Source organism: Cervus canadensis, chromosome 11 (assembly GCF_019320065.1).
Source record: "Cervus canadensis isolate Bull #8, Minnesota chromosome 11, ASM1932006v1, whole genome shotgun sequence".
Lineage (NCBI taxonomy): Eukaryota > Metazoa > Chordata > Mammalia > Artiodactyla > Cervidae > Cervus > Cervus canadensis.
This window is the reverse complement of record NC_057396.1, coordinates 55,865,321-55,919,437: the sequence shown is the minus strand read 5'-3', so window position 1 is coordinate 55,919,437 and position 54,117 is coordinate 55,865,321. Positions and strand designations below refer to the sequence as shown.

The following is a 54,117-nucleotide window of genomic DNA, read 5'->3' as shown; positions in this document are numbered from 1 at the left end:
AGACTGTCGATATAGTATTGGGACTCTTTGGTCAAAAGTGACAGAAATCCAACTTGAAATAGATTTTGCCAATAAGGAGTTCAAGATTGGAGCCACAGTCAGCTCTCAGTCTTGTTTTCTCTGACTGTATAGAGCTTCTCCTTCTTTGGCTGCAAAGAATATAATCAGTCTGATTTCAGTATTGACTGTCTGGTGATGTCCATGTGTAGAGTCTTCTCTTGCGTTGTTGGAAGAGGGGTGTTTTCTATGACCGGTGCTTCTCTTGGCAAAACTCTGCTAACCTTTGATCTGCTTCATTTTGTACTCCGAGGCCAAATTTGCCTGTTACTCCAGGTATCTCTTGACTTCCTACTTTTGCATTTCAGTCCCCTATAATGAAAAGGACATCTTTTTTGGGTGTTAGTTCTAGAAGGTCTTATAGGTCTTCATAGAACCGTTCAACTTCAGCTTCTTCAGCATTACTGGTCGGGGCATAGACTTGGATTACTGTGATACTGAATGGTTTTCCTTGGAAATGAGCAGAGATCATTCTGTTGTTTTTGAGATGGCATCCAAGTACTGCATTTCAGACTTTTTTGTTAACTATGATGGCTGGTCCATTTCTTCTAAGGGTTTTTTGCCCACAGTAGTAGATATATTGGTCATCTGAGTTAAATTACCCATTCTAGTTCATTTTAGTTCACTGATTCCTAAAATGTCAACGTTCACTCTTGCGATCTTCTGTTTGACCACTTCCAATTTGCCTTGATTCATGGACCTAACATTTCAGGTTCCTATGTAATAGTGCTGTTTACAGCATTGGTCTTTACTTCCATCATCAGTCGCATCCACAACTGGGTGTTGTTTTTGCTTTGGCTCCGTCTTTTCATTCTTTCTGGAGTTATTTCTCCACTGATCTCCAGTAGCATATTGGGCACCTACTGACCTGGGGAATTAATCTTTCAGTGTCCTATCTTTTTGCTTTTCATGCTATTCATGGGTTCTCAAGGCAAAAATACTGAAGTGGCTTGCCATGCCCTACTCTATCTAGTGGACCACATTTTGTCAGAACTCTCCACCATAACCCATCCATCTTGGGTGGCCCTACACGGCATGGCTCATAGTTTCATTGAGTTAGACAAGGTGGTGGTCCATGTGATCAGTTTGGTTAGTTTTCTGTGATTATGGTTTTCATCCTGTCTGCCCACTGATGGATAAGGACAAGAAGTTTCTGCAAGCTTCCTGATGGGAGAGACTGACTGAAGGGGAAACTGGGTCTTGTTCTGATGGGCGGGGCCATCCTCAGTAAATCTTTAATCCAATTTTCTGTTGATGCTGGGGCTGTGTTCCCTCCCTGTTGTTCGACCTGAGGCCAGACTAGGTGGAGGTAATGAAGATAATGGCCACCTCCTTCAAAAGGTCCCATGCATGCACTGCTGCACTCAGGACCCCCAACCCTGCAGCAGGCCACTATTGACCCACACCTCCGCCAGAGACTCCTGGACACTCACGGGCAAGAAGCTGAAGATATTAAGAAGAGGTGGCAAGAATACCTAGACAGCATATTAAAAAGCAGAGACATTACTTTGCCAACAAAGGTCCATCTAGTCAAAGCTATGGTTTTCCAGTAGTCATGTTTGGATGTGAGAGTTGGACTACAAAGAAACCTGAGCACGAAAGAATTGATGCTTTAGAACTGTGGTGTTGGAGAAGACCCTTGAGAGTCTCTTGGACTGCAAAGGGATCCAACCAGTCAATCCTAAAGGAAATCAGTCCTGAATATTCATTGGAAAGACTGATGCTGAAGCTGAAACTCCAACACTTTGGCCACCTGATGCAAAGAGCTGACTCATTTGAAAAGACCCTAATGCTGGGAAAGATTGAAGGCAGGAGGAGAAGGGGACGACAGAGGATGAGATGGTTGATTGTCATCACTGACTCGATGGACATGAGTTTGAGTAAGCTCTGGGAGTCGGTGATGGACAGGGAAGCCTAGCGTGCTGCAGTCCATGGAGTCACAAAGAGTCGGACACGACTGAGTGAACTGAACTGAACTGAGGATCAACTTTAGGCTTAAAAAGATTGATCTTTAGTATTGGTTTGGCTTTTACTAGGTTTCCAACAGAATGTGATTGTAATTTTGCTTCACCAAAGAGTCTACTTTTAAGGGCATTTGTGTATCAGGGTTAAGTGGGAAAAGAAATCAGCTGAGCCCTCTGAGTCCTGCCTAATAGACTGCAAGTCTTCATCTTTTCTTCTAAGTGTCTAGAAGAGGTGGTTTTTTGTTTTTAAAATTTTTTAAAATTTCAGGTGGTGTTTCACATATCCCTGTAGTTTGAATTTTGCGGCTATGACCTTAATGATGTTACAGGAGGCCAAGCCTTTGCATGACCCTGAGAGTAGGCACCTCCTTAAATTGTTTCTTTTGGCACCTGACTTGCCTCACCCTAGTAGTGACCCTGTGTCATTTCCTTTGGTACCATCAACTGAATTAATAGGACCACAGTCTTCCTTGCAGGCAGAACAGAGAGCTGCATCACCTGAGAGTTATAAGAATCCTATGAAGTCCCCTTGGACCACACTATCTTCCTCATTGGCCTGTATCAATAGTCCAAAGTCTAAGCATTGGATCACTTTCTAAGGCAGGAAGTTATTTGGAAAAGTGTACAGGATTTGGAAGAAAAAAAATGCAAGTTGAAATTCAGGTTCTGGCAGAAAATAACTGAGGGAACTAGGGAAAGTCAATTAATTGAGCTGGCCTAACTTTTTTGTAAAATGAGAAAGACAAGTGTGCCCTGTTTTTCTGCATATGTTACGTGGGTCAAGTAAAATACTAATGGAAAAATTATTTTGAAATCTATAAAGCAGTATGTTAGTGCTGACTGGTTATTAAGGGTTAATACACAGTTCTGTCTTCAGCAGTAGTGATGTCATCTGCTCAACCCTTAAGACATTGAGAAGAAGGGAAACAGAGTAAGCTTACACTCCTGAGGACCAGTGTGAGAGCACGGGTTTATGTATCAGGACTCTTTGATCAAAAGTGAAAGAAATCTAACTCAAAATAGTTTAGGAAAAAGACAAAGCAACTTTCTGAAAGGGCATCACGCTTAACCTAGAGTAGAATAAGGGTGGAGTTGACCCTCCGGGAAAGTTGGAAAAGGGATTCAAATTCAACCAGGACTTCATCTTCTCCCGGGGAGCATCTTTCTCTCTCCTGTAGATTGTCTCCTTCCATACCCTGGGATCCTGGCTGACCCATGCTCCCAGTATTCAAATCCTGTTGCTCCCACCAGAAGAGGCTGATCCTCTCCTTAGTTTTGTTTTCTAAACATTCCAGGGAAGGTTGCTGATTGTCTTGGCTGATGTCAGATGCCCACCCCTGGGCCAACTGAGGCCAGGGAGGCAGAATCCCCAGGGGACACATCCCAATTACCTTGCCCGGAGGTGTGGAAACACCTGGAAGTGGCCCTCCCAATGCTCTCTGTCATCAGACCCTGACCGAGTGGCTGGGCTGCCACCCACTAGTTTAGGGTATGCCGTGTGCTGTGGACAGTGGCCCCAATGCCTGGGGAGAGAGCTAAATGCCAGGCAACTCACGGGAGCACTTCAGTTCTGAAGGAAGCGCAGTCCTAATGAGAGGGGATGGGAGAGGTTTCCACTGGGAGAAAGGCTCTGTCCATGCCAGAGAAGCCTTCCAGTCAGAGCCCCTGAGGGCAAGGCCCTGCACTGGGAAGGGTGACCACTCCATCCTCTGGCAGGCAGAAACCCCTCCTCCTTTTGTTCTGATGGAATGGAATGGGAATCTCAACTCATATGAACAGGAAAAATGCAAAAGTCACAAACTAGGAGTTCTCTCTTTAGACTTTAAAGAGTTCATTGTCCTTCCCAATGTTGTCGGAGGCATATTTCAAACTGGACTGTAAATGTAGAAGGACCTCCAGTCGCTGTCATGACCTATTGCCCGGATGTTTAGCTGGTACTGAATCCACTCCATCCGTCCTGTTGAATGCTGCTGGGTTAACCTTTCTCAAACCCACGTGCTCTAAACCCCTCTCTACTGCCTGCCGTTCCTCATCCAGGCACCCAAGACCCCCCATCCTGTGGCCCCAGCCCCTTTCCAGTTTCACCTCCTATTTCCCTTCTAGACTAGAATATGTCCAACCAGGTCTCACCTCCAAGCCTGCACATGGGCTATTTCCGCTGCCTGGAATGCGCTGCCTTTTCAAACCTTCCCGATTTGTCCTTTATGAAGCCTTTCCCCACAACCCCAAGTAGATATGACTTCTCTTCTCAAGAACTCATGGTTTATACTTCCTTTCAGAACTCACCACACTCCATTTCAAGTAATATTTGCATTTGTTATGTTGCATCTTTTCAGGTGAAAAGATCCTTGAAAGGAGATGAAAAAAAAAATAATGATAAATACAAAAATTTCTTACTATGTGTAGGTACTGCTGTGTATTTTACATTATTTAATCCTCAAAACAATCCTTTTAACAGAGAGGTTTAGCAACTTGCCCAAGGTCACACAGCCAAACCAGGATTCAAACCCATGTAGTGGGCCTCCCTGAGTACATGCTCCTGATAACTATGACACCACTGCTTGTGGAGGCAGAGACACATTTACTCTGAAGCCAACAAATTCCTTTCCAAGGGAATGTACTCAATTTATAATTTTGTGATTTTTTTCCTTAAAGAGACCCTCAAGATTGTATTAACTTCAAGTTCTATAAAACTGGATGGAAATACAATGTCTTGTTCATTTGAAATTCTCTTAAATCTTGTTTAGTAATGATGATTGTCACATCATCATAGTGATGATGGTTCCAAGCCTTACATGGAGCATTTACAAGGCATTTTCAGCCATCTCACTGGATCCTTAAAAAGTCTAAAAATTAGGTGTGGCCATTGAAACTTTGTAAACAGATGACAAAACTGACCTCAGAGACACTGAGCAATTTTGTCTAAAGCCACCCAGCTATAAATGACCGAGCCAGAGCTGAAGGCTTCTGATCCCATCTGTCAAGATTCCTTCATTTAGGTCTTTGCTGCCTGTGGGTTCTGAGAGCCTTTCAATCACTTAGCGGATGGTGGTCCTCCCATCCCCCGCCCCACGCACACCCATTTGAAGAGCACTCCATCACATCCAACAATTATCTAAATTGAAGTTGTCCATCCTGCCTTTTAAATTCTTCTCCAGATAATGAACCTTTTCAACCAATAGGGTGCTTGATGTTAATCACACAGAGAAATGCAAACTTAATCTATTCACCTTCAAATAGATAGAGCCTAAAAGGCACAGGAATTGCATTTACCTTCCAAGCCCTAATCTTGATCATTTCTTTAGGGAAACTTCTTCAACTGCTTGTCTTCAAGAGACTTTTAAAGCTCTCAAGCAACTGCTAAGTGATCCTAGAAATACATTTGCCTGTAGCTAGAGATTTTTGATAAGTAGCCTATAATTTATCACTGTATTACAGAAAGCCTGGAGAAAGCCTTCTATATTATGCTGAAGCCTTCAGCTTTCACAGCTGATATGTAAACATATTCCCAAACTAGAGGAGCCCTGGATCATTTGTAATGGCTAAACACTGACCCTAGAGATATCATCACTGTATGTTCAGTCGTTCCCAAGGACGTGGCAGCTCTAAATATCAAGCACGCATGCATGCTAAGTCGCTTCAGTTGTGTCCGACTCTTTGCGACCCCATGGACTATATATCCCACCACATTCCTCTGTCCACGGGGGTTCGTCAGGCAAGAGTACTGGAGTGGGTTGCCATGCCCTCCTCCAGGGGATCTTCCCGACCCAGGGACTGAACCCACGTCTCTTATGTCTCCTGCATTGGCAGGCGGGTTCTTTACTGCTAGCACCACTTGGGAAGCTCTACCATACAGGGAAGTGTCTTCACCTGCAGGCCCTGTTCTTTGGACTTAAGCAGGTGGTGGAAAAGAGGAAACAGAGGCAGAAGCCAAGAACTCAGTCTCTGGAGTTAGGCCAGCCTGGGTGTGACCCCTCTCCCCCCTGCTCCACCTCTAACCAGCTGGGTAGCCTATGCACATTGCTTAATTTCATTCATTGATTCAACAACTACTTGCTGAGCACTTAATAAATGACAGTGAATGCTGTAGGTAGTGAGACAATGGAATGAACAAAACTATCTCAGGGAGCTGGAGTTTCCATTTGCAAAATAGAAATAACTGAAGCACCTAGCTCACAAGGCTGGTTAGGGATGGATGATAAGTCAGCCTGGGGCTGGCTCAGACTTACACTATTAAAAAAACAACAAAACAGTCTAACTCTGATTCTAGATTTTTAAAACATTCAGGGTGGTTTGTTTATATTTTGAGCCACTCCAAACTCTGCTTTTCAGAACATTTTCGAGGGACTTCCCTTAATGGGGAATGTAACAGAAAGAGTTTCTAGAGCTTTGAGACAGGAATTCCCTGGTGGTCCAGTGGTTATGAAGGAGGAAACAGACAGAGCTGGACCCCATCTTAGGTAAGGCTATGAACATTAGGCTACACGTAGCATCGTCACCGTCCCAATGGACTCTGAACTTTGTGCCTGGTGTCTATAGAAATGGCATACCAATGGGAAACCAGGACCCCCCCCCCCCCCCAAAAAGAGCCTCAGGACTTGGACTCTCCGTTGCCTAAAAGAATATGCTAATTATCTCTGTAACAGAACAAAGTGGCAAATTCCATTATGTTTATCAGGATATGACCGCAGGCCTATTGATAAATATCCACTGTTTATCTAGTCTTGTGACACATGAATCATGGGTTAACTTTGATCGTATCTCTCTTTTTACCTTGTCCAGACTAGTTTCAAGGAATCTGGGGAGGTGGGTTTGAGCAAGTACACTTAGCGTATATAAGGTTTTCACAAAAACTGGTCCGGGTCCTTGGCTAAGAGGAGACTCTGCCTTGGGCCCGCCGGTGTAACAAACTGCATTCCACTATCTGCATTGTCCTTCTGAGTGAGTTTGTTTCCCAGAACGCGTGGCTACAACAGTTAGAACTTCATACTTTCACTGCCCAGGGTCTGAGTTTGATCCCTGGTCAGGGAACTAATATTGGTGAAGAAAATAGTCAATTAAATCTCATCTATAAAAGGCAAATTGGAGAAGGCAATGGCACCCCACTCCAGTACTCTTGCCTGGAAAATCCCATGGACGGAGGAGCCTGGTAGGCTGCAGTCCATGGGGTCGCTAAGAGTCGAACACAACAGAGCGACTTCACTTTCACTTTTCACTTTCATGCATTGGAGAAGGAAATGGCAACCCAGTGTTGTTGCCTGGAGAATCCCAGGGACGGGGGAGCCTGGTGGGCTGCCGTCTATGGGGTCTCACAAAGTTGGACACGACTGAAGTGACTTAGCAGCATACAAGGCAATATTCATATATTATTTATCCCAAGATTTTTAATCATGTCTTGCTTCTTTTTCCTTTCTCCCTGAGTTAGGATTGGACTTGAATCGCTATTAACTAAGTATTTTTGGCAATGAGTCAGATGATTCAGGAGACATATTTGGTGTATACTAATATGCCTTTGCAGCTTCTTTGGTGGCTCAGACAGTGAGGAATCTGCCTGCAGTGAGGGAGACCTGGGTTCGATCCCTGGGTTGGGAAGATCCCCTGGAGAAGGGAATGGCAACCCACTCCAGTACTCTTGCCTGGAGAATCCCATGGACAGAGGAGCCTGGTGGGCTACAGTCCATGGGGTCATAGAGTCGGACAGGACTGAGTGACTAACACACACACACAGGAACTAAGATCCCCTGTCATGGAGTGCAGCCAAAAAGAAGAGCTTTGGGCCATATGGGTGGGAACTGGGAGGCTGCAGGAAGGTTAAACACACTTGGTAAACCCAGACACGGTCAGAACTTGCTCATGTGGCCTTTGCATAGATATTCTTGTGCTGTGCTTAGTCATTCAGTTGTGTCTGACTCTTTGGAACCTCATGGTCTGTAGCCTGTCAGGCCCCTCTGTCCATGGGATTTTCCAGGCAACAATACTGGAGTGGGTTGTCATGCCCTCCTCCAGGGGATCTTCCCAACCCAGGGATCAAACCCAGGTCTCCCGCATCGCAGGCGGATTCTTTACCGTCTGAGCTACCAGGAAAGCCTATGCATGGCCTTTGCATAGATATCCTTAGGGGCTCTTCATTTCCAGTTTCATGTGGAAGGGTTTCTGCTGATACTATTTTTATGTCTGGAGATTCTGTCTGCCTCAAGCACAGTTTAAAATTTCAAATGAAGCATTTACGTAAATCCCTGACGTTGTGGCTCACATTCATTTCCTTTTCTCTGGTGAGGGTTGAGTCGGGTGGCCCAACCAAGAGATCCTCACTCCTACCTACGTCTGGTACCTGTGCTCTTCCTTGGGCCTCTCTGTGATCTACCAGAACCCAAAGACCATGTGCTGGCTCATTCCTCCTCAGTGCACAGACAGAGGCTCAGAATCACTGTGTCCCTGACAGCCAAATGGGCTGTCCTTTTCTCCCACTCACAAAGAACCACACATTTCTTCCTTTGTCTTTTTATCACTGGGAACCCATTTCTCAGTATGGTCTGGGGTCCATTTTCTAGCTCCAAATTTTTGACATGGGGTGAAACACGAAGCAAAATCAAATGTTATGAGATTGTCAATATCAACTATTATTTCACCTGGAGGAAGGAAGGAAGGAGAGAAAGAAAGAAGGAAGGAAGGAAAGAGGGAAGGAAGGAAAGAAGGAAAGAAAGAAAGAAAGAAGCAAAGCTTAAAAAAGTTAAGGCTAGAATTAGGTAACTACACATCTATTCTGCTACTATAGTTGATGGACTGCTTCCTCTTCACCAAGCACTGGGCTAAGCAAAGTTTTACATACATTATCTCATTCAATCATCATAGTAACTGCAAGAAGTCTCATACAAACCCCACTCCATTCAATTATTTCCATTCTAAAGATGCAAAAACCGAGGGTCAGAGTTCTCAAGAGACTTGCCCAAAGTCCTTCTCCTCTGACCACAAAAGCTACGAGCGAGATATTGTACCTTTTATGTAACATGGATGGGTTAAAAATCATTAGCCTCAATGACTTCGACCATCTTTTTGCATCATTGTAAGAGTAACAGTATCCAATGTAGGAAATCTGAGAATTGTACAACATATGATTAAAAAAAAAATTTGGAGTCTCTTTAATTGTGTTTTTCTGCTCTATTCTGCTTTTTAACAAATGGAATTGTCCTTCTTATCTTGTTTTGTACCCTGCCTAAAAAAAGCAATTAATACAGTGTCATGAGTATTGCCCCAAATCATTCAAAATTCTCCAAAAAAACTTACTTGGTTGCATTATACTGACATAAATATTATATCACTAATTGTTCAACTGTTTTCTCATTATTAGAAAATTAGTTCACAAATTTTGTTGTCGTGTGACAAAGATCTTTGTACAACATCTCTATTTTTAGGCCCCAGTAGCAGCCATGTTCGTCATTTAGAGGTGATTTCCCTTTGACAAGTGTCATCATTTACATTTTCTAGTTGTTTAGTCATGATGCCCTCCATAGGTTGATGTAACAGATAGATGGTACCTGCTGGGAGCTGACACAGCTCTGCCTGGGGTGCGACTGCGCTTCAGCCGTGCCCTATGGACCATAGCTGGCCAGGCTCCTCGGCCCACGGGGATTCTTCAGGCAAGAATACTGACGTGGTGGCCAAGCCCTCCTCTAGGAGATCTTCCCTACCCAGGGCTCCAAACTGCGTCTCTTACGTCTCTTGCATTGGCAGGCAGATTCTTTACCGCTAGCGCCTCCTGGAAAGCGCCCTGGGGTGCGAGGGCCCTCACCAGAGGCCAAGAGCTGGCAGAGTGGCTGGACCTGCAGCTCCTGCTCTGGGCCCAGCCTGGTGCAGGTTTCTAGGGGAAGCCAGGAGAAGCAGAGTGGAGAGAGCAGGGAGCCTGCACGTGTGGGTGCTTCCCGCCCCTCTCAGAGCTCACCCCGGCACCCTTGGCTATCCCCTTCCCCTTGGCTATCCCCTTCCCCTGGGCCGGGGGGGGGGGGGTGTCCTGGTTCTGGACACGCACTTCCTGCAGCCCCCAGGCCTTTGCCTTCCTTCTTCTGCAGCAGACTTCTTACCCACCAAAGAGAAAACAGAGGACAGTGAGCAATAGACTTCCTTTCATTTCTTTTCCCTTTCTTTCACTCCCCAAACCTATCCTTACATGGTCAAATACCCTTTCCTCACTCAGGAAAGAAAGGAGGGGGCCGACTTCTTTCACTAAAAGCAGGAGGAAGAAAAGAAAGGGGAGAAGGTAGAAACACAGCTATTAGACCACATCACTAGCTTTATCTCTGGCTTCATGCTTTTTTTAAAGTCTACCTTTTTTTATATTTTAAAATATTTTACTCGAAAAGATTTATTGATTGTGTAGGATGTGCCAAGCACTGTACTTAATGCAATGGAGAATGGAAATGACCACGTATCATCTTAAAAAAAAAGTCATAAAACTTTGCTCAGATTGGCTACTTATTCAAAAATTTAGATTATTGCCTATATTAATTTTCCTAGATACTAGAAATGTCAAGCCACTCACTAATAGAGTTCTAAAAGTCTTAGAAAAAGTCTCTAGCTATTTTTATTTTATTTTTTGCCCCTTTGTGCCAGAGTTTTCTGTTTCTGATTGCCAAATTTAACAAATAAAAACACAGAACACCCCATTAAATTTTAATTTCAGATAACCAATGTCTTTTAATACATTTTATGCAGTAGTTCTAGGTATCTCCCAAATATTGCATGAGGCATACTTATACTAAAAAGTGATTTGTTGCTTATCTAAAATTCAAATTACTGGGGCTTCCTGTATTCTATCAGGCACCTCTATTTCTACTGAATAAGAGATGCCATTTATTGTGTATCTGTATTAACTTGGCACATTTCATCCTCACAACATCTCTGTCATGTGCTTACCGCTGTTCACATTTCACAAGCAAGGAAATTGAGGCCTCTAGAAACAAGTAACTTGTCTGAAGTCACAACACCAGAAAGTGTTAATAGTAAAGTCAGCATTCAGACAGGTTTGTCTGACACCACAGCTCATGTTCTTTTCTCTGGACTGTTGTTGTTCAGTCTCGGAGCTGTGTCAGACTCTTTGCAAGCCCAGGGACTGCAGCATGCCAGGCTCCCCTGTCCTCTATCGTTTCCTGGAGTTTGCTCAACTTCATGTCCACTGAGTCCGTGAAGCTACTTAACCATCTCATCCTCTGCCGGCCCCTTCTCCTTTTGGATTTCTTTCTCTGGATTATCTATAATTTAAATATGGACTGGGCCTGGAATGTTCCATTACAATCTGTATTTCAATAGAATGTTCAATTTCCAGTTGAAAGAACAATTTATATAAAATGAGGTGGAAAATTTTCTCTTCTCCACCTATTTAGAAGAAACATTTTTGCCCTAAACCACTTAAGCAAATGGCACCTCAAGGCTACCTGAAGAAATTATGTTTGAATGTAGACCTTATCCAAAGCAAGTGAACGCTTCACAGTAAGTTTGTAGTAAAACATCGCCCTCTTCTGGACATTTAGGCACCATGCAACAGAGACGGCTAGAAAGGGTTTAAAAGTTGAAACAGAAGTACGGTTCAATTATGTGCCCAACTACACAGTGAAAAGCTGTTGTTATCACTTATCAGGTGTATATCTTACTCTTCAAAGAGACTCCTCAGAATTGAAGCAGAAAGACATTTTGGAACTGGCCAGGTAATAATTTTCTATCCATTTTTATGAAGGTGGCTGAGTGTTCGGCATAGAAATAGGTAAAATCTTTAATTTCAGGACACATCTTAAATACCCTGTAAAAACACCTAACTATAATAATAATCATAATAATACTTAAACCATCGAATCAAAAGTTCCAATAAATCCTGAATAGACAGAACTTCACAAGCATAAAATGAATGGAAAAAGAATACAGTGAATATAGGTGAGCATTTGCACTTTGGTGTCAAATAGACTGCATTAGATTCCCTCTCTTCCATTGATAAGCTATGTGACTTCAGACAACTTATTAAATTTTTTAAGCCTCAGTTTCCTCATCTGTTAAATCATAATTATAAGAGAAGCAACTTAAGTGAAATAAATCAGACAGAGAAAAACAAACACTGCACAGTATCACTTAAATGTGGAAACTAAAAAAGTCAAACAGAAAGTAGAAAAGTAGTTGTCAGGGGTTAGGGTGGAGGACTATGGGGGGGAAATAAGGAGAGGTGGGTTAAAGGGTACAAACTTTAAGATGAATAAGGATCTAACGTAAAACATGGTGACCATGGTTAGATCTGAGAATCTAACATAAAACATGGTGACCATGGTTAATAACAGTATATTGTATAGTTGAAAAAAAATAGCAGCTAAGTAGGCCAGGTGGAAAGATGAAATAATATCTAACAGAGACAGCTTACTGCTAAGAATCAGACTCTTATATATGAGCTGATATTTTATGATTACTGCCCCATTTATTAATTGTATAGAATCAGCTGTTTTAAGTTTTGAAGCAGAAAAAGCCAACAATGTAAAAGAATAAAACCAGTTTTTTTTTTAAGTGTCTTTATTTTTAATACTGAAGCTTTGGCTAACAGCAAAGAATTAATAAATCAGATATTTTTCTAAATTATCCAAATTTTAGAGCTGTATACTTTTTCAAGGATATTCAGACAAAGATGTTTTGGAACAGAAGCCTCAAAAATATGTGAACCTCTACAGTTCATTGCAAAGACAATCTATACTTTGTTTTTAATTTCAAAACTAAAAAATATGTTAAAATACATCAATACAGTAGAATATAAAAGAGGAAGGCATCTAAATATTGCTATCATAAGTGATTAAGAATATCCAATTATCTAAAATACTATCAAGGGCTTCCCTGGTGGCTCAGTGGTAAAAGAATTTACATGCTGATTCAGGAGACACAGGTTCAATCCCTGATCCAGGAAGATCCCACATGCCTTGGAGCGACTAAGCACGTTCACCACAACTATTGAGCCTGTGCTCCAGAGCCCGGGATTTGCAACTGTTGAGTCCACCTGCTGAAACTACAAAGTCCACGTGCCCTAGAGCCCTGCCCGACTAGAGAAAAGCCCACCCAGTAATGAAGATCCAGCACAGTCAACAAATAGATTTTAAAAATAATAATAAAATAAAATACTATCGAATATCAGAAAGTCAGTATACATTTAATTTTTTGGGCACTATTATCATTGGAAGTGACATATAGATGACGCTAAACTATATCAAGTTCCCTTTTGTCTGGTGGAACCACTGTCTCACATTCTGCCTTCCTTCAACCACAGAAAATTAAATGGCCTATAAGGGCACAAGAGAGGAAGAACTGGAGCTGTTAACACTTAAATCTAACTTTGCTAGCAGTGTCTTATAAATCACAAATTTGAGGCAATGATATACTTTTAATTGCCTGGCAAGTTAATTAATTCAGACCCAGCTATTAAAATTTTCTATCATTTAACTTAGAATCGAATTCCAACTATGAAGCATGGTATTCCAGAGAGAAGGCTTCCATGTAATTTTCAAACACTTAAGAGCCTTAAAAGCAAGTAATACCAACTAAAATACCAGTTATCTTAACTATGTCTCTTAGTTTTACTACAGAATTTCAGACCCTACTGGCAAATTACCATAGTTTATGCTACATTTGTCTTTTAAAGGAGGTTGAGTCCATGAGAACCATAGAATGAGAAGATTCTGCAGGGATTCGGAAGAGGAATAAAGATATGGCTGTAGGTCACAGCTGCTTGCTCTCCTTTTAAATATATATTACATATTTATGTTCGAAGGGCCTGAGTTTAAATAGGCTGTTTTACCCTTGAGCTCTGATGGTTTTTATCCTCAGATGAAAAGAGTTAACTCTCCTTCTGGTCACCACCTCGTATTCTTTTAATGTCCAATCATGGGCAAGACAAAATGATTGCCTCATGAAACTGAAAAGTCCTGGGTTGACTTCAGACGTAGCTGGATCCAAGGGCTCCAATCCTGTGTGTCTTGGTCTTTGGCTTCTGCTTTCACCCTTGTTGTTTGCATTCTAAGGCAGATTCTAGTTAGGTGGTGTCCAGATTAACTACCAATAGGTCCAGTCTTAAATCCACAAGCTGAGCAACGCTCATCAAAAAACCCTTTTTCTTTAATCCTCGCAAAGCTGATCTTTATTGACTTTGCCTGGCCCTGGTAATCACGTACATGTGCATGCTCGGTTGTGTCCGGCTCTTTTTGTGACCCCATAGACTGTAGCCTGCCAGGCTCCTCTGTCCATGAAATTTTCCAGGCAAGAATACTGGAGTGGGTTGCCATTTCCTACTCCAGGAGATCTTCCTGACCCAAAGATAGAACCTGAGTCTCTTGCTTCTCCTGCATTGGCAAGTGGATTCTTTACCAACTGCGCCACCTGGGAAGCCCTTGCTAATCATGTATCCACACTTAAAACATTCATTAAGGCTACAGAGGGCAGGAGGAGAAGGGGGTGACAGAGGATGAGATGGTTGGATGGTATCACCGACTCAATGGACATGAGTTTGAGCAAATTCCGGAGGGAGTGAAAAACAGGGAAGCCTGTTGTGCTGCAGTCCATGGGGTTGCAAAGAGTCAGACAGACTTAGTGCCTGAACGACAAAGGCTACAGAGACACTGCTCTCTCAAAGGCCGGAGGTGGTGATGCACCCTCCCCTGGAATCAAAAAGCAAGGTCTATTCCACCTGAATTCCATAGGCTGAGAGTATAAGGGTAATGGCTCAAAGGCAAATTTCAGTCTAACATTGAAAGGGAGAACTGATACTGGGATTCAGAGCATGTGAGCTTTAACTGGAGCAGTAGAAACAAAATAAAAATGAAGAAAAAACCCAAAGCAGACTGAAGATTATTCCAAGGAGGAACCAAATGGATTTAATAATATGAACAGGAGAATGGAGTAGAATCGGACTGAGCTATATAGTCACTGAATCTTCCAAGGCCAGATATAGGAAAAAAAAGATTAGTGATAGGTTTATGCTCTTTGATTTAGAGCCAGGATCTTTCTGGGAACCAATTTGGAATGGGCAGAAATTAGGCTGTTGTATTAACCAGGGTTCTCCAGAGATCTGGAAATAAGGGGATGTGTATAAACATGTGGTGGGGGGTTAGTCACTAAGTCATGTCCAACTTTTCGGATCCTATGGACTATAGCTCACCAAGCTCCTCTGTCCGTGGGATTTTCCAGGCAAGGATACTAGAGTGGGTTGCCATTTCCTTCTGCAGGGGATCTTCCCAACCTAGGGATCGAACCTGCAACTTTTATGTCATTGACAGGTGGGTTCTTTACCAGTAGTGCCACCTGGGAAGCCTCAGTTCAGTCTATTGAGTTTTGTTTTTAAATTGGGGTGTCGTTGCTTTATGACGCTGTGTTAGTTTCTGCTGTACAATGAAGTGAATCAGCTGTGTGTATACATCTATCCCCTCCCGCTTGGATCTCCTTCCCACCATTGCCGTGCACATAGGTCAATTCCAGTCGCCCAATTCATTCCATCCTCGCCCCTCTGTGTCTACCTGTCCATTCTGTATGTCCGTGTCTCTATTCCTGCCCTGCAAATAGATTCATCTGTACCATTTTTCTGGATAAAGTTTAATCACATCTAAAAAATACTTTCACAGCAGCATCTAGAGTATAATCTTTGACCAAAAACTGGATGCTATCACCTAGCCAAAGTTGACACATAATATCAGCCCACTTGAATTCTGAGTGATTCTCACACTGAGCCAGAAGGCTTGGCCCCCTCCCCAATGCTCAGGCCAAACCTCAGACCAATTAAATCAAGTGCTACCTATAAATGAGGCTCAGGTAAAAGTATTTTTTGATAGAGCAGTTGTTCTTTGAGCATGGTTTCCGGACCAGTGACTTCAACCTCACCTGCAAACTCTCTACTCCAGACTGAGTCAATTACAGACTATGTATTTATCCCTGGCCCCGCAGTCCATGGTTTTAATAAGCCCTCCAAGTGATCCTGATACATGCTCAAATTTGAGCACCACTGGTCTGGCGTTCTCCAGCAATACAAGGCCAAGAGGTAGCTCCTCATTGAGGATCTCAATAATGGTGTTTGTTGCAAGGATACATATGAGAATAAGAGGGTCTTGGCTGAATGTGGCCAAGTTGCACTGAGATGGGGTGTTTGCAAGATACAACAGATGGACTCTTCTGACCAGTTCTGGTGACTGAATGAAGCTTAAGCAGTTGTTGAAAGTGTAGTGTGTGCATATAGAACCCTCCTCTTCTATCATAGTGCCTCAGCTATTCTGTCATTTCATCTCTCCTTATACAAACAGAATTTTTCGCCTTTATTTTCTGTTTAAACTTCTGAGAGAAACTGATTGGCTGAATTAATCATTTTCACCATTTGGACGGTGTTTCCTTAACATTTGCCCAACTTATAAGCTCTGCTGTCCAGTATGAAGACTGGCTTTCCTTGGGTCAGGACCAGGGGGAAACAAAATGTTAATGTTAAGAGGATGTTAAACAGCCTCTCCTAAGGCCACTTCCCTTAAAAGGCCTGAGCCCACTAACATGGGTTGTGGGTACGTCACACTGGAAGGCTTGGTCTGTTAAGGATATATAGTTGTCTCTGACTGCTAAATCTACATGTAGTTCTTTGACACAAAAAGACATCAAAGAGAAATTAAATATTTGTTCAACTATACATTTTGAGAATGAGTTGGAAACGTTAACTAAAAACCTTTGGAAATGTTTCCCTTTCAATATTTCCTATAGGAGTCTTCTTGTGGCCTAATTTAGGAACGCCATGAGCCATAATATTTTGGAAAAAAATGAATCTTATTTGCATGCACCAGATTGTGGGGCCTGTATCTTATGTAGAAATTCTCTTTGCATAGTCTCATTCCTTAAGCCAGAAATGATTAGAAGCTTGCTGGTATTTTTAAAAAACCTCATGTAATGAAAAGAAAAAGAAAAGCTCATGTGATAGTTTTCTCCAAATCATTTCAGATCGGTTCTCTAGGCCAATCTTTTTTCTTTTTAGTGCAATGGAATTTTGAATTGTGGGCAATAGGAAAAAGATACTATAGCAACAAATAATTCGTGATCAAATTACTATGAATTATACCAATTTAAATTTCCCTTTCATGGTGTGGGGTGACTTTTTGTTTTGGCTGCACCGCATGGCATGAGATCTTAATTCTTCGACCAGGGGTCAATCCCACACCCCCTGCAGTGGAAGTGTGGGGCCCTAACCACTGGACTGCTAGGGAAGTCTTTGGGGTGACTTTTTTTTTTTCAAGGGGATGACTTTTTAATTGAACTATAGTTGACTTACAATATTGTATTCATTTCAGGTATACATGCATATTCTTGCAGATTTTTTTCCATCATAGGCTGTTACAATATACTGAATATTGTTCCCTGTGTTATTCATTTGCCTATTTTTTTATATAGTGTGTACCTCTTAATCCCATACTCCTAATTTATCCTAATTTGTCCCTTTCCCTCTGTTTGGTAACAATACATTTGTTTTCTGTTTGTAGACACTCTTAATAAACTGATCTCATTTCACTACACTAAGCTGAGATGGGAAAATAAGTCCAATCCAAATCAAAAAGCTAAATAAACTTTGAGGAAGGCATGCGATTGTTACTTAAAAACCTTAAGGATACCACAATTCACTGAACATCCCCGAATCATTTTACCTCTCTTAATGCCAAAATTAAATTTGTACTTTACACAGAACCTCGTAGAAACCACTTACATGGTACCAGTATTACCACTATTGGTAACTTTATCTTATCCCACCAAATAACAAGCTTATTATTTTTTTTCAAAAAAATATTATTTTTGCTTATGCTAGATCTTCGTTGCTGCACGTGAGCTTCCTCTAGTTTTGGAGAGTGTAGGGCTACTGTGGTGCATGGGCTGCTCACTGCGGAAACTTCTTTTGTGGGTTTCCCTGGTGGCTTAGATGGTAAAGAATCTGCCGGCAATGCGGGAGAGCCGGGTTTGATCCCTGGGTCGGGAAGATCCCCTAGAGAAGGAAACGGCAACCCACTCCAGTATTCTTGCCTGGAGAAGTTCATGGAGAGAGAAGCCTGGTGGGCTACAGTCCATGGGGTCGCAGGGTCGGACGTGACTGGATGACCAGCACTTGACACTTCACTTCTCTTGTTAAGGAGCACAGGTTCTGGTGGGTGGGCTCCGTAGCTGTGGCTCACAGGCTTAGCGGCATGTGGGATCCTCCCGGACCAGGGATTGAACCAGTGTCCCCTACAATGCAAGAAGGATTCTTAACCACTGGACCACCAGGGAAGCACACAAATTTAATTTTTAAAATAACTGTGATATTACCATGAGGCCCAAATCATAAATGTGGGCCACCAGAATTTAGGATAATTAAAACCAACATTTAATTTGTATTTATCAAATTGTTCGATATAACTGATTGGATGTTGACAACAAAGGAATAATTAGAGAGCTAAATTTACATTTTGAATTGTTTTAGGTCTCCTTTTAAAAGGTCAAGTTCTTCAATCTTGGTTGTAGATATTAATGAAAAAGTGAAAGTGAAGTCGTTTTGTCCTGTCTGACTCTTTGCGAGCCCATGGACTGTAGCCCACCAGGCTCCTCCATCCATGGAATTTTCTAGGCAAGCGTACTGGAGTCGGTTGCCATTTCCTTCTCCAGGGGATCTTTCCGACCCAGGGATCGAACCTGGGTCTCCCTCATTGCAGGCAGATGGTTTACTGTCTGAGCTACCAGGGAATCCTAATAATTAGATATTAATAAGTTCTCTCAGTAAGACAAAGATCCCACAACTCTGAGCTGAGGTTTGGTTTTTCCTTTATTTCATTAAAGTAAAATGTGTCTCTGAAAAGAACCAAGTTAAAAAAAATCAGCCTGTTTACAGCAAAAATCATGAGCCCCAAACTTCTTTTGTATTTCCATGTATTAGCTGTTACAACTGGGAGTACTGGAAGGTTTTGGCTATTTCAGCGATATTTGCAAACATTTTATTTGTAATAAGTCCACTTATTCCAAAATCACAGTCTAGGAAGATTACAGCAACTTTGAACAAACTTTTATTTGCTTGTAGTGATATGAAACGAGAAAACTGAAGTTTCAATGTTTGTTTCACCAAGAAATTATTCCCTCATGATTTCAAGGGGGAAAAAATTAATAAATTTTAGTTGTGCCACTTCAATGGGGCTGTAATAACTTTCAAATTGCATTTAAAGATGGAAAATTATCAACCCAACTGAGTTAACAATCTGTTTTATCTAATAAATCTCCTTTATCTTCTAGAAGTTAAGTTATCTTGGTAAGATTAGTCAATCTGCCTAACTATGCAGCTACGTATAATCTACAAATTGGGGTATATACTTTACAGAAGTCTATTACACCTTTAAGTGTTCAATTAAGTATTTGATGATTTTTAAAAAACAGATAAAAGCATTATTTCCCCAAGTTTCTCTAACTTTATAAAAATGAAAAGAAATCCAGAAGTGTCCATGTATATTTTCCTATTCCCACTTATATTCTTAAAAATCTGGTGACCACTGCTGGGTAAGACCTAAGAATGCTGAAAAGCCATTCTACTTTGAGAATTTTCAAAAATATCTCACATCAATGTAATGACCAGTGTTCATACTTTAATTTATAAGCAAAGAGATTAAGCATAAAGTAGTAGCAGAGTTTATTTTCGTGAAAATACCAGCAGATGTCAGCAGAAACTAAGGCAGTGTCACATGAATCTATACAAAGACAGTAAGTGATTTCCAACAGCATAATCATAAGAAAATCTCTAATTACAAAAGCTCAATTCATGTAAGATATGTTGGTTTTTTTATGTTGCTATTTTGACTTGTAAATAACCTTTTTGGAGGTGGGGAAGGTGGGCCACAGTGGTATCCAGCTTTTTGAAGGTAGCAAGAGCTCTTTTAAGGAACTGAACTGCTCTGATTTTGTTTAATAAAACTCATCCACAACACTACATAACAAACCAAATTACACTTTAGACAGCCATTCTCAAAAGAAAAAATCAAATGGTTTACAGAAAAGACCTATTACCCAGGTACTTCAATAAATGTTCAGGGGTTCAGAATGTGGAATATTTATGAGTACTCAAATGTATTTTTCTGGGGAGTTCATACTTTTCATCAGCTTTTCACAGGGGTCCAAGACCTCCATAAAGTTAAGAACCATGCTAGAGCTTACTATAAGTTATATTCTCTGCATTAATATATCATCCTCCATATGTATATATACATATATGTATGTATTTCAAAATACATCTGTTAAAAATTACTTAGCTGAACCCATGCCAGGAAAGCAGTTTTAGAATAGACTGTCAGGTTGTAGAACAGATTGTTATATAGAAATAGACATAATATTTTAAAAAATAGAAGAATCTCATGTATAATATTCCAAAGATAAGAAGCTATTTTCTTATACTTGTAAAAGACAAATGGGGAAAAGATCACTGGAATGTCAGTCATTTTATTCAAATATGTACATGCATTTTTAAAACTCTGTGACAAATACTGTGTTAAGACCAATGTTTGTAGTCTTTCATTAACTTTTCAACCAGGACCCATATTTAGCCAAAGTTATGTGTTTATGCAACTTTTATTTTTGTTTTTAAGATTCTAAAATAACTTAGACATGTTGAATCATGTGTGTGTGTGCTCAGTCATGTCCAACTCTGCAACCCCATGAACTGTAGCCATGATACTTAAGCAAAATACAAAAGGGATCTAGATGATTTCATTGTATTCTGTATTTCTGTAATTTTATGTTAAAACCGTAAGTGGACTTGTGATGTCACATAATGAACAAATATTTGTAGAACTGTTCAAAAAAGTTTCCCTTAAAAAATTTATCTTTGAAAAATAACAGAAATGTTCTACTAAACAAAGTTGAAATATAGCAATTTGAGTTTTGGAGAACAAGATGGCGGAGGAGTAGATGGACGTGGAGTACATCTCTCTCCACAGATACATCAGGAATACACCTTCAGACACAGAAGTGCATGCAGAACGCCAGCTGAGTGCAGACATGAGGACCTGACCAGAGGAAAAGAATATATAGAACCACGCAAAACTCGATAGGGGGAAAAACAGGAGTGTTAGTAAGACTGGACCTGCCTTCGGAGGGTGAAGGAACTGAAGCGGGGTCCAATCCTCACATGGGGGGCAATTGTCTGAGTCAGAGGAGAAACATTTAAGGTTGAGAGTGAAACAGCTGATCTGTGGCAGCCTAAACAGAATGAGAATCAGACAGTCCTTGCTGCAGCCATACATACCCTGGATAGGGACACGGGTCCCATGGAAGGGGCAGTGGCTGGGATTTAGAGTTTAGGGATTGTGGAGCGATCCCAGGGCGATGGCTGTTGTTGACTGCGGAGAGATGGATCGAAGGGATGTGAAGGAGGAGATTGTGGTGGGAAACGCCTGTGGAGGAAAGCCGGGCAGCCCTGGAAGCAAGGTGATACTGCTGAGTCATGCATAGAGGTGGAGCCATCACCAGAGCCTCTCTCCCCCCACACCTCAGCACCGGCAGCTGAACAGTCAAGAGGCAGGCCCATCAAATGCCCGATGCACTGAACTACAGAGTAGGACCCCAGCCAGGGGGGCCCCTCTATGTGCCTAATGCGCTGAACAATAGCGGAGGACCCTAGGCAAGGGAGCCCTCTTTGTGCCTGAACTGGGTGGAGCTACAGAGATAGACTGGCTAAAGAGGCCTTCTGATCACCAGCTCTAAGAGGCTCAAAAAGAGACTCTGATAGGGCTATAACTCCTGTGGCGGAGGGTGAACCAAGCAGCTGCGCCACCTTCACACTCAACTCTCACGGGGGCAGAGCTGCCACAGGCAAAAAAGTCTTTCGTCTATGTGGACAGGGTCGCTTTGGTAGTGTCCGACTCTTCGTGACTCTGTAGACTGTGGCCTACCAGGCTTCTCTGTCAGGGAGGCATAGTTTAGGCAAGAACACTGGAGCATATTGACCCATACTGGTCGCCATCCCCTTCTAGAGCACTGCATTTCCTGCTGCCCTAGCCGCCAACCCCCTGAGCACCTGGTGCTGTCAGAACCCCTCCAACCAAGCAGCTGCACCACCTCCACACCTGGCCCTCACAGGGGCAAACCCAAGTCCTCCAGGGCAGCCTCAGGAGCAAACCCCAGTGGATGACCCACATGCAGAGGTGGAAGTAAAACCACAACTGAAACCCAGGGGTGGTGTTACTAAAGAAGACCCAAAACCTTCCCACCAGCTGTGCAAGCTGCAGATTAAATCCACACGATCAACTAGGCAGACTCTGTGTCTATGGAATATATAAAAGGTCACTGAGCGCTCCCACAAAAGAAAATGCACTAACTGTGGACACTGAAGGCAAGAACACACAGGAGTATGACCAGGATAGAATCTGAGCTGCCCCCACAGCAGGTCCAAAGCTCAGCAGTGTTGGAGGGCATCCTAGGAAGGTATGGGGGACTGTGACTCCCAGTGAGGGAAAGGACTTTGACAGCAGTGACTCAAGAAAAACATTTATTATTCTAATTTTTTGACTCGTTCTGTAGAATCTTTTGGATTTTTTTCCCTCTGCCCCCCCACCCCCGTTGTTGTCAACTTTATTGGCACTATGAAATCCAATTAAGCTTTTGAACTTTTTTTCCTCAATCACATTTTTTATTGTTATAAACATCTACCTCTACCCTGGGCTCTTGCAGTTCTGTGGAGTTTTTCTCTTTTTTTTAAAACCTATTATTATTTTTTCTACATTTATTCCTTTGCTTTTCCTACTGCTCTTTTCCCATGGCAGTTACTCTTTAAAGAATATAAATCTTCTTTATCTACTTCTATATAACTTTGCATATCTATTCTTTCTTTTCTCTCCTTTCCTCTGAACCTATTTGTTAGTTTTATTTTCATTGCTTTACTCCCCAGTTGGCACCTTGCTTTAGTTTTGTTTTCCAGTTTGTGCTTTAGTTAGTATTGTTCTGGTAGATGTACTTTTTGGTTTCCTTTGTTTGCCGGGTCAATATATTGCACTCTATTTTTGTTGAACTGTTTTGATTTTGCTTATAGGTGTATATTTATATGTGTATATTCAGTCACTTTTTACTGTTTTTATAAACCTCTGCCTCTACGTTGGGATTTGCAGTTCTGTGGGGTTTTCCCTTCTTTCTTCTTCCTTTTTTCTTTTCTTTTTTGTAATTTTAATTTTTAAAAACCTATTATATTTTTTCTACATTTATTCCTTTGTTTGCCTTTCCTACTGTTCTTTTTCCCTTGCAGTTAATCTTTAATGTATATAAATCTCCTTCATCTACCTCTATTTTACTTTGCATATCTATTCTTTGTTTTCCTTCTTTACTTTCCTCTCAACATATTTGTTAGTTTTGTTTTCATTGCTTTATTCCCCACTTGGCACTTTGCCTTAGTTTTATTTTCCACTTTGTGCTTTAGTTTTGTTCTTTAACTGGTAAATATAATTTTTAATTTCCTTTGTTTGCCGGGTCAATCTACTGTACTCTATTTTTGTTGGACTGTTTTAATTTTGCTCATGGGTGTATATGTGTATATTCCATTATTTTAATTATTATTTGCCTGATCTTGTAAGTGCCACTTGTCTGGGGTTCAGCTTTGGTTTCTTGTTTTTGGATATTTGTTTTAATCTCACTGAATGCCTTAACAAACTACTTGTGGAATCTTTGTTCCTGACCAGAGATCAAGCCCTGAGCCTTTGGAGTGGGAGCACAGATTCCAAGACCCTAGACTAACAGAGAACTAACCCAAAGTCACTGCAGATGGTGACTGCAGCCATGAAATTAAAAGACGCTTACTCCTTGGAAGGAAAGTCATGACCAACCTAGACAGCATATTAAAAAGCAGAGACATTACTTTGCCCACAAAGGTGCATCTAGTCAAGGTTATGGTTTTTCCAGTAGTCATGTATGGATGTGAGTTGGACAATAAAGAAAGCTGAGTGCTGAAGAATTGATGCTTTTGAACTGTGGTGTTGGAGAAGACTCTTGAAGAGTCGCTTGGACTGCAAGGAGATCCAACCAGTCCATCCTAAAGATCAGTCCTGGGTGTTCATTGGAAGGACTGATGTTGAAGCTGAAACTCCAACACTTTGGCCACCTGATGCGAACAGCTGACTCATTTGAAAAATCCCTGATGCTGGGAAGGATTGAAGGTGGGAGGAGAAGGGGATGACAGAGGATGAGATGGTTGGATGGCATCACTGACTCAATGGACATGGGTTTGGGTAGACTCCAGCAGTGGGTGATGGACAGGGAGGCCTGGCGTGCTGCAGTTCATGGGGTTGCAAAGAGTTGGACATGACTGAGTGACTGAACTTAACTGAACTGAATCCTAGGGAGCATCAAATAGTGAGAACTCACACAAAGGAAACCACTTGAATACAAGACCAGGCATCACCCAACCACTGGTCGCCCCTTGTGCAGACGCCTCATCTAAACAACAAACAAAACAAAAATATAAACCCTATCATCAGCAGACAGGATTACCACTTCACTCAGACTTGCCTTCAGAGGAAAAACAAAAAAAACAAAAACTCATGACAAATCTCACCCTATATGAAGCTTACACAAACCACTGGACCAAGCTTAGGAGGGCAGAAACCAAAAGGAAGAAAGAATTCAACCCTCTTCAAGGAAAGAATTCAACTTTCCTTGAAACCTGGGAAAAGCAGACCTCAAACGCAGTAAGTTTAAAAAAAGAAAAGAAAAGAAAAGGCAGAGAAATACTACACAAATGAAGGAACAAACTAGAAACACAGAAGTCCAAATAAATGAAGAGGAAACAGGCAAACCACCTGAGAAAGAATTCAGAATAATGACAGTGAAGATGGTCAAGAGCCTTGAAAGCAAAATGGAGAAAATGCAAGAATCAATTTAAAAAGACCTACAAGAATTAAAGAATAAATATACACAGACAACACAATTACTGAAATTAAAAATACTGTAGAAGGAATCAATAGCAGAGTATCTGAAGCAGAAGAACGAATCAGTGAGTTGGAAGATAAAATGGTAGAAATAACTTCTGAAGAGTAGAATAAAGTAAGAATGAAAAGAACTGAGGATAGACTCAGAGAAAATGCACCAACATTCGAATTATAGGGGTCCCAGAAGAAGAGAAAAAGAAAGCATATGAGAACATTTTTGAAGAGATTATAGTTGAAAATTTCCCCAACATGGAAAAGGAAATAGTCAATCATGTTTAAGAGGCACAAAGAGTTCCATACAGGATAAACCCAAGGAGAAACACACCAAGACACATACTAATCAAACAAAGACTAAACACAAAGAAAGAATATTAGAAGCAGCAAGAGAGAAGCAACAAGTAACATACAAGGGAAACCCCCATATGCTTAACAGCTGATCTTTCAGCAGAAACTCTGCAGGCCAGAAGGGGATGGCAGGATATATTTAAAGTACTGAAAGGGAAAAATCTATAACCAAGATTACCGTACCCAGCAAGGATTTCATTCAAAATTAATGGAGAAATAAAATGCTTTTCAGACAAGCAAAAGTTAAGAGAATTCAGTACCACCAAATCAGCTTTACAACAAAGGTTAAAGGGACTTATGTAGTCAAGAAATACAAGAGAAGAAAAAAGATCTACAAAATCAACCCCAATTAAGAAAATGGTAATATATATCAATAATTACTTTAAATGTAAATGGATTAAATGCACCAACCAAAAGACACAGACTGGCTGAATGGATACAAGAACAAAACCCATATATATGCTGTCTACAAGAAACGCACTTCAGACCTAAAGACACATTTAGACTGAAAGTGAGAGGATGGAAAAATATATTCTATGCAAATGGGAAGCAAAAGCAAGCTGTAGTAGCAATCCTCATATCAGACAAAATAGACCTTAAAATTTTTAGGAAGATTACAAAAGGAAGGACAGTACATAACTGCCGGGGTCCAGCCCCAGCAGGATCCAGGGGAACCCTCAGGATGAACGGTGTTGGCGAATGAGAGAGAGAGTGAGACAAAGCTCGGGGCTAAGTCTGAAGTTTATTTTTGCACGGCCCCTTTATGCCCTTAACAACATCTTTTTTGGGGGAAGTGCATATTGCTTACACACAGGTCATCTCAAAACACTACAGCAACTTGACCTTCAACAGAAACAGGATGTCACCCACATACTTTTTTGTTCACAAGAGTCTTTCTTATCATTTGGCCTTCAGGCCTGCTAACATTTTATGGCTTGCACCTGGTGTGACTTAAGCAACTTCAGTAGCCGACCCTGTTTTTCTTATAATTAATCTATTTTCTTTCTAATAGGCATCATCTCTATGGGAACTAGATAGGATTACATTTTTACAGAACAGAAATGCAAAGGACTGCAAAAACAGCAGATATGGCACAAAACAGGCTCTTAGTCTAAAAGTTAACTACCTGCAAGAAGTCGCCAGCTAATCTCTATCTGAACTATTTTCTATTAGGCACATTTGTGGCTATCATATTTGTGGAGCTTTTCTCACCCCGTGAAGAGGCCTATGCTTAATAGTTTCTTTTGTAAGCGTACTGTGCTTAGGATGTTTAGAACAATCAAGAGCATTTTTTGCAATGAGAGCAGATATTTATCACACAAGCCAGAATGCCAGCAAAAGGGTTTGAATTGAAGCATTTCCTTCATCCCTGGCCCCTTCATAGGGTACCAGCGTCCAGGAGATTTATTAATTAGGGTTTTAAGTTGGTCTTTATTCAGTGAAAGAGGAGCAGGAGAGCTCTCGGCAGGCAACACAAGAATTTGCAGCAGGGCAAATAAGAACAGCAGCAGAAAAGGGGGGAGGATACAGGGTGGGGTAGAGGCCGAGGCCAACCTGCAGGGTCCCTTATCCTAGACGGCCTTGTCTGTCAGGTATTTTCCTCATGACCTCATCACGGGCGGACCTCCCATAATGGCTCCCGACACATAATGATCAAGGGATCAATCCAAGAGGAAGACATAACAATTGTAAATATCTATGCACCCAACATAGGAGCACCTCAATGCATAACACAAACCCTAACAGACATAAAAGGAGAAACTGACAGTAACACAATAATAGTAGGAGACTTTAACACCTCACTCACATCAAAGGACAGATCATCAAAAACAGAAAATTAATAAGGAAACACAAATCTTAAATGATACATTAGATGAAATGGAGCTCATTGCTATCTTCAGGACAGTTCATCCAAATGCAGAATACACCTTCTCAAGTGCACATGGAACATTCAATATTTAATATTATCAGATTCTTTTTTTGAAGAATCAATATTGTGAAAGACTATATTACCAAACACAATCTATAGATTTAATGCAATCCCTATCAAATTACCAACAGCATTTTTCACAGAACTAGAACAAAAAATTTCACAATTCATATGGAAACACAAGACCCCAAATAGCCAAAGCAGTCTTGAGAAAGAAGAATGGGCCTGGAAGAATCAACCTTCCCGACGTCAGGCTCTACTACAAAGCCACAGTCATCAAGACAGTATGGTACTGGCACAAAGACAGAAATATAGATCAATGGAACAAAATAGAAAGCCCAGAGATAAATCCACGTACCTATGGACACCTTATTTTTGACAAAGGAGGCAAGAATATACAATAGAAAAAAGACAACCTCTTTAACAAGTGGTGCTGGGAAAACTGGTCAACCACTTGTAAAATAATGAAACTAGAACACTTTCTAACACCATACACAAAAATAAACTCAAAATGGATTAAAGATCTAAATGTAAGACCAGAAACTATAAAACTCCTAGAGGAGAACATAGGCAAAACACTCTCCGACATAAATCACAGCAAGATCCTCTACAACCCACCTCCCAGAATATTGGAAATAAAAGCAAAAATAAACAAATGGGACCTAACGAAACTTAAAAGTTTTTTCACAACAAAGGAAACTATAAGCAAGGTGAAAAGACAGCCTTCAGAATGGGGGAAAATAATAGCAAATGAAGAAACAGACAAAGGATTAATCTCAAAAATATACAAGCAACTCCTGCAGCTCAATTCCAGAAAAATAAATGACCCAATCAAAAAATGGGCCAAAGATCTAAACAGACGTCTCTCCAAAGAAGACATACAGATGGCTAACAAACACATGAAAAGATGCTCAACATCACTTATTATCAGAGAAATGCAAATCAAAACCTCAATGAGGTACCATTACACGCCAGTCAGAACGGCTGCTATCCAAGTCTACAAGCAGTAAATGCTGGACAAGGTGTGGAGAAAAGGGAACCCTCTTACACTGTTGGTGGGAATGCAAACTAGTACAGCCACTATGGAGAACAGTGTGGAGATTCCTTAAAAAACTGGAAACAGAACTGCCATATGACCCAGTAATCCCACTCCTGGGCATACACACCGAGGAAACCAGATCTGAGACACGTGTACCCCAATGTTCATCACAGCACTGTTTATAATAGCCAGGACATGGAAGCAACCTAGATGCCCATCAGCAGATGAATGGATAAGGAAGCTGTGGTACATATACACTATGGAATATTACTCAGCCATTAAAAAGAATTCATTTGAATCAGTTCTAATGAGATGGATGAAACTGGAGCCCATTATACAGAGTGAAGTAAGCCAGAAAGATAAAGACCACTACAGTATACTAACACATACATATGGAATTTAAAAAGATGGTAACGATAACCCTATATGCAAAACAGAAAAAGAGACACAGACGTACAGAACAGACTTTTGGACTCTGTGGGACAAGGTGAGGGTGGGATGTTCTCAGAGAATAGCATTGAAACAAGTATACTATCAAGAGTGAAACAGATCACCAGCCCAGGTTGGATGCATGAGGCAAGTGCTCGGGGCTGGTGCACTGGGAAGACCCAGAGGAATCGGATGGAGAGGGAGGTGGGAGGGGGGATCAGGATGGGGAACACATGTAAATCCATGGCTGATTCATGTCAATGTATGGCAAAAACCACTAAAATATTGTAAAGTAATTAGCCTCCAACTAATAAAAATAAATGGGGGAAAAAAAAGACAGTATGGTACTGGCACAAAAACAGAAGTAAACAAGATCCTCTATGACCCACCTCCTAGAGTAATTTAAATAAAAACAAAAGTAAACAAGTTGGACCTGATTAAACTTAAAAGCTTTTGCACAGCAAAGGAAACTATAAGCAAGGTGAAAAGACAACCCTCAGTATGGGAGAAAATAATAGCAAGTGAAATAACTGACAAAGGATTAATTTCCAAAATATACAAGCAGCTTATACAACTCATTGCCACAAAAGCAAACAACCCAATCAAAAAGTTAGAAAGACCTAAACAGACATTTCTCCAAAGAGGACATACAGATGGCTAACAAACACATGAAAAGATGCTCAACATTGTTCATTACTAGAGAAATGCAAATCAAAACTACAATGAGATATCACCTCACACTGATCCAAACAGCCATCATCAAGAAGTCCACAAACAATAAATGCTCGAAAGGGTGTGGAGAAAAGGGAACGTTCTTACACTGTTGGTGGGAATGTAAACTGATACAGCTACTATGGAAGACGGTATGGACAGTCCTTAAAATACTAGGAATAAAACCACCATATGACCCAGCAATCCCTCTCCTAGGCATATACCCTGAGGAAACCAAAATGGAAAAAGACACATGTATTCTATTGTTCACTGCAGCACTATTTACAACAGCTAGAACATGGAAGCAACCTGGATGTCCATTGACAGATGAATGCATAAAGAAGTTGTGGTACATATACACAATGGAATATTACTCAGCCATAAAAGGGACACATTTGAGCCAGTTTTAATGAGGTGGATGAACCTAGAATCTATTATACAGAGTGAAGTGAGTCAGAAAGAGAAAGATAAATACCATATTCTAATGCACATATATGGAATCTAGAAAAATGGTACTGAAAAATTCACTTAGAGAAATAATAAACAGACATAAAGAATAGACTTATGGACATGGGGAGAGGGGATGAGAGGGTGAGATGTATGGAAAGAGTAACAGGGAAACTTACATTACCATGTGTAAAATAGACAGCCAATGGGAATTTGCTGTGTGGCTCAGGAAACTCCAACAGGGGCTCTGTATCAAGCTAGAGGGGTGGGATGGGGTTGGAGATTCAAAAGGGAGGGGGTATATGTATACCTATGGATGATTCATACATTTGTGTGGGCTCCCCTGGTGGCTCAGAGGTTAAAGCGTCTGCCTGCAATACGGGAGACTGGGTCGGGAAGATTCCCCTGGAGGAGGAAATGGCAACCCACTCCAGTATTCTTGCTTGGAGAATCCCCATGGACGGAGGAGCCTGGTAGGCTACAGTCCATGGGGTCATAAAGAGTCGGACATGACTGAGCGACTTCAATTATGGTTGATTCATGTTGAGGTTTGACAGAAAACAGAATTCTGTAAAGCAATTATCCTTCAATAAAAAAATGAATCCAGCATCTGACCTAAGTATATGAAAGAGTTAGTCGTTCAGTCGTGTCCGACTCTTTGCAACCCCATGGACTAGCTCGCCAGGCTCCTCTGTCCATGGAATTCTCCAGGCAAGAATACTGGAGTGGGTTGCCATTTCCTTTTCCAGGGGAACTTCGTATCTCAGGGATCAAACCCACGCCTCCTGCATTACAGGCATATCTTTACTATCTGAGCCACCGGGGAAGCCCACCATGGGTTTAAGTATAGAAAGCCAAAATATTCTGCCAGTGCTCTGTCAAAAACATAGTGGTCAAGAAATTGATAACGTGTATTCCTGATAACTAGGTCAGTGAACAATTATAACTTAAAAATGACATTTCCATGGTTGAAAATGCCATTCCATCAAAGTAAAATCATTCATTTAAAAGATAGCAAAAGTATACAGGAGTAAAAATAAACCTCTATTGGTCAATTCAATCAAACTGGCTGTATAAATCTACTTTCAACAGCTAAAAAGTATTTTCGTATTTATTGCTAAAAAGCTAATTTGATTAAAACAAAGTACTATATTTAGGGAAAATAAAACAAAAACCTAGTTTAGAAGACATGCCTAGACAATAAGATTTTAGACAGATTGACAGGTAGATGTCTTATATTCTGTATTTCAACCAGTGTTTCTCCACCTTTCTTCATGAGTACTCCACATGGAGCTGTTTTTAGTCCTTTTAATCCTAGTCAACACCCTATTAAACACCAGATATAATATATGTGCCTGTGCATGCATGCTCAGTCATGTCCGCCTCTTTGTGACCCCATGGAATGTAGCCTGATAGGCTCCTCAGTGGAATTTTCCAGGCAAGAATACTGGAGTGGGTTGCCATTCCCTCCTCCAGGGGGTCTTCTCAACCCAGCGACTGAATTCAAGTCTCTTGCAACTCCTGCACTGGCAGGCGGATTCTTTACCACTTATATCTGTTTAAATGTTGCATATATATCCATGCTTTACACACAGAAATAGATTTTTGCCACCAAGAACAAATTTCCACCAAGAACACAGTCTAAGTAATTAAAGCTTTACAGTATTAAAACGTTTTTAAAAAGAGTAAGTGGGGAGAAGAAATGATGTATTTTAGCACTTACGGAGTTTATGGAATGGAGATTATTTCTAAAATAGTTCAACTACCCAGTTGATTTTTCCTGAAGTAGGTACTATTCTCACCTATGGGCAGTCTTTGCCTTGCATGGGTGCTAGTGTCAATCAAAATAATCTTAATAATTAATGGAGAGACTTACTATTGTGTGACCTTGAAAAAAAGTCTAAATATTAAAAGGTGTCAGTTATAAATGTAAAAGAATGAAAATAATGTAACTTAGTACACTGTAACTTAAAACACCAGGAACAATGAGAATTAAAGTGCTATTTCATTGTAAAAAAACTAATCAAGAATAATCATACTTGCCTTCTTGTCAAGTAACTCATGACACTGGGTAAGCACCTTTTCTGTACCACTGCAAATTTTCCTACTTCTATGTGAAGTTTAGATTAGCTTCCACGATGTTACTGTTTGTGTTTTCAACGTTGTAAACGGCCTCTAATTTCCTTTAATGTGAAGTTTGTTACCATCATTTCCTCTGGGACATTTTCATCCTTTTCATCACAACCTTCCTCATTTGTGATGAGTCTGCTTGCACTAAGTTCCTCTAGCTGTGTATCTAGAGGCTTTAGCATAGCAGCACTGGCAACATTCCCATGATCAGTGATTCCTTCTCTAACCCCATCTATTCATGTCTCACCTCTAGCTTTATCATTTTCATTTCTTGACTGCAATTTTATCTCTGTTGGTCATTTCTGATTACCCGCTTTGTAAAAGGTCACATGGGTGACAAGGATACAACACAACTATGTGCTTTGCTGTCTGAACAAACTGAGTAATAGATGTGCAGTGATGAATCATTAGCAGGATCTGAGAGGTAGTTTGACTAGTCACTGATCTTGAAGTACATGTGTCACATACTGACTGGAGAGCTTAACAGCTAGCAGGAAGTTTGTACTTTGTGGAACTACTCACAGTTAACATACCACAGTAACTGAACTTAAATTTCAACTGTTGCTGTGAAGGAACTGGTTTATTTAACTGTATCAGTGTCATGGAAATTTATGGACATGCAAACTGTATAAACAGAGGACTGCCTATACACTACTTCTTTACATTGACTCAGACAGGCTTGAAGAGCTGACTGCTGAGTAATAAACAGTCCATCTAAATTTACATCAAATAACTTAAGGTACCCAAAAGGCAGTGTTAGTGCACTGAGTACATATGCGTCAATTGGCAAAACCAACTTTAACATGTATCTTAGAATTACAAAACTTTAGAAATACAGAAAGGGTCACAAGCGGACACCACAAATTATCCAGCATGTTTGTTATGAATTATTTCTCCTCCTTCGATTTCAATTTGCTCATACAGCCACTTTCGATCACAGCGGCATTCGGCACCACATTTGGTAGACCCGCAGGAAGGACAGGCATAGAAGCAGCCCAAGCAGTCTTCATCAAGGCAGTCACAGAGGTCCATTCCGCTGAAAATCAGGAGGCCCTGGCTATCGTAGACCTTACTCTTAGCCGGGATCACTTGTCTGTGATACAAACACAAGGCAAGTTATACACTTCATGCATATTTTATTTCTAAATATTTAGTTGACAATAAGGTAATGAAAAAAAGTTTAAGGGTGATAAAATGTTTTGGATTATGGATGAAACACTGCCAAACTGATATATGGCTTACCTGACTCAAAGTTACTCTACAAATAAGTTAACAAACTGCTTGTGAGAAGGCGGCCCTCTCTTGTAAAGGGCTGAAATATATCCAAAGGAATGCAGGTGAAATGTGTCCAAAACTAATAATATAGTTGCTAAAACTATTCATCCCTTACCAAAAAGAAAAGAATACATAATAGTGGTACATTTTATTAGCAACCAATCTCTTTACCGCTTTGTGAACATAGCTCTATTTTTATCACAGTATACTATCCAGCTGTTTTTTATACTGCAATTAATCTGTTTCTTGTTCTTTGACAGACTAGCAAATCTGGCCTAAAAGCACCTAATGACTCAATGGAAAACCTTCACAGATGGAATAATGGCCTGTGTAAAAAATAATTCTGAATGATTACACTAACATTTGTCAATTTGTATTTTAGAAATGTTCCATTTAAAAAGTCATATTCTAAACAATTTAGCTTTCTTGTTTGTTCTATTAACTACACCAAAATTGTTTCTATTTTGCTGTGCTTAGAAGTTTAGTCATGTCTGTCTCTCTGTGACCCCATGGACTGCAGCCCACCAGGCTCCTCTGTCCATGGGGATTCTCTAGCCAAGAATACTGGAGTGGGTTGCCATGCCCTCCTCCAGGGGATCTTCCCAACCCAGGGGTTGAACCCAGGACTCCTGCATGGCAGGCAGATTCTTTACCATCTGAGCCACTAGGGAAGCATAAGTAATTCTTGCTTGAGGACATTCTATATATAAGGACTCTTACTCTTAGAAAATACATGCTAAGTCATTCAGTCATGTCCAGCTCTTATGTCAGCCCATGGACTACAGTCTGCCAGGCTCCTCTGTCCATGGGATTCTCCAGGCAAGAATACTGGAGTGGGTTGCCATGCCCTCCTCCAGGAAATCTTCCCAACTCAGGGATCAAACCCTTGTCTCCTGTGGTTCCTGCACTGCAGGCAGATTCTTTACCACTGAACCACTGGGGATTCCATTTCTATTTTAGACATTAAAAAATAAAAAACAACCTTGCATTCTCATAAAATTTAGGTTTTAGTTGCCACCTATAGAGCAGAGACATACAAACGATGTATTAATGCTTTTCAAATAATTATTTTAGTTACAAGAAGTATAGTATGCTTAAATTATTTTAATTACTGTGCCAAAAAGATTATCTTATTCACTTCATTGAGACTTTCTCAGAAACAAAATTTTTAGAGTGGAAAGAACACCTTAATTTTCTATGAGACCCTTGGGGGTTCTTACTAATTCCAGATTACCAAATTTAAACTATCTAACCAGAAAATTCAAAACTTGGAAGAGAAAGATAGGAAAACAGTACAGATGTGAGGCAAGTTAACATACGACTTAAACAACACATAGTGTACCTGTCTGAACCAGCTGTTGCATTTTTGGTAAGCCTTCTTTTTTCTCTTTTACCAGTTTCTGGAGCAAATTCAGTTTGTTTTCCTGGGTTTGCAAATTGTAATGACCTCAAAGCTTTAGCAGTTCTTCCCTGAATAAAGGTTAAGAAATTAGTAACTCAAATCTTAATATCAAACCATACATAGATATTTCACTTAACATTAAACCCAGATTATTTCTTAGCCGGGAAGACAGTCTGGAACTTGCAAAAAAAGAAAGAAAAAAGTTTTAGTGCCCAAATGTAACAAAATTTATACTGGGTCCTGGAGCTATGCCTTTGAGGGGATAACAAAGGAAAAGCACTATATATAATTTAAAATTTTAATTATCTTTTAATTTGGTTTATTAATAGAAAGGAGAAAATTGAGAAAAATATGCCAGCAGCAAGAATTATAAATTGCTTATAAATAGAAAATTTGAGAAGTCCTCCTTTGACATACCAGTCCTTGTTCTACACCAGACAGCTTTATGAAATCTTAAAACTGTTCTGATAACGGTTAAATATCTAAATGTAGGCATGTGAATAAGGAAGAGAGTTATAAGATATTTAATACTTGCAATGTAAAAATGTATGCTTTTTGACAGTAGGGAGTCCTAAAATTAGCCTTGACAATAATAAGAATGAATTCAGAGCTAGACGCAAAGGAAACTCACAAGCATCTTAAAAACCCAGATAAGAATGGGATAGTGCCAAAGTCAAAAGAAAGGCTGAAATAAGAAACAATTATTTCAAGTCACTTCTGAAGTTCCTTTTAAAGCAGCAGTTTTCAAGTCTTTCATAAAAAAGGGAATTCATTCTGCTGTATTTCAAACCCTTGCTGGCAGGCATAACCTACTAAGTTACTTCAGTATCAGAAAAGGAGCTAAGATTGTTAAGCTCTGGCAATGCCAGAATGTCTTAGCACTAGGAGTTGCAGCTTGAAAGTCTAGGGAATATTATATTATTCTTTCCCTAAGCCAACACTCTTTACCATACAATCTGGGTTTACACAAATATTTAGAAAACATCATCTATTTTTACCTCCCCAACTTTATATTCACTGCATTCAAGTCCATCCCTTGATATTCTAGTGGAATTGGTTCCACGATCAGTTGTGGAGACCAAAATGCCAGGCTGCTGCTCAAGTCCCAGAGTTGGGCCTCTGCATCTTTGGATTCAACCAACCACAGATTGTAATAGTATGGTATTGACTGAAAGAAGTCCACATATAAGTGGACCTGCACAGTTCAAATCTACGTTGTTTAAGGGCCAACTGTAATAAGTGATATAAATGACTTCTTTATAATTAAACAAAACCCTACATTGTAGAAGTAACGGAGAAAAAACTGACTCTACATACATCTGAGTCAGGTTTTCTTCTCTGCCGGTCTTCAGAATCAACATCCACACTTCCATTGATTATCTGTGTACATTTTGGACAAAGCTTCCAACCAGGTACAAGTTGTCTTCCAAATTTTGCACTCAGAAAAGTGGCATCATCTAAATCAATTACATGTAAATTTTTTTTGGCTAGCTTTTTGTGTATGTTAAATGGGTCACAACATGACTTCTGCAAATCCTCAAATCTGTCGATGTAAATTTTTGCATGATGGAAGCAAATTGTATTGTTCCCAGAAAGTGTCATTCCAGTTCTCAGTTGAAGTAGAAGCATGTCATTTGATGACAATTCTTGCAAAGTCTTGAAACCTGTATGACGAGTATAATAGGTTTTATGGCACTCATTTGTGGTACGGAGCTGGACTCCAACTGAACATGGATCCATCATGCTTGATTCTAGTGAGTTTCCTCTTTCTGATTTTTGCCTAGAGAACACTCTCTAGCAGATCACCCTAGAGAAAACATTAAAGACAGTCAGATTTGTGCTGCAAAATTTTTATCTGGGAAGCTGAAAAAGCATTTGATAAAATTCAAAGCCTGCATAAGAAAAAGAAAACCCTTAGCAAGCAAGGAGTAGAAAGACATTTACCAAAAGCCTACAAAAACATTAGAAAATAATCATGGCTAGTTTGACTACAGTAAATATGTCAATTCTACAGGAATTTATCTATAAATTCAGTATGATTACAATCAAAGTTTCACCAGGTATTCCACAAATCCCCCACCACCCAGAATTTAGCAAGCTGGTCTATGGAAGAGTAAAGGTTCAAGAAAGCCAAGATAATCTTGAAGGAAATCAAAATAAGAAATTTATTTACTATAAAGCTATTATAATTAGAACAATGTGTGGGATCTCTCAGGTATCACTGTTAGGGTAGAATTATTTATTACTGGAGTTGCCAGATAAAATACAGGATGCTCAGTTAAATTTGAATTTTAGATAATGCATAAACAATTTAAATCATATCCCAAATATTGCTAAAAAGTCATTTGTTGCTTCTCTGAAGTTAAAATTAAACTGGGTTTCCTATATTTTATTTGCTAAATTTAGCAGCCTCGTTTACTGTGCCTTTCCCTCACCATCTTCCAGTAAGTAGAGATCTTTCTTTGGTGCCAGTTTCACATTATCTCCCACCTCTTCTGTGCTGCTAAAAGAAAGCTGAACTACCGATGAACAAATTACAGGACCTCCTCAGTTAAAAATTAAAGTGCCCCGGCCAGCTGTAGTACAAAATGTATTTTTCACACTGCTTAAAGCTCAATGGCATACTGGAACCATTCACTTGAGTGAAACTGTCATGATAAAAGTGTACACACCTGTATCAAAGCAGTTTTACATTCAAACATTGCTTTAAAAAAGAAAAAAAAAAAAAAGCCAGGCTAGCTCAAGAAGCACAAAATTTCAGGCAGTGATTTCAGTGGCTGCTGCCTGCTTTCTAAAACTTACCCCTCTGGTACTCCTCCCCTGTAGTTAACTCCCAACGCCCTCCCTTAGGCTAAGGTTCCACTATAGAGTTCTCTGAATTTGTTTCCAAGCAACTGTTTCTTTTGCTCACTTAGGCCTGTGCTCTGGCAATGTGCCCCAGAATTAGCATTTTTTTTTCCTTCAAATGGTAGTCTAGTAGCCTCATGTTGCTCTCTTCACTTGCCGCATGGTGCTATGTTCGCCAAGGCTTCCCAGGTGGCACGAGTGGTAAAGAACCTGCCCACCAATACAGTAGACGTAAGAGAAATGGGTTCCATCCCTGGACTGGGAAGACCCCTGGAGGAGGGCATGGCAACCCACTCCAGTATTCTTGCCTGGAGAATCCTGTGGACAGAGGATCCCGTCGGGCTACGACCCAAAGGGTCGCAGAGAGTCAGACACGACTGAAGCAACAGCACAGCCAGCACAACGTCTTCCTTAAGTACACTGCTACTCACTGTCCATGAACCAGCGCTAGCAGCAGCTGGGACCTATTAGAAAAGAGAGCTCTCACAAGGCCCGTGCACTCACTGAATTAGAATCGCATTCACTCACTTCACTGTAGATAATTCAATTAACAGAACAGTAACCAAGCACCTTCTATATTTACAGAGTACATCAAAAAAGAATAAGAAACACACAGACCAGAGTGAAGTAAGCCAGAAAGATAAAGAACATTACAGCATACTAACACATGTATATGGAATTTAGAAAGATGGTAACGATAACCCTATATGCAAAACAGAAAAAGAGACACAGAAGTACAGAACAGACTTTTGGACTCTGTGGGAGAAGGTGAGGGTGGGATGTTTCGAGAGAACAGCATGTATATTATCTATGGTGAAACAGGTCACCAGCCCAGGTGGGATGCATGAGACAAGTGCTTGGGCCTGGTGCACTGGGAAGACCCAGAGGAATCGGGTGGAGAGGGAGGTGGGAGGGGGGATTGGGATGGGGAATACGTGTAACTCTATGGCTGATTCATATCAATGTATGACAAAACCCACTGAAATGTTGTGAAGTAATTAGCCTCCAACTAATAAAAAAAAAAAAAAAGAATAAGAAACACACAGACATGCACTTGCCTTCTAGGAAGTCTGATACTTAAGGGAAGATTATTTGAGAGGGGGAGAGGGAGCTGTAAATTTCATAAACTAGGTTTGGAGAAAAATACCTGGCTTCAATGGAAAACTGTGCTGTTGAGAGTACAACCTTTAGGTTACCACATTCCGATTATGTGGGAGCTCTGAGTCTTCATTGCCTTTGAGCTATTTTACACTGGACAAGAGTATATAACTAACAGCAATGCAGAGCAATTCTTGTCCATATTCTTGTAAATTCTGTCTGTCAGAGGTACAACTGACTCCCCTGGCTCACTGTGGAAGAAGACAGTTTTGCCTCTATTTGCTCATTTATTTCAATATTCCTGATCAATAAATGTGTCTGTTCTGTTATTTGAACTGGTTATAACATCTTACCAATCCCCTTGTTAATAAGGAAAATAAAAACCAGGTACTACTGATTTTATATCAGTGTCACAGTCACAATTTTACTTCCTCTTTTATTTTTTATGGAAAATACGTTAAACACAGGAAAAGTCACTTGGACCAGCACAGTATCTAGTATTTCTCACAGAAGGGGGAAAAAAAAAATCAGCTTCTTACGGGACTAGATAAAAACCATATAACAAACAAGCCCTAAATGTGTTCATTTAGACCTGATTAATTTAGATTGGTTTTCCACTCTCCCCTCCCTACCCCACTTTTAGGAAAATTTCACTATGGTACAATTGAGATCGGTTTGTAAGTATTTCCAAACTAAGTGATGCAGGATTCATTAATTCCTGAATGTCAATGAGTATCCTAAAGGCCTTCCTATATAAACGTTTCAATGAATTTTATCTGTACATTTAATTATTTTCCACTTCAAATAGCAAAGTGCCTTTTAACAAGTTAAATTCTACCTGAGACCTGTACTCCTGGTTCTTGAACAGGCTCGCCTAAAGAAACCCTCCTACTCTCTGTATGGCTTCTGTAAGACTCAAGAACATCCCACTGTTCACCTACAACCAGAACAAAGGACCTCCAAATCCCCATTGTCTCATTTATAAATTTATGAGTATTCAGCTGAACTGCTCACTGAAATAATCAATTGAAACAAAATTGGAAAAATATAGCTAACCATATTTTAAGTTTCTCTCCTTCCTCTAGGCCCCTGAACTTTGGTATAACCTCAGCCAGAGCCAGCAAAGGATCCCTCCAGAGAAAGAGCTGGCTGGCCTCAGGCTAAAACAATCTGGGATCTATAATCAGACCAAGCAGTTCTGTTCCAAGCACTGTTTACTCTTCCCCTGAGAAGCTGGTAAATCTTTTGGTCCGAGAATTCGCTTCACTGCAATAATCTCTTTTCCCCTCTGGCAACAGTGCTTTCAATAAAGTCTCTCCCTACTAACTCTGGATTTTATTATTTGACACTTTCTTTAAAAAGTTCTGCATTCTCAATTTTCTCTTGCTTTAGAATTGCCAATACTTTCCCTCAATAACTAAACAGAGTATGTTTTGTGATTCTAAGATTAACTTTCAATATTTTTATAACACTCCCAGAAGAGTTGAGAGAGAAAGAAGTAAATATAGATTTGTTAGACTTCACTTCATTCTTCTATACTTGAGGTAGTAAACACAAGTACTGGATATCTGCTCCTCATATGACGTCAACACTGACAGCTCAGGGAATGTGAACATTGACAGCTCACTTTAAAAAGGAATATGCCTTTTTAAAAAATTGAGGTACTGACACAACATTATATTAGTTTCGGATGTACAATGAAACAATACAATATTTGTATATATTGCAAAATGATCAGCACAGTAAGTTTAGTTAACATCTGCCCCCACAGTTACAAATTTCTTTCTTTGATTTTTCTTTTTTTAAAGTCTACTCCCTCAGCAACTTTCAAATATGCAGTACAGAATTATTAATTAGTCATCAAGCTGGATGTCACATCCCCATTACTTATTTACAGCTGAAGTCCGTACCTTTTGACTCCCTTTTCACCCACTTTGCCCACCCTGACTTTTTGCAATGGCAATTTCCAATCTGTTCTTTTAATTCCAGTTTGGTTTTTAAACACTACAATTTAAATTTATTTTTTCTAGATCCCTTCAAGTTAAGTTTTAAGCATTTTTTCTTGCTATCCATTACCCAACTCTAAGGTAAGTAGGTTAGGTGCACTTAAGAAGTGACCTCAAACAAGGCCATGATGCTAGCAGGTTTTCCTAATAACATGAGCTCTAAGACCCGATCGCAGGCCTCCTACAGGGGTTAAAGCAGAACCACTTTGTTACCACTCTTAAAGTTAGTAGGAAAAAAATCACATTAAGAGGAACTTCAACCAAACAAAAAACTTACTGTATTTTTAGGTCAACTTTTAAGAATCTCTCCCTTTCATGAAGAAAGTCTTTTTTCAGTATAGGGACATTTTATATAAGGCATTTTCACATTTACCTTTTATTTAATAAAAAAATAATAGTAATTCCATTCACCCCTCCTATGCAAATCAGCAGTTTCAGGCATGGGTGCGTGCACACACATGTCATGCCTCTTGCAACTGTCAATTTTTTGGGCCTATTATTTTCAAATACTACCTACAGGACATGTGAATGGGCACCAAGAGAAAGGTTAAACGGCTAAGTGAAACAGTCTTAAGCCTCAAGACCCAGGCACCATAATGTGAACTTCAGACAATAATACAGTCCACAGTATCATTTAAAATATTTGGGAGGTTCCAGTCAAAGATGACAGTGTAGAAGACCCTGAACTTATCTCTTCACATGAACATGCTGAATTTGTACCTACATACAGATCAACTCCTGCTGAAGAAATACTGAGGGCTGCAGAACAAGTGATAGAGGGGTCATATAGAGGATGGGTAAAAGAGACAGAGACATGGTATCAATGGGAAACCCACCCCCAACAAGGGTCTTCAGAAGGGCGGAATATCACTGAGGAGCCTGTACACAGACTTGCCCATCCTGGGACAGAACAAAAAAGCAGCTGTTTAAAGGGCACCTACACTATGATGAAGGAAATCCATTTACTAACCCTAAAGCGTCTGCCAAATGAGCAGAGAGTTTCTGAAACTGTCTCTGTGTTAGTCTAAGATACAAGAGATGTGGGTTTGATCCCTGGGTCAGGAAGATCCCCTGGAAGAGGGCATGGCAACCCACTCCAGTGTTTCTGCGTGCAGTATCCCATGGACAGAGAAGCCTGGTGGGCTACAGTCCATATGGTTGTACAGAGTCAGATATGACTGAAGCAACTTAGTATGCAAGCTCGTGAATTTATATATATATATATAAAATGATGTATATATAAAATATATATATGTGCACACATACATCATTATTATATGTCAATATATATGAACCTATGGTAACCACAAACCTACAACAGATACACACACAAAAAAGAAAGAAATCCAAAAGTAACAGTGAAAAAATAAATCATCAAACCACTAGGGAAGAGACCAAGAGAAGAACTACAAAAACAACCAGAAACAATCAACAAAATGGCAATAGGTACATGGAAAAGGTCAGATTTCATTCCAATCCCTAAAAAAGGCAATGCCAAAGAGTGTTCAAATTACCACACAATTGCACTCATCTCACACGCTAGTTAGGTAATGCTCAAAATTCTCCAAGCCAGGATTCAACAATACATGAACCGTGAACTTCCAGATGTTCAAGCTGGATTTAGAAAAGATAGAGGAACCAGAGATCAAATTGCCAACATCCGCTGGATCATCGAAAAAGCAAGAGAATTCCAGAAAAACATCCATTTCTGCTTTACTGACTATGCCAAAGCCTTTGACTGTGGGGATCACAATAAACTGTGAAACATTCTGAAAGAGATGGGAATACCAGACCACCTGACCTGCCTCTTGAGAAATCTGTATGCAGGTCAGGAAGCAACAGTTAGAACTGGACATGGAACAACAGACTGGTTCCAAATAGGGAAAGGAGTACGTCAAGGCTGTATATTGTCACCCTGCCTATGCAGAATACATCATGAGAAACGCTGGGCTGGAAGAAGCACAAGCTGGAATCAAGATTGCCAGGAGAAGTATCAATAACCTCAGATATGCGGATCTACCCTTATGGCACAAAGTGAAGAAGAACTGAAGAGCCTCTTGATGAAAGTGAAAGAGAGTAAAAAAGTTGGCTTAAGGCTCTACATTCAGAAAACTAAGATCATGGCATCTGGTCCCATCACTTCATGGCAAACAGATGGGGAAATAGTGGAAACAGTGAGAGACTATTTTTCTGGGGCTCCAAAATCACTGCAGATGGTGACTGCAGCCATGAAATTAAAAGACGCTTGCTCCTTGGAAGGAAAGTGATGACCAACCTAGACAGCATATTAGAAAGCAGAGACATTACTTTCCCAACAAAGGTCCGTCTAGTCAAGGTTATGGTTTTTCTAGTAGTCATGTATGGATGGGAGAGTTGGACTATAAATAAAGCTGAGTGTCGAAGAATTGATGCTTTTGAACTGTGGTGTTGGAGAAGACTCTTGAGAGTCCCTTGGAGTGCAAGGAGATCCAACCAGTCCATCCTAAAGGAGATCAGTCCTGAGTGTTCATTGGAAGGATTGATGCTGAAGCTGAAACTCCAATACTTTGGCCACCTCATGCAAAGAGCTGACTCATTTGAAAAGACCCTCATGCTGGGAAAGACTGAAGGTGGGAGAAGAAGGGGATGACAGAGGATGAGATGGTTGGATGGCATCACCGATTCAATAGACATGAGTATGGATAAACTCTGGGAGTTGGTGATGGACAGGGAGGCCTGGTGTGCTGCAGTTCGCAGAGAGTCAGACACGACTGAGTGACTGAACTGCACTGCACTGAACACACATACCTATCAATAATCACTTTAAATGTAAAGAGATTAAATGCGCCACATAGGGTGGGTGACTGGATTAAAATAGTAAGTCCCATCTATATACTGCACAATAATGTTTCCCTGGTGGCTCAGGTGGTAAAGATTCTGCCTATAATGTGAGAGACCCAGGTTCAATCCATGGGTCCAGAAGATCCCCTGGAGAAGTAAATGGCAACCCACTCCAGTATTGTCTGGAAAATCCCATGGACAAAGGAGCCTGGCAGGCTGTAGTTCAAGGGGTTGCAAAGAGTTGGATATGACTAACACTTTGTCCCAATAACGACTAACACTTTAATATACTGCACAGTGTTCGTATTTGCAACAATTCAGCAAACCTTTCAGGTCTCCAAACTCCATTTGTGATTTGTCTCTATTTCTAGGGTCCTTAAAGGCCAAAGAGAACAGAACCCCTCAAATTCAACAACTGAGGGATTCTTTACAGACCAAGACGAATGAGTAAAGCTCTCTTTATTTCACCTGAATTGTGGATGTGGTCAAAACTGTCAAACAGTACTAACTACTCCTGGAGATGAACAGTACTTTAATTTTTTAACAGTGCTTCAATTTTTTTTTAAACAGATTAATTAACAGTACTTAATACTACTTATAATACTATGGAGAAGGAAATGGCAACCTACTCCAGTATTCTCGCCTGGGAAAGCCCATGGACAGAGGAGCCGGGCAGGCTAGAGTCCATGGGGTTGCAGAAGAGTCAGACAAGACTTAGCAACTGAATAACAACCACAATTAACTTAATACTCAATACAGATGTTGCGTAAGTGATTGTGATCTTAAACTGTGTGGAAAACACCCATCTCTTCCTAGAAAACAAAAGTCTGGACACTTAGTATGGCATTATTTGTTCAAACATCACACATTGCAGGTCAAAAAACACTACCTGAAAGTTTCTGTTACATTTTAAGTCTTCATATTGGGGCTTCCCTGGTGGCTCAGCTGGTAAAGAATCCTCCTGCAATGTGGGAGACATGGGTTCCATCCCTGGGTTGGGAAGATCCCCTGAAGAAGGTGGACAGGGCTTCACGACTCACTGTTCTCTTGCTCAGAAAGCCAGGCAATGCTAACTTATCCTTCAAGATAGTGTCCCCGTCTTCACCTTTCTGGCATGCCTTACCCACATTCTATTGTTACAGATCCTTTTTTTTCTCTGTTTGAAAATTTGCCTCTATTACTTCTTAGCTGTTGGAAGGCAGGAGCTATATAGTGTTATTTTCTGTATCACTTAAGCCAAAAGAAGAACGAAGTTAAAGGACTTCCCTTTTCCTAGCACTCATCACAGGCTTTCTTCTTTGCTGTTAGTTTTTCTCATTATATACTAAGCTCCATGAGGGCCAGGAATCATCTGGGTCCTGTTACAGCTGTAGCTTCTCTACCCCTGGCACACAGTAGGTAACATCTTCCGAATGAATACATCTTCCTCAACTGCCAGAATCTCACACAGAGAAGGCTGAATCTCCCCCAAATCAGTATAACCAGATGCTCAGGATCCTGCAACTATCCCTCCCTACCTCAATCCTGTGGTTACATGCGTTCCTCCCACACAAGCCCTTTCCTAGGGGCTTCTTCTCACTGGAGCAGTTAAAAGTCCTTAACACTTTCTTCGTTGTTAGTCACATCCAGACTCTTTTGTGACCTTGTGGACTGTAGCTCAACAGGCTGCTCTGTCTATGGGATCTTCCAGGCAAGAATACCGGAGTGGGTTGCCATTTTCTTCTCCCAGGGATCTTTCCAACCCAGAGACCAACCCGCATCTCCTGCATTGGCGGGCGGGGTTTTTTTTTTTTTTTTTTTTTTTTACCACTGAGCCATCTGCGAAGCAACACTTTCTTTAGCCTGATTAGAATCCCAACCTCCTTCCTTCCAAAAAATGAGCCTGGGAATACCTACTCCAGAATTACTCAACTTAAAAGTTTCATCTTTTTTATTTTTCAGTAAATGATTCCCCTCTGGGAAACTAATACATTTTAGGAATGACAAAGTATGGGAAGCCTTGCTAAGGACAAGATTGTAAAGGTAAAAGTATAGTTTTAAAAAGTTAAAGTTGCTCAGTCGTGTCAGACTCTTTGCGACCCCATTGACTATACAGGCCATGGAATTCTCCAAGTCAGAATACTGGAGTGGGTAGCCTTTCCCTTCTTCAGGGGATCTTCCCAATCCAGGGATCCAACCAGGGTTTCTCGCATTGCTGGAAGATTCTTTACCAGCTGAGCCACAAGGGAAGCCGAAGAATACTGGAGTGGGTAGCTTATCCCTTCTCCAGGGGATCTTCCCGACCCAGGAATCGAAGCGGGGTCTCCTGCATTGCATGCAAAACTACCCTACTTTTCACCGGCCGTTTAACAGATACAGCATATGACCCCTATTATGTTCATGCTACCTGGACGGAGAAAAGAATACTATTCGACCTCCAGCCTCAACCAAACAGCTAGGACTGGGAAGGTTCTGATTTAAAAAATAAAACCCACAGAGCGGACCGATAAGCAGTAAATGGGGTTCTAGGCCACAAAAGCTCTCCTCTAAATAAGACAAACCTTAAGTCAAAATTAGGAGGGCTCCAGGTCTCCCCAAGGGAGGCGACAACCGGCAGAGTCGGCAGGAACTGTGCTTGACTTCGACACAAGAGGCCGCAGATCGACCGGAGGGAGAAGGGGTCGGGGCAGGGCGGCAGGCCGCGGAAGGCCCCAGGACGTAGCTGAAAATTCCCCTCACGTGTCCAACGTGCTCCCCCTCCTCCGCTCGGGGACCCCCTTCAGCCGACCCGGGCCCCCCTCCCACTCAGAAACCCGTCTCCACGCCCCGAACCTTCCCTTCTACCCCCTGTTTACCTTTAGCTTGAACTCCCCAACAACCGAGTGCGCACCACACCCGCCGCCTCAGAGCGCGGCCTGGGTACGCGCTTTTCAGCGCTTCCTGGAGTTTACCACCGAGAGAACGGCAAGCGAGGCTAGAGAGGCTCAGCGCTACCATAAAGAGAGGCCCGAAAGAAGCCTAGAGGGGAACCGAGCCTGGCCGCCTCCGGGGCGGAAAGGGCGGGGCTTCATGAATTGGCGAATGATTCAAGGTGAGGCAATAGTTGCTTCAGAGCCTGACTGAATTTTTTTTTTCTTTGACATTAGGAAATTGGGCGGTGCCTAGGGTCACCTTTACCAAGATGCAAGTTCCGCTAACTTGAGTTGTGTTCGCGAGTTTCTACGTCTGTGCGTGATGCCGAATCTTTGCACCTCAAGCCTCCTAATCCCTGAAGAAGTGAATGAATTCAAAACACTTTAAGAAGGCCCTCTGTCTGAGGTCTCCCATTTTATGATTTACTTCATTCAAGCGAAATATATTCCAAAATGCATCCCCTTTGTTATAAACTCTAAGAATGTGTGTGCTCACTGGCTCAGTCGTGTCCTCTGTCCATGGGATTCTCCAGGCAAGAACAGGAGTGGGTTGCCATTTTTCCTCCAGGGGATCTTCCTGAACGAAGGATCGAACCCTTATCCCTTCTGTTTCTTTACCACTAGCGCCACCTGGGGATCCCATTATGAACTATGAGAATAGCTGTTTATTACTTCGAGCGAAATAGGAGGCCTCCCTAGGAGGCCTACCAGGCGCAGTGGTAAAGAGCCTGCCTACCAATGCAGGAGACATAAAAGATGCGGGTTCGAGCCCTGAGATAGGAACATCGTCTGGAAAAGGCATGGCAACCCGCTCGAGTATTCTTGCCTGGAGAATCTCATGGACAGAAGAGCCTGGCGGGCTGCTATCCATTGTGTCCCAGACGGTTGGACACGACTGAAGGGACTAAGCATGCACGCACAAAGTGTAGGAACCAGGAAGACACTTGCAAATTTTCTGAGGGAACAAATCATCGTCTTTCTTGTATGCTTATTGTCTGTACCAATTAGGAGCTCATTAATTTTTAAAGCCTGGCTTGGAGAATTTTGAGCATCACCTTGCTAGCTGTGAGATGAGTGCAATTGTGCAGTAGTTTGAGCATTCTTTGGCATTGCCTTTCTTTGGGATTGGAATGAAAACTGACCTTTTCCAGTCCTGTGGCCACTGCTGAGTTTCCCAAATTTGGTGGTATATTGAGTGCAGCACTTTAACAGCATCATCTTTTAGGATTTTGCAATAGTTCAACCGGAATTCCATCATCTCCAGTAGCTTCATAAGGCCCACTTGACTTCGAATTCCAGGATGTCTGGCTCTAGGTGAGTGATCACACAATTGTGGTTATCTGGGTCATGAAGATCTTTTTTGTATAGTTCTGTGTATTCTTGCCACCTCTTCTTAATATCTTCTGCTGCTGTTAGGTCCATACCATTTCTGTCCTTAATTGTGCCCCATTTTTGCATGAAATGTTGGTACCTCTGATTTTCTTGAAGAGATCTCTAGTCTTTCCCATTCTATTGTTTTCCTCTATTTCTTGTCGTTGATCACTGACGACCGATGCTGAAGCTGAAACTCCAACACTTTGGCCACCTAATGTGAAGAACTGACTCATTGGAAAAGACACTGATGCTGGGAAAGGTTGAAGGTGGGAGGAGGAGATGACAGAGGATGAGATGGTTGGGTGGCATCACCGACTCGATGGACATGAGTTTGAGTAAGCTCCGAGTGTTGGTGATGGACAGGGAAGCCTGGTGTGCTGTAGTCCATGGGGTTGCAGAGAGTTGGACACAGATGAGCGACTGAACTGAACTGAATTTGTTCAGCAGATTTATTCACTTGGAATTTTTGAGAACCCTCCATCTCTTAGCTGAAGGGGCTGAGCCTTCAAATATTTTCAGGTGGGGATAGGAGGACCCCCGTCCCACCCTTCCCTGCCCCACTAACCAGCCTATGAGGTAAGCGCAGTGAAAAAGAGAGCGAGCAAGGCAGTCAGGCAGAGAAAGATTTATTATAGAAAGAAAGAGACTGGCCTTAGAGAAAAACCAGTGCCCTCTTTTTACAGCCAATGCTTCTTATACCCTATTGATGGGAAATTGAGCCCTGGAGGGTGGGGGGCCTCAGTTCATCTTTAGCCCGCAGCTGGGATCTTGTGGTCATGTAGTTGAAGGGGTCTCACTGTCGGGGTGGTCAGGTAGTCTTGAGAAACTGGTACCAGCAGGGAAAAACAGGATATTGCCATACGGGAAAACCAAGTGCCGACCAGGGCAATGTGGCCACTATGACTTTATTCCTTGTTCGTCAGGTCACCACAATGGGCCATATTTTAACTGTACGCTATGAGCCCCTTGTGAACCCTAACACAGCCAAGGGAAAAACTGGGTCAGGGAAATAAGAGCCACCAAAGCCAAAATGTTCTTGATTGTTGTTCTAGTTGCTAAGTTGTGTCCCACTCTTTGGTGACCCCACAGACTCTAGCCCACCAGGCTCCTCTGTCCATGAGATTATCCCAGCAAGAATACTGGAGTGGGTTGCCATTTCCTTCTCCAGGGGATTTTCTGGATCCAGGGATGAAACCCTTAGCTCCTGCTACATCTCCTGTATGACAGGCAGATTTTTTCCCATTTTTTTCTTTTTCTTTCTTTCTTTTTTTTTTTTTTTTTAACCACTCAGCCACCAGAGAACACCTACTATCAGCTGTTTTCTGCAGTGAATCTGTTGTCCTTCCTAACACCTCCTTACTGCTTTGAACCTAAGCAGGGTTTTGCCACTCCCTGATTTATACCAATCTTAGAAACTAAGAATGGGTAACCTCCTCAACTGTGTCTGTAGAAGGTGAGTTAAGTGGTTCTTTTAGTAGTTACTTTGTGGTTGGCACTTTCTAAGTTATAATGAGAGAAAAAGGATGAAATTTGATTCTTGTTCTCAAAGAGCTCATAGACTAATAAGACAGATAAATAGCTAACACCACAACTGTAGAAACAAAAGGATATCAACAGGATAAAATGAAAGGTGCTAAAGCACAAAAAAAAAAAAAAAAAAAAAAGAAAGGTGCTAAAGCAGGAGTATTCTGGAAGGAGATTATAGCCTGAATTAAATATCCAGCGAAAAGCAAGGGGAAAGATTTGGGGTAAATTGACACACTTAGACTAGGGTGCAAGCAAGTGGAAGGGCAGCATCAGCTGAGTCATGAGCTATGCAGTATTCATGTGTTGGCCACATCAGCCGTTGCCACTGATGATATGCTTATGAGGACTGGGGTTAAGGTTATAGCAAGGAGGCCCACAGGTAGAAGGTGCTTTGGGGTAATGACACACACCTGCTCTGTTTGTTATTTCGTTGCTTAGTCATGTCTGACTTTTTGACCCCATGGACTGTGGCCTGCCAAGTTCCTCTGTCCATGGGATTTCCCAGGCAAAATTACTGCAGTGGGTTGCCATTTCCTTCTGCAGGGGTCTTCTCGACCCAGGGATCAAACCCAACTCTGCTGCACTGGCAGGTGAATTCTTTACCGCTAAGCCACCAGGGAAGCCCAGTAGCAGTGAATACTGTGACTAAAAATGAAATAAGATCATGAATGTAAAATTCATAGCAGTGTGCACCATGGTAAAAAACTGCTGCTCTAATGACACTTTCATTAATGGAAATAGAACTTAAGTTGGTCCATTTTGCTAATTACTATTAATTCTGAAAAGAACTAGTGAGAAGAAACTCAGCTGCTGGATTATCTTTGCATTTGGTTTGCCATGTGCTTCGAGTTCTCTAGGCTTCAAGTTCATAGCAGGTCATGTCCAGGTAACTCTGTGGTTAACCCACTTCCACCGTGTGTGCTCTGTTGGATAGATGAAGGGAAACATGCTTGGTCACAGCCAGAGCTTACTAATTAGTCTGAGGAGCAGACATGGGTTTTATTTGCATTTCTTGGATAGTGCATGTATGAGACCATACTAGGTATTGCCTGGGGCTGATTGATTTAGGGGTGACATAGCTGTCATCCTAGAGATGGCATAATTATTCATATCTTTGTTTTTCCCTTCCTATTTGATTGTAAATGATGCTCTGTTCCATATTTTTTATTTATTTTAACTTTGGTATGCCTTATAGTTTACTAACTTACTATGTATATTTAACACAATTCTGTCTGTGTTTCACAAAGTACGTGCTTACTCATATTCTATATATAAAACATTCTATGAGTTTTGCTTTTATCTTTTAAACTGCTAGTGTACTTAACACTTCTGACTAACACTTCTTCTAACTTTCATCCATCCTTCAGACAACTGCAAGGAATTCAGTATAGCTGGAGGTAGGAAGCTGGAGAGGTAAATAGAGGAAAGATAATACCATTTTTAAGCCACATTAGAGATAACTAGATTTTATCCTGGAGAAAACTAAAACTGTAAGGACTGTGAAGGATAGGGAAGAGGTATTGTCCTGGGTGGGGCTTCCTTGGTGACTCAGACAGTAAAGAATCTGCCTTCAGTGGAGACCCGGGTTCAGTCCCTGGGTTGGGAAGATCCCCTGGAGAAGGGAATTGCTATCTACTCTAGTATTCTTGTCTAAAGAATTCCATGGACAGAGGAGGGCTACAGTCCATGGGGTCACAAAGAGTCAGACACAACTGAATAACTAGTACTTTCACGTCTTCACTTCACCATCCTGGGCAGGAGGTTCAGGTGGGATCTCTTGCCCTAATACAGGTGATTAATAGTAAGGACATCGATTAACTAAGGCAATGGCTCTGTGGAGTGAGAGGTGATTCCTTTGCCTTCAAGACATTTGGTAATGTCTGGAGACATTTTTGGTTATTCCAACTAGAGGGTGCTATTGATAATCTAATGGGGTGAGGACGTGGAAACTGTTAAACATCCTACAGTGCACAAGAGAACCCATCACAGCCAAGAACTACCTGGCTCAAAATTGCAGTATTGCCAAGGTTGAGAAACCCTGAACTCAGGGGATTAAGAAAGCATAGACAGGCTAGAAGTTAAGCAAGCAGATTTGGTTGGGTTTTGTAACAGATTAGATGTATATGTATATGTGAGGAAGAAGGTAGTATGCAAAAAGAACCACACATAGGAAACACATGAAGCATTAATATGAAATGGGTCCCAAGTTTGGGATGAGATGACCTAGCACCCCAAAAGAGATTATGGAATATGAACAAGGATGGATTCTTAGTCACTATTTTCCTCCTCCTCCTCTTCTCCTTTTGTAAGCTTTCATATTGAATTTTGACATGTCAGACAGGAATACGCAAGTCATAGCTTGATGAATTTTTATATCTGAATAACCACTACCCAGGTCAAGAAATTCCACTATTCCAGAAGATTTTTTTATGCCCCCACCCCTAGTTGTTGTCACGTGTTGCCAAAGGAAATAAGCATTCCAAAACTTCTTTTACCACAGACTAGTTTTTCCTGTTTTTGGAATTTGGAATTGTACTGAATGTATGCTTTTGTGTCTGTCTTCCATGACACAACATTATATCTATCCCTATTGTGTGTAGCAGTAGTTCTTTGTCATTGTTGAATCATATTTCTGTTACATGAAGGTGAGAAACTTTTATTTTATCCATTTCATGGTTGATGTACATTGGATTGATTTTATCTGTGGCTTTTACAAATGATGCTGCTGTTCACTTTCTGTCTTTTGGTATGCATATATTCTGCACTATGTGTGAACATGTGTAGTGGACATATAGTGAAAAGTGGAATTGTTGGATCATAGGCAGTGTGTATATTCAGTCTGAGTGGATACTGCCCAGGGGTTTCCAAAGTGGTTGCATCAATTTATACTCCTTCCAGCTCCAATTTACACTCCTAAACATGTTCCTAGCACTTGGGATTATCAGTCGTTATTGTGGTTTGTCATTTTAGTTATTCTGGAAGCTGCATAAGTATTTTTTTTTTAATACTAAGTTGGGGTTTCCCTGATGGCTCAGTGGGTAAAGAATCCACCTGCAATGCAGAAGACGTGGGTTCAATTCCTGGATCAGGAAATTCCCTGAAGGAGGAAATGGCAATCCATTCCAGTATTCTTGCCTGGAAAATCCCATGGACAGAGGAACATGGCGGGCTATAGTCCATTGCGTCGAAAAGAGTCAGACACGACTGAACACAAGCACTGGTGGGGGTGGGGGACACTAAGTTGTTTCAGTGTACCACTGGGGGCTCAAGACAACTCTGGATGGACTCTAGAATTAGATGCCTGGTTTAAACCCTAGATCAGCCACTTATTAGCGGGTTAACCTATGGAAGTCACTATGGTAACTTAAGCTTCAACTTCTCATCTGTAAAATAGGGATAATATCATCTGCCTTGTATGGCTGTGGGAAAAAAATAAATATATGTGTGTGTGTATGTGTATGTGTGTGTGTACCTAGCATAAATACACGTTTGTGTATATATGTATAATATATAATATGTTAAAGTATCAGTTTGAGCTTGAGATGAAATTGCTTATGCTAAGTAAGGCCCATGTCAGCAAACTATAACTTAACCAAGTTTTGATTTTTGATTTCCCAAAAGAGGAAGGCAGAGGTCAACCAATCAGAATCAGTGCGTGCCTGCTCAGCATCAGTTACCTAACAAGGCTCTAAGATTTCCTTTTGCTCATTTTAAGGAAAGTGCCCTTAGTTTAGGGCTTTCCTAGTGACTCAGTGGTAAAGAATCTGCCAGCCAATGCAGTAAAGGCGGGTTTGATCCCTGGGTTGGGAAGATCCCTGGAGAAGGAAATGGCAAGCCACTCCAGTATTCTTGCCTGGGAAATCCCATGGAGAGAAGAGCCTGGCAGGCTAGTTCATGGGGGTTGCAAAAGAATCAGAGAGGACTTAGTGAACTTACTTAGTGAACTTACAGAGAGGACTTACTGAACAACAGCCCTTGTTTTAACTGGCCAGCAGATGCCTAGTATGACTTCCCTGTTCTTGTTCCTTTCTACCTGTAAAAGCTTTTTTTCCCTTCTTTTTTGGCTGTGCCACATAGAGTGAAGAATCTTAGTTCCCAGACCAGGGATCTATGCCCCCTGAGGTGCAAGCTTGGAGTCCTAACCACTGGACCACCAGGAAATTCCCAAGTCTTTCATTTTGCAAGGCTCCTGAAAACTGCTTTCTATCTGTTAATCCATTCATGATTTGCTGAATAAAGACAATAAAATCTTTAAAATGAACTCAGTTGAATTTTGTTCTTTGACAAATATATATGCTATTGAGGTAGAAATTGCTAGTCAGTGTTGGACTCTAAGACCTTGTTTTCAATAAACATCTAGATCCATTAGCCTAAAGCTACACCCTTTGTCACAAATTCCTAGAATGTGTCCTTGATCTGATAAATTATCAGCACTCAGATCCAGGGAAGGGCAGTAGTTAACTTCTGTTAAGCCATAAATATATTTAGTTAAGCATCTTGACCTTTAAACTGATTGGTTAAAAATGATGTATTTTTAAGGACAGGAGCCAACCAAAAATGTACAGATGAATACTGATAAAGATATAAAACTGCTGCAATCCCTGCCTTTTTGAGGATGAGAGCTTTGTACTTTCATTCTATTTAATAAATCCTGTTCAATTGCTCCCATGAGTATTTGCTTGTTCATCATATGAAATGCTGGGCTGGATGAAGCACAACCCAGAATCAAGATTTCCGGGAGAAATATCAATAACCTCAGATATGCAGATGACACCACCCTTATGGCAGAAAGTGAAGAGGAACTGAAGAACCTCTTGATGAAAGTGAAAGAGGAGAGTGAAAAAGCTGGCTTAATACAACATTCAAAAAACAAAGATCA

At 41.0% G+C, this 54,117-nt stretch overlaps 1 protein-coding gene across 2 annotated transcripts; it reads right to left on the bottom strand.

The window, feature by feature from the left end:
* Positions 1-32,559: 32,559 nt before the first annotated feature.
* On the bottom strand, positions 32,560-46,438 carry LOC122450064 (ADP ribosylation factor like GTPase 14 effector protein). Of its 2 annotated transcripts, none has more exons than XM_043482203.1 (4): positions 46,281-46,438; positions 35,993-36,482; positions 34,616-34,743; positions 32,560-33,091 (listed from the first exon to the last, which is right to left on the bottom strand). In XM_043482203.1, the coding sequence occupies exons 2-4, from the start codon at positions 36,416-36,418 to the stop codon at positions 32,863-32,865; spliced, it is 783 nt and encodes a 260-aa protein (XP_043338138.1). In that variant the 5' UTR covers positions 36,419-36,482; positions 46,281-46,438; the 3' UTR covers positions 32,560-32,862. The 2 variants fall into 2 exon arrangements, with proteins under 2 accessions (XP_043338138.1, XP_043338139.1); XM_043482204.1 differs by lacking the exon at positions 46,281-46,438 and adding an exon at positions 45,987-46,134.
* Between the last annotated feature and the right edge of the window lie 7,679 nt (positions 46,439-54,117).

Excerpts from the sequence above, each read along its gene's own strand:
- LOC122450064 (XM_043482203.1), bottom strand. The coding sequence starts at position 36,418 with ATGATGGATCCATGTTCAGTTGGAGTCCAGCTCCGTACCACAAATGAG. Across the intron at positions 34,744-35,992 it reads GAAGAAAACCTGACTCAGAT|GGAAGAACTGCTAAAGCTTT; the intron begins GTATGTAGAGTC and ends ACCTTTATTCAG. Across the intron at positions 33,092-34,615 it reads GCAACAGCTGGTTCAGACAG|ACAAGTGATCCCGGCTAAGA; the intron begins GTACACTATGTG and ends TTTGTATCACAG.